Here is a 72,089-nt window from a genome sequence, read left to right on the forward strand (position 1 = left end):
TCTGATCATGTTGAAAGCAGAGATGGGCCTGACCTTACAAAGCTAACTAAGCTTGTTCACACATGAGATCCTTTTGACTTTTTCCACTACCGCTTTGCTTTCTACTACTGCATGCAGCCTAACATAATAGAATAATGAGAATTGACTCAACCAAAAACTCCCCACGCGAGACCAAGCAAAATAATAAAAAAAAACCACTTGTTTTGGTCAAGATCCACTAAATTCCTACTCCCCCATTCGATAATTAATTAAAGTGGATTGTAAAATCATTTGCTTTTTAATCTATAATGGTTGACGGACTTGTTCTTCGGTTTCGTAATTCACCTCAATTTATTTCATTTTATCATTATAATTTTTTTAAATTTCTATACAAAATATAATAAACAATTTAATTTTTTTAAATATCAAAATAATAATAATATTAAAAATAATATTATAATAATATTTTATTCAACTCATCTAAAATTTTCTCAACTAATCTCTAAATCCAAACGGAGCCATGCATGATCCATTGATCAAAATGTGTTATATATATGTATGTGTGCGCGTGTGAATGGGCATGCGTGTCAAATCTGAGATTGGATCAAAGAGGGATTGCTGAAGCTTTTAGATCCCATTTTTCTGAGATATATACTACTGCTGCCCCTTCAAGCACCATCATTGATTCTTGCTTAAATGCTGTTAAGGGCAGAGTTACTGAAGATATGAACAATTACCTGCAGCTATCTTTTACAAGGGAGGAAGTGTTAGAAGCTTTAAAGATGATGGGCCCTCTAAAGTCCCCAGGACCTGATGGTTATGGGGCATGTTTTTTTCAGAGTTATTGGGGTATTGTTGGGGATGATGTATGTGAGGTTGCATTGAATTTTTTAAATGGGGGAAGGATGGATAGTGGACTGAATCATACCTTTGTTGCCCTTATCCCAAAGGTTAAAGAGCCAAAAGCAATAAATGATTTCAGACCTATTAGTCTTTGCAATGTGGTGTATAAAGTCATTGCAAAGTCTCTTGCAAATAGGTTGAAGAGAGTGCTAGGGGATGTTATCTCGAGAAACCAAAGTGCCTTTGTCCCTAAAAGGCTTATTACTGACAATATCATAGCTGCATATGAAGTTTTGCATTCTATGAAAACTAGGCAAAAGGATAAGATGGGAAGTATGGCCCTAAAGCTAGATATTTCTAAGGCATATGACAAAGTAAAGTGGTCTTTTCTCAGGGAGGTTATGAGGAGGCTTGGTTTTTGTGAGAAATGGGTGATGTTGATAATGGATTGTGTGTCTACTGTTTCCTATGCAGTGTTGACAAATGGGAGCCCGGGTGAGTTGATTGAGCCTACAAGGGGTCTGAGGCAGGGAGATCCACTCTCTCCCTACCTTTTTTTGTTGTGTGCTGAGGGGTTGAGTGCTATGCTCAATCGGGCAGAAGAACAGAAGGTTTTAAAAGGTGTGGCAGTGGCTAGAGGTGGTACAAGAGTGACTCACCTTTTGTTTGCAGATGATTGTATTATTTTTGGCAAAGCAAGCTGGTCTGAATGGAGGACAATTATGAGTATCCTGGAGTTATATGAGAAGGCCTTGGGGCAAAGTCTGAATAAGAAGAAGACCACTGTTTTTTTCAGTCCTAATGCAAAGTCAGTTGTGAGGGAAGGTGTGCTAAAGGAACTTGGGGCAAAACTGATTACAAACTGTGAGAAGTATTTAGGTCTACCAATTATGGTTGGCAGGTCACGATACAATTCCTTTAGAGGTATAAAGGATAGGGTGTGGCAGAAGGTGAATAACTGGAAGAACAAGTTTTTATCTCCTGCTGGGAAAGAGGTTCTATTGAAAACAACTATCCAAGCTATTCCTAATTACTATATGAATGTTTTCAGGTTACCTAGAAAACTTTGTAAGGAAGTTGTTGCGGTTATGGCAAAATACTGGTGGGGTTTTAAGGAGAATGACAAAAAAATACAGTGGAAAAGTTGGTCAAAAATGGGTGTGTCAAAGGCTGAGGGGGGTTTGGGGTTTAGAGAGCTAGAAAGCTTTAATACTGCTTTGCTAGCCAAACAATGTTGGAGATTGTTCACAAATCCTCAGTCATTGGCTGCTTTGGTTCTGAAAGATAAATACTTCCGACATTCTGAGGTATTGCATGCAAGGTTAGGCCAAAGACCTTCTCTGATCTGGAAGAGTTTATGGAGCTCTTTGGAACTTCTCAAGGCAAGTCTGGTTTGGAGAGTTGGTACTGGTCAGAATATAAAGGTTTGGGGCGACAAATGGATCCCAACCTTGTTAACAAACTGCATTCAATCTCCTGTTGTTGTTCTTAGCAGAGAGGCGAGAGTTAGTGAATTCATTGACTCCAATCGTGGGGAATGGAAGGAAGTTCTCATAAGGGAGGTTCTTAATGAGGATGAAGCTTTGGTTGTGTGCAGCTTGCCTTTGAGTAAATCTGGTATGCCTGACAAACAGATTTGGGGAGCAACAAAAGATGGGCTGTTTAGTGTGAGAAGTGCCTATTATTTAGAGGTGGGAAGGAAGAGGAGGGAAAAAGGGGAACAGTCTGAAGGGGCAAAGTTTGATTGGAAGAAGATTTGGAGCTTAAATGTGCCGGGAGTAGTCAAAGTTTTCCTTTGGAAAGCTCTAAATGATTGTTTACCAACTAGAAGGAATTTGTTCAAGAGGAAAGTGGTGGACAATCCTTGCTGCCCTGTGTGTGAATCAGAGATGGAGTCTATAACTCATGTTGTATGGAGTTGTCGAGGAGCAATGGATGTCTGGGCTGAGCAGAAGAGTCCCCTGCAGAAATGGTCGAGTGAGGAGCTGCAGCTTACTGAGTTATGGGATATGTGCTTTAAAAAGTTACTCAAAGGGGAGCTGGAGTTGGTGGCAGTGATGATGAGGGGGGTATGGCTGAGAAGAAATAATCTTATTTTTGAAAAAAAGTTTGCTAGCCTTGGTGCAATTCTTGAACAAGCTGCAGCAACATTAGAAGATTTCCAGATGGCTCAGGTATCAGTGAAGGGAATGGATGAGGTTTCTGCAGTAGGAAGAAGAGGTAGTAAATGGAAGGCCCCACGATGTGATCAGGTGAAAGTTAACTGGGATGCTGGCTTAAATCAGAAGGAAGGTATTATGGGAACTGGTATTGTGGCAAGGAATGATAAGGGGGAGGTTATGGTATCCCTGTGCAGTTCGAAGAGAGGTCACCACAGTCCAATAGTTGCTGAAATAAAAGCTCTGTGGAGAGCAATGAAACTATGTGCAGATTTGCATATGGAAAGAGTTGTTTTCGAGGGAGATGCCTTAGTGGTTGTAAAGGCAGTTAATAGTAAAGAGGAAAGTTGGGAATGGTTTGGTCAAATGATTGAAGATGTGAAAGGAGTATTGAAGAATAGACCAAGTTGGACAGTACAGCATACGTTTAGAGAATGTAATCAAGTTGCACATAAGCTTGCAAAGATGTCCCTTTCTATAGTTGAGGAAAAAATCTGGATGGAGAGTGTTCCACCAGAAATTCATAGTATTGTTTTACAGGAAAGTTTGTATACAGATAATTCATAAGTAATACAAAGGAGGTTTTATTTCAAAAAAAAAAAAATTAAGCAATATTCGATCACAAGATCAGTACTTCTAATTTCTTTCTTTCTTGGTTCTCCCTTTTGTAGTTTTTTCTTGGGTTTTTCCCTTACTGGCCAAATATTACTCAGTCCAATGAATGGTATAAATGTAAACCTTACCAGATACATGTTTGTCTTTATCTTATATTAATTTCATTGATTGATACTTTTTCTTGCCTTTTGTGGTTCATGCATGGCTATTGATCAATATTGGCCGGCCCCATCATATGATGTGGACCATACCGAATATATATACAGAGGTTCTGTCTTACGCTCTATAACCAGGCCAGGAACAAGTACATACATACATATACATACATATATATATATATATATATATATGAGAAATGACTCAAATTCATCAAATTTGACATCCATTAATTAAGCTGACATCCATTAATTAAGCATGCAGCTATCACTAAAGTGACAAGTTTGGGTATATATACAAAGTCTAAAGAGATATTAAATGTACAGGGGGCCATATAACGTCACTATAAGAAAACCATTTATTTGTGACCAGTTATTTCCTGTAAAAATGATTATTTTCTGTTAAAATGAGTCTGTTTTCATCGTAAATAGTCATACTCATCACAAATAATCCATCACAAAAACTTGTTTTTCTTGTAATGCGTCATATATATATATATTGGCATAATTAATTAAAACTTATTTAATTCATTAAATAGTGCTGCATCATGTAGAGCTAGCTCACATGATCATGTATATGCATGTATATATGTCTCTTTCTAAAATTAGAACATTCAATTCAATTATACAATCAAATTAAGAAAATAAGTTTAAATAAGTTTTTTATGTATTATATATACAAATATATATGTATCTATTTTTAAAATTAGATTATTCAATTTTTAAACTTATGGTCGGTCATGTTACTTTAGATCATCGTGTAATTTCTTATTTTGTATGTTTTTGTTTGTGAACATTTTATTATTTTTAATAATTTCTACGTAGTTTTTTTGAGATTAGTTTTTGGGATTATTTATGTAATTCAAGTTCTCTCTTGTACAAGGTATTATTCTTGCATCATCAGAGAATATTATCAATACATGATTGAGATTCCATTAACCCTTCTTCTATATATATATACATGTGTGTGTGTATATATATATATACACGTATACATGATCCTTTAATCCAAAATTAAACAATTTGGTGGAGACCAATGCAATTTACCAACCTAGAGTTGAAAGGACTAAGCCAGCTAATTTGTTTGACTTTGATATTGCCACTCCGCCATATATCAAAGCCATAACAATCTTACCCTTTCAAACGCCAAAACAAACTTGCCTATAAAACGCCATAACCATCTCCACGTTCCCTCAAACATTGACACTGATCTCAACAAACATACAACATGGAGCATTTCTATCTCTCCCTTCTCCTCGTCTTTGTTTCCTTCGTCTCCCTCTCCCTCTTTTTCCTCTTCTACAAGCACAGATCCAACTTTACCGGCCCAAACCTCCCGCCGGGCAAGACCGGTTACCCCATGATTGGCGAGAGCCTCGAGTTCTTGTCCTCCGGATGGAAAGGTCATCCGGAAAAGTTCATCTTCGACCGCATGACCAAGTTCTCGTCCGAAGTTTTCAAGACCTCGCTTCTTGGGCAGCCGGCGGCAGTCTTCTGTGGCCCAACATGCAACAAGTTTTTGTTCTCCAACGAGAACAAGCTTGTCACTGCTTGGTGGCCTGAATCGGTTAACAAAGTCTTCCCTAGCTCCACCCAAAGCAGCTCTAACGAAGAGTCAAAGAAGATGAGAAAGATGCTCCCCAATTTCCTCAAGCCCGAAGCTTTGCAAAGGTACATCGGTATCATGGACAACATAGCTGAAAGACACTTCGCTTCTGGTTGGGATAACCAAAAGGAAGTCATTGTTTTCCCTCTCGCAAAAAGGTACGCACATACCCAATATTGCTGATATATTCAGATTTTGGTGCATAAACTCATGTTATAGAATCGTGTAAGAGTTATTTTCCGGAACGTACGTGCAGGTATACTTTCTGGTTGGCTTGCCGCTTGTTTATCAGTGTTGAGGACCCAAACCATATAGCAACATTTGCAGATCCATTCCAGGCTTTGGCCTCTGGGATCATCTCAATCCCAATTGACTTGCCTGGAACACCATTTAACCGTGCAATCAAGGCCTCAAACTTCATTAGGAAGGAGCTCGTGAAGATCATTAAGCAGAGAAAGATTGATTTGGCTGAAGGAAAAGCAAGCCCTACCCAAGATATATTGTCCCACATGCTCTTGACTTGTGACGAGAATGGACAGTACATGGCTGAGTTGGATATTGCAGACAAGATTCTTGGTTTGTTGATCGGTGGCCATGATACCGCTAGTGCTGCCTGCACTTTCATCGTCAAGTATCTTGCTGAGATTCCTGATGTTTACGAGGGTGTTTACAATGGTAAATATGATTGTCTTTTGCTAATTAACATATTGATCATCTTAAAACCTTTTCTAGGTCTCATGTGTGATCATTATCTCTTCCATTTTCTTTTCTATATATAGTGCTCAGACGTTGGTACTGGTTTCACTGGAGGAAAAAAAAAAAAAAATCAGACGGGTTATATTAGAGAGAATTTTCTAGGCCATCAAACGGAGTTAGAACCTTGCCCGACATGACGTGAAAATGTCGTGACATGATTTTTCTCTGTCCTAAAGGTTTAATTATAGGTATAATTTGGAGTTATTGACCAAGAACCGAATAAAAAACTGCTTTTTAAAAAATAAAAATTTATTTATAAATCTATTTATTGATTTAAACAAAGCAATTAAGTAGTAGAATTATGCATCAAATCGAGTATATATAGGAAAAGAATTGCTACATATACAAAGAGATTACACAAAATATAAACCCACAAATTGATGTGATTTCATAGGACCCATTAGATAAATGTACTTCACAATAAAAATAATTTTATAATCTAACCTACCACATCAATCCACATCAATTTTTAAGTTTATTTTTGTATAACCATTTTGTATCTAAAGTATCTTTCACATGTATAGGAAGCTAGACACGTCAATCTAGCTTCAGTAAAACTTTCACACATACGGGCCGGGGCCAGCTTGCTTATAAACTTCATGCCAACAACCATGTAGGTCCACATGACACACATGCTACGTACATTTAAGCTGTAAAAAAAGGAATATATATATATATACACATATATATATATATATATATTTAGATCGAGGACTTCTGATCTTTTATTTAGTCTCCTCTTTGTTTTGGTTTTTCTTTGGTTTAATTCCCTTGATTAAGTAAGCCGGTCGGGAAAGAACCTGTAATATTATTAATTCTATGGGCCAAGAAAATATTGCATGCAATTATTTATTAGAATTTATTTTGATTAGCCTTTGTTTTTGGCTTTGTTCAGAACAAATGGAGATAGCCAAGTCAAAAGCTGCTGGAGAGATGCTGAATTGGGATGACATTCAAAAGATGAGGTATTCATGGAACGTTGCGTGTGAAGTGATGAGGCTTGCTCCTCCTCTCCAAGGGGGCTTCCGGGAAGCTCTTACTGACTTCGCCTTCAATGGCTTCTCCATTCCAAAGGGCTGGAAGGTACGTATAATATTATTTTATTTATAATATTATATAATAAACAACAAATATTTTCAAATTAATTATAAATCTTATAATATATATATATATGTACGTACGTACATCACTACAAAAAAATTATTTATTTGTGATTAGCTATTTCTTAAAAAATTGACTATTTCCTATTAAAATGAGTCTATTTCTCGTTACAAATAAACATTCTCGTTCCAAATAATTCATCACAAATATTCGTTTTCTTGTAATATAATATATAATGTTGAAATTATTTAATATAATTAATTTTCGTCATGCAGTTGTACTGGAGTGCAAACTCTACACACAAGAATCCGGACTACTTCCCTGAACCTCAGAAGTTTGATCCCAGCAGGTTTGAAGGACGTGGACCTGCTCCTTACACATATGTTCCATTTGGAGGAGGACCAAGGATGTGCCCTGGAAAAGAGTATGCCCGTTTGGAAATACTTGTTTTCATGCACCATTTGGTGAAAAGGTTCAAGTGGGATAAACTCATTCCTGACGAGAAAATCGTAGTTGATCCCATGCCTATTCCTGCAAAGGGTCTGCCTGTTCGCCTTTTCCCTCACAAAGCTTGATCATGATGATCTGTTGGGTCAAAAACTCAATATTTTAGGTCATGTTCTTCCTACTTCTATGGCAGAATAGCTATATATATATATATAGACACACACACACAGTACCCATAAGCAGAGACAACCTTGTAATTTGCTCCTTTTTCTCTTATGTTCTTTTGTTTTCTTTTAGTATTGGTTTCATGTGTGTTGTGTTGTTTGGTGGATTTACATCAGCCTCTTGTATTTCACTAGATGTATGAAAGATATAAAGAAAATGTATAATGGAGAGAGAATAATTGCATTTCAAAGTCTTCAACTTTTTGTATTGGTAAAGGGTTTAAGGTTTTTGACATGACATGTGCCAATTAAGAACAATAGATATCATGGCAAACGTGCAAGAAATTGGCTTCCCACTTTCATCTCTTGTCAGAATTTTGGAGTTAAATCTACATTATAAGAACAAGATTGACTTCGTCTGTCGATTAGAGGACCCAGTACATGGCCCTCTTCATATTCAAACTACCAACCGACCCTACTTTGCACACTACCAAAATTTATCAAAATAATAACAATAAATAATATTTAACAACTAGGAATGAAATTTTTTGCAAAACTGAAACTATAAACTGGCATAGATTGACATGATTTGTTAGATTATAAAATTATTTTTATTATAAAATAAATATTATATCATATGAAGTCACGTTAATTTGTAAATTTTTTTTTATAAAATTCTTTTGTGATAGTAGCACTTCTCATAACTCATGATTTAGACTGCGTTTAGATATTGAGCTGAACTCAATTGAGCTTAATTCTTTATGAATAATAGTGAGAGTTGAGTACTAGTGGAGGGAGTTATGTGGGACCATCTAAACTGAGTTTAAAGTGTGTTTTGATGTTAAGATGAGTTTAGTACTTTTTATGAAAAGTTGAAAAATGTTGTAAATCTCACATATAAAGATGTCATATTAAGTTGAAAAAGGTTATGAGTCCCACGTGTAAGGAGGTTTTGAGTTGAGATGAATTTAATAATTTAAGAGTTGGGTGTTTGGATGTTAGACTTAACTTAAAATTAGATTAAATTCAGTAAGTTTGACTAAGTCTTGCAATCAAATGCAGCCTTAATATAGTGACGTATCTAGCTCACTCCCATACTTGAGATAAATTTATGTCAATTTGGAGAGGCCAGATTGAGAACCTTGAGAAATGATTTTTTATTTTTTTAACAAAATTCCAATTTTATTAAAAATCCTCACTATGGCAGAAAAAACTCGTGATAACAATCCAGACACCCGGGTTACATCAAACCCAAGCATTAAAAGAAATAAAGACCAAAAACTATTTTATACAAATCTAATAAAAATTCTATCTTGACCGAATATAAGATAAACTCCATCTATAAGATAAACTCCATTTATCAATATGTACAAGACCACGAAATCAATCATTATCATAACTATCCCCAATAAAATACAAGAAACCCCCTGGTATCTTACTTTGTCAAAAAATCTGCCACTATATTTATTTCTCTAAAGACATCTCGAGCATTAAGGGAGTAGATGAGCTCGTGATCAGCAATGAGAGTTGATTTGCTATCACCTATGTCAATCTTAACAAGGACTGCAAATGTGAAATGTCCAGTCTTTTGTTATTATTATTATTAGAGCTTTACTATACAACCTCCACCACACTCTACACTCCACACTTTTTTAAATTTTTTTAATTTTTAATTTTTTTTTTAAGTTTATTCTTTTTAAATGATTTTAAATTTTTTATTTATTATTTATATAATAAATATTTAATAAAAGAAAAAAAATAATAAAAATTAAAAATAATGTAGAGTGTGGAAGTTGTATGAATAGTAAGAGGTTGAGGAGATTTTTTGTTATTATTATTTGAGTAAACAGGGTTATGACTTTTTCCACATCGGCGTGCTGTACCAACTTCCAATTTGAATTTGATCGCATCTTTGAATTTGACAACTGAGGAATAACTGTACCTGTACGTTCTGCGGCTTCTGCCCCAAGCTTGGACTTGGAAAAGCAGTACTAAAAGGATTTTCTGACTACTTCCTGAAAGGAATTATACTGAACAATCAATATTATAATCATTGTTTGAGGATTGACCCCAACGATAGTGCTAACATTTTTTTTTTATTATTATTGCAAGTCTATATTCTATTTTATTTTCACAATTTTTCTCAACCTATTTTATTTAATTATTATAATTATTTTAAATTTTTACATAAAATAAAATAAACAATTCAATTTTTTTAAATTTTAAAATAAAAATAATATTAAAAAAATATATTCTAATAATATTTTATTCAATTTTAACTTTAATCTCAATTCATCTCATCTCATCTAATCTATAAAAACAAACGAGTCCTTTATCTTCTTCTTGATCAAACAAACAAAGTTTAAATTGATCGAAAATTTTAAAACTAATCATTTAAGAATTACTCTCAGGACTTGGGATTTTGATAAGCAATGATTGTATTTGACTGTAATGATGATATAGATACAACTCTTTTACAATTCAATTCATTTCATGTTAACGTAAGTATGCCACTTCATTAAAATGAATTTCAATTTTATAAAATTATCTTTCGTTTAATATAGTGTTGTAAAAGAGTTTTAAGTTAATCATTTTCCAACTAATTATGAACAAAAGAAATTCTCAAGTTTCATATCTCATTCTTACCATTACTCTAATATTGTAGGGATTCTTCCAATGATTGAATTATATATATATATATATATATATATATATATATATATATAGTCAAATGAGAAAATCAAGCAATTAAGCAAGAAAAGAAACCTAAAATTCATTCACTAGAAAATCATGGATACTCATTTGTAGTTACACCATCAAAACCTGTATATATATGCTGCAAATCTGGATGCCGTTGGAAAATGTATATGGTACAAATAACCACTATGAACAAAGGAACAACACACTAACTCATTCTCTCGGGAAATTCCACAGCTGAAAAAAGGGTCTGGATGTTTTGTTGTCTCGGATATTTTATATAGCAAAAAGCTGGTATGAAACTTTCAGGAAGCATGCACAAGATCACCACTCAAATAGAGCTCCACCAAGATGCACGATCAATGAAGGTTGGGGATTAAATTGCTGAAGATAGTCTCAATAAAGACTTCATGCCGTAGTATCGTCTCCTACAATGGCGCAGAAGGAGAAACAACTAATGAAACACCTACTTGGCAGATATATTGCTGGACACAAGATTGCTGCACTTAAGGTTGATTGACGTATAGGACCGGTACCAGCCCGGCCATCTTGCCATCCCTCCCAGGGCGTTTCTTTTTCACCTGCAACATGAGCAGCAGGTACATTAGGCAGAAAGACTAATACTAGTAAAACTAATTTCTTATCTCCAGAAAATAGTAACATCAACAACACATTCCAATCATTTTTTTTTTTTTTTTTTGTAGATTTCTTGCTATAAAAGTTAGTTTTCTTTTTCAATTTTGATCTTCAAACTCTGTACACTTACATAAAACCAGCCATCCACTTCGTCCTCAATCTCCACCTCTTCTCCAGCTGTTAAATTTAACTGCAATGAAAACCACAATTATTACTCATTCACCTAGAAATTTCATCTAAAAACTATTTGTAGATTAAATCAGCAGTGAAGTCAACTAACCTCATCATCTCCACCTGCAGTGAAGTCGTAGAGTGCCGTTCCAAACTTTGGATTTCCAGATGAACTGCGCTCCTCTTCTCGGGACCCAAAACTTTGTGATCCACGCCCAGCTAAGGGGTTCTCAAATGACTCATATGCATATGACGAAGGCTCTTCTCTTATCTGATGGGACGGAAATCAACATACAAAAACATGAAGATTTAGCGATTTAAATCACATTGTACAATCAACAACTAGATATGTTTTTTCTCTTGATAAGTATAGAACAAGAAAGAGAGAGGCAATAAGACTAACCGGAGAACCTATACCCTCATACATTGAGGCACCACCAGTGGAAGGATTGCTAAACCTGCTTGCCGCTGACCTCTCCTATTACATATAATTGTGGGAGTCACAACTCAAATTATCTTTTAAACTAGGAGAATTTATTAATCATGAAAAAAAAAAAAAAGTTTTAAACTGAAGGGGGCCTCTCAAAAATGTCCCATATTGATCTGGTGGCTGTCAACCAGAGATGTCACGTCTGTCTTAAACAGAATCTAATAAGATGGGTCTTTTTCCGTTCCAAGTACAATTTCAGTTTAGGCTCAATCTTCTGGAACTTACCTTTCCGTATTCATTTACTTTCATTTTCCACTTTCAATTGAACTAATGTAAAATTGAGGAACAATATGCTCAAAGTAGAACACAGCTTGGTATTAGAAAACGGTTAACATGCAAAAAGAAAGAAACAGAGACTGCATCAAAATCATTATTAGTCATACTGAAGTTTGTGAAGCGCCATATGTGTTTGGCCGTGAACTGAACAATGAAGGGTAGCTCATTCCACCAAAGTGGGATGATATAGAAGATTCAACTGATCCTGTTGACTCCGGCGAAGATGTCCCAGATGACCTTGCATCATCTTCCTGTGATCCAAGAAAAAGATTAGTTATATAAGTGATATAGAACTCTGATAACAATGGCTGCCATCGAGCAGTCCTTGTGGATACTACCAAGCTCTAAACAAATGCTGAGCCCAACTTCAGTAAGATTTGGGAGAACTCATACCTCCCTTTTGACAAGTTAAGAGAGAACCCTTACCTCTAGTTCTGAAGTCTCTAAAAGTGTCTTCGCCCACATATCATCATAACTAACTGAAGGTCTAGAGATGATGTTCTCCTCCTCAACATCAGGAGCATCAGCTCCCACACCAGCAAGAAATTCATTAACCTAGCACAAAGTAGAGATAGAATGAGCGGATTGAAATCAAATGAAAAAGACATGTACCTACAAACATTTATCAGAAGATGCTAAATTAAATATACAAAATTTAAAGACTACTAGAATCCATATTCCACTCACAAGTTTATGTTCAAATTTAGCCTGGTTTGGTTACCAAGATGAGAAGTCTCATCTCATATAATCATTACAACTTTCCCAAACTCCCACACAACATATAGTAAACAATTCAACTTTTTCAAATCCCAAAAACAAATTATATTAAAAAATTATATTCTAACAATATTTTAGTCAACTTTCAATTTTTATCTCATCTCATCTGTGTAACCAAACGAGTTAGGCCCAATAACTATGCGTCAAAACCTATTTAACACAGTTTTCCCATGTAAGGATGAAAGACAAATACATCAAACAAAGTCCACACTGGTAGAGGAAATTATTTATGCCACTAAACAATTAATTTCTAATTGTCCAGCAAGTAAAAGGTCCTTAATCTATTGACTAATGACACATGACTTCGTGCATATATTGGTGATGTCAATCTTAGAATGGCAGAGCCCCATGAAAGATTGTCCCATTATGTCATGTGTTTATGTGTCTGTGTGAAATGTATGCAAAGTTCCCATTACAATGCAGAGAAACACGTAAAAATTCTTTTTAGGAGAGGAAGCTAAGAACAGATTGCTCAACTCTGATATTTAGGCATTTGTATCTTTTATAAAAATTATAAGTACATAGGCATACTAGTATTTTAAGGATAATACAGTGACCACGTTTGGCTTTCTAACTGTTAATAATAATTAAGAGAAAATTCATGTCTATTTCCTAATAAGGGAAAATCAGTTAAGCACAGAGGGCCAGAAGCAAAACGCATGGGAGTGTGCTGAAGAATGCGTAAAATGAAAGAGATATACAATACCTCACAAGGCTCAAATTGCCCAATTTATGTTTAATAACCAGACACTAAATTCTTACCCTGTTCATTGCCGGTGCATTGTTTCCCAACAAGTCATCATCACCAAGATTTGCAGCCCAAGCATTTACTAGGTCATCATCGAGAGTATCAGGCTCAGTAGCAGCTGGTTTAGATTCATAGACAAGATCAGAAATTCCAGTGGCAACAGCGGGATCATTGAAACCAGCTGATGCGCTTATATTGTGCCGCGTGCGATAGATGTCAATAAGTTTTGCACTGTCATAAGATTTCATGAAAGAAGGGAGAGGGAGGAAGAAGCAAAGACAATAATGAAAATAAAATATTAGAAACCATATTAAGCATATAATTACAGAAAGACCAGAAAAAATGAAATACAACTAAATCAATTTGAAGAAGCTCTCAGCACAACTTCCATAACAAAATATATCCCCAGAGCTTGTAGAGAGAAACCATTTTTAATGGCATTTGGAAAAGTTCATCACTATAACTCATTCTTGTGAACATAGCATAAAACAGGATAAATGTAGTACCTTATTGGCCCCAAAGGTAGATACTTTGCTCTTGGGACGTAACAAAACATGGAAACAAGATCCAGCAACTTCTCATGGGTTTCATACAGTTTCTTAAGTTCTTCATCTGTCCATTCCTTTTTTGTGTTGTCATGATTCCGTATTTCCCTGTTTTTCCACCAAAGAATTTGTATGAGTAAAAAGGAAAGATATTTTTTAACTAAGCAGCAAAACAAAGGTCATAAAAGAACAAATGCAAAACTTCATTTCTTACTTTATCAAATCATCTTGTGCTCTGTACATTTCATCAAGAACCTTTATCATAGGACTTATTAGAACTCCAAGGCCAGTGCCACTGGCTCCTTGATCTTCCCCATTACTGAGATGCATCTCTGAAAATTGAGACTGCAACCCACCCTGTGCCAAAGTATGTAAGAATTCATAGATCTGTAGCCTAAAAGGCTCACCAGACCTGATTGCCATGGTTGTAAGAGCTTGAGCAGCAATGATTCGAATCTGGGAGGGTCCATTTAACCAGTCCACATAAGAAAAAGGAAAAGAAAAGCAGCAATAAACATTATCTTCTATTTCAATAAACATCTTGGTAACAAATATGATACTAATCTAGAACATAAAAAACTTATGAAGTTAGGGCAGTTAACATTCCAATTAAAGTTTATTGGACACCAGTTCAGAATAGTGCAAGTCATGTTTGCTAAAAGATACAAATTGAAACATATTGACATCTTTTTTTGAATTTATACCTTTGGATAAAATGAAAGGCAACACCTATGGGAAAACAAGTTAATGAAAGCCTTACTACATTCTTTGTGCACAATCATCTATATAGCACAGCAAATTAAGGCATGGCAGATTAATGCTCTAAAATCAATTAACCTTTTAGTGTAACAGCAGAAACACTCCATGAATTATTATAACCCTCAATCTTTGATCATGTGAGCCCATATTAGAAGAGGGTAGTGAGTTCTATCACCCCACCAACCATGTTTAGAATACTCAATTGTGGTCCCAAGATACGTGAAGTAAGAAAGCCACCATTGGATGATTACTCAAGTTTGAGTTTATACCTCCCAACTGCCACTGAAGGCACACCTTTGAAGCCGAGTCAATGCACCAGCTAGAGTAGGGTTACGGGAACTGGCAGCAGCGACCATTTTATCTGCATCTAACATCATTAATGCTGTACCAGGTGGGGTTGCAGATTCCCAAGCATATTCAGACGCAGCATAATTTGCATTTTCTCCAAGAAACCATACCTGCAAGTATATTTGTTTCCAAGCATATAAGTAATAACATTGCAAGAACTATAGCCCTATGATGATAGGATTAAAGAGAGCTGAAGAAGTTTATTGGTCAAATAGGAAGCTTACTGCTGCTTGTACTAGCCTCTGTAATGCCAGTGCCGACTTTGGATCAGATGCAGAAACACTGTCCACTGATGTAAGCCCCAACATTGACCCAGGTTGTGGCGGTGGTAGATCAAGTACAATAGTGACTGCCTCCAAAGCTGTGTGTTTTCCATCAGGACCAGCCCCAACAAGGCATGTCTGGAAATGGAATCATAAAGCATATGAATGTCATTTCTGGATAATTTCAAAGAAACTACTATTAAAGCAAAGGGCATCAGGCAAGTAAGAAGGCATGCAAATTGTAAAAAGGAAGCATGAGAACCGCAAAGAACAAGAAAAACCACTGGTGTAACTAGAATTTACCAAGGTATTCCTTTGCCATAAGTGAGATTATTTTTAATAAAATTAGAGGTTCTGTCCTCTTTCTAAAAAAAGACTAGAATATACCAAGGCATCTGGATGACTAGTTGCATTACATGTGCATCTGACCCAACAAAGTGATCTGCATACTCCGCTTCAATTTAATTGTATATCAGAGCGATGATGGTTATGATTATAACACCACCACCACCACCAACGACGAGTTTTGAGGGGAAGAGTTTTTTGCAGTGTTATTTTCTTTGGCAGACACAGATTCCCTAATTCTGCACTATGTCACATAAATCTTGATCCATTTATTAGCGGCAATTGCAAATGCAAGGACACGATGGGATTTTGAAGAACCAACTGTAAAATGCAAAATTTTGCAGTGCGAAATTTTCAATTGTATTTGGCTGTTCTAAAAACTGTGAGTTCTTCTACTGCTTCACGATGAGGACAACTATCCTCATTTAGAAATTTTCAAGCCTACTGTTTTTAGTGTTGCTTGGTCAATTAAACACCTTAACCCTACCCGCACTCAGTAGGCAAAAAAAGGAGAATGAAAGTAAATGCATGATCATTTGCCTCGACCAAACAAAATGCTTGATTAAAAAGTTCTCAGGAACAAGGTTTTGAAACATGCAGAATAAACAATAAGTTGCATCATTGATATCTTTCATTAGTCAACATTATCCAAAAATATTCTCAAACAAAGCAAACGCAGGAATATATATCATAAACACATAAAACACTAGAAAAGTGAAAAGAGAATGAAGTCATAAAGACGGGACTGTATTATTGTAGGTGAAGAATGCACCAAAACCTACTTTCCATAGTAGTTGTAACACATCAGCATCAATCTTCCCAGGAACTTTAGTAGCAAAAACCCTTGCAATCTCAAGAAGAGTGACAGCCATATCTGGAGTTGCCTGATGAAGCAACAATGGATCTTATTACAAAATAAATTTTATAACAAATGGGAACATAGCATCACCTCAGTGCACAACATAAAAAAGTAACAAAAAATTCTTTGAGAACCATTGATTGTACAACAGAAGAAATTACTCAAACACGGTATTCATAACCAGCCTCCTACTACAACTAGAACTTCTCTAGAATATATTTATAACTTTGTCCCAAGTTTCTACCCCTTGATAAATGTACAATAGCAGAAAACTTCATAAAAATCTAAATTTAATAATATCAAAGAAAATGCAAAGAATAATGGCTTTGAAATGAAATTCTCATACCTTAAGATAATAAGTATGACTTACATCCATTACATACCTTAAAACGAGCATGCAATGTAAGTAAAATATCATTCAATAGTGTTGCTGGCCAAGCTGGATCAGAGAGCTCCGATGCAATAATTGATTCCAGTTCATCAAAGGAATCATGCGGGCTTTGCATCCAGATTAATGCCTTGATTACCATAGCTCGAACATAAACACATTCACATGCTACAGTTGTACGCACTACTTCCATCAATGAAGCTAATAAGCCTGCAACTGTATCCTTGCCACCTGTTCCATTTGATAGAGAAGATGTTTTTCGGGCATCTAGGAGCAAGTGAGAATGAAATGCAATTAGACAATTATCCACCAAATAGCCTAAACAAGCCCATTTAAAAAAAAAAAAAAAAGATAATTCAAATATAATTATTTCAAAATGAATGCAGACTATGGGTCAAACTTGTAATTCCTTTTTTTTTCTATTGGCACCAGGTGTTCGAGAACAACATCCAGACTAATCCCGGGGGTGCACAGGCCATCAGTAAGGAGTTTTCCATAAGTGCACCTTTGGTAATTCAAAAGGAAAATCTCCACCAAGGCCTTTACCACTTAAACCAACCCCTAGGGGTTCAAACTTGTAATTCAAAATAAATTATAATAAAAAACTATTTAATCAACATAAACCAACACTTGTTGGAACTAAAAGATTGCACCATTTTAAATAGCTAAGAGAGTGAAACTATCACAATTTTTAATTGAAACTATACAGCAATTGTGAAACCTGAAAAGATGAACAATACCAAGTCACTGGTATAGATAACAGTACCCCAATGAACACTGAGTTACCACAAAGTCACTGGCATGGATAACAGTACCCCAATGGACACTGAGTTACCACAAAGATAACAGTACATTCCCTTTAAACCCCAATACTGAACTAAAGACGAATCTAAAATAAAGATAACATAACCCAAGTGCATATTACACATAGGCTTGATGAAATAATGCTATGGAGGTGGAGAAAATACTAATTTTCAGGAGGATCAGCCTCAGTATTTTCCCCACCTCCATGATATACCATCTGCATCACTTGTGTACAACAGTTAGGGACATCAAACTACCATGAGTAGAATAGAATTAAACAAATTTCAGTAGTAATGTCAACCACTATGGAGGACAAACCAAGTAATCCATATAAAACCAACCTAAAACACTTGCAATAATAAACTATGCCCAAGACGCCATATACAGCTTTCACAGGTTAATAATCAGGATCCATTGTGACTTTATATACATAATTGCTATAGAAGAGATGGACCAGAAAGCAAATAATAAAAAATTACTTTCCGGGCGTGAGTTCTCATTAGTATCTGAATCATGCGAGTCCACAGTATCCGCAAATGTATTAACATGAGCTCCTTCATCAATATCCTGCAAACCTAGAGCAAAAGCAGCAGCCCGACTTTTCCCCATCTCCTGCACAACTCTGGATGCTGCATGAAGTACTGGCCTAGAGAAACTACGGAAAGAACTCTCCAATCTGAATCATGGCAGGAACCAAAAAATAAATGAACTTCAATTAAAACAGCCAATGCACGTAAAAGTAGCCACTGACAAGCTATTTCACTAAATTTGAGAACACCTCCTGTAGAACCTTGCAAGATAAAATTTCTGATATCAGATAGAAAAGGGGAGATGTTTCTACCTTCTCATTACAAGTTTTATAAGGGGTTGTGGACGCCTTGTCTTTTGAGATTTATCTTTTTCCTTTGATGACACAGATGGAGCTTCTGGCAACTTGAGGATCTCCCTGGTTAAACGGTACCAACCAGCTGCTCGCTCTTCAGTCCTACATTAAGCAAATGCAAGGAAAAAAAATTACAAAATTTTGACTAGGAGTGACTGTAAGGAAAACATATCATGAAAGATGAAAATGTATAACATGGAAATGCAGGAAGAATAATGCTTTGAGATAACAAAACAAACCTTTCTGTGTTATCGTACTTTCCCAGTACACATAATATTGCCTCAAAGCAGACTCTCTCACTAGGATCCAGGAGGAGTTGATATAGTACCGAGTTGAACAGAGATTTTATATCCGGCCTCTCTATTGACAATATTTCAATAAACCTATCAATTCAAACATATTGCACAGAAATAATAATTGAGATAGAAAAATTTACCATTACTTACCATCTAGTGCTCGAGCTCTTGCTATTGTATGGCACAATTTGGCTAGTGAAACTCTAGCAAGAACGTCATGCAAATGCAAAACATCCTGCAAAGCACCTGCTTCGTACAACATCCAAAAATGGTAACTTTTCACAAACCAGAAACTTTACAAATCTAATGAGGTGTTACCATATGTAACTTCAGAAACCAACACTAATCCACAATAATGGAAAGAAGAGGATGCCAAAAGACAACAAAGAATGGGAAAATACCTCCAGGTTGTGCAAGCTTTCCTGCAGAGAGATTATAACAGTACAGAGTCAGAATATATTATAATCACCAAACCTTACTTCCAGCATCATGGAAACAAATATATTTTCATGACAACAGATGCCTTGAGAATGTGAGAGTTTAATAGTCAAGTCAAGTAACCTAAGGCCATCGCAACTGCATAAGTATCTCTTGTAGCTAACTCCGAGAGAATTTCCAATGCATGCCTCACAGCAACAGGATCAGCAAATGAAACCCTGCCAATTTGACACCACTAGTTATTGACAATAGACAAAACATAACAAAACAGGAATAGTATGATGTACCATAACTATGAAGAAATTGGTTAAAAATTAAAAGCAGCACAAGAAGCATATTAAAGATATTCACACATAGGCTTGCAAGTGGAACAAACAAAAGCAGATCAATGAAACTAGGGTTCCTTGAGCAAGAGATAATTATCCATAGGACTTGCAGCCACCAATCTACACATATATAGATTAAGCAAAAACACAAAGCATTACCAGACTAAAAAAACCAGGATTTCCAAACTTATATCAAAAGATCTGTAGAGGATTAAAAACAATTATTTATATTTGGTGCACAACACAACTCAAATTAAATCATATGAAAGAAAGGACAGAAAGGTTTCGTGAAAAGGAGAAGTGAATTGCAATTATAAACTTGTGCCATGAATGAATCGACAGAGGTTTTTTTTTTTTTTTTTTATAGGTAAACAAGTATTATTAATTCAATAAAGGCAACAAAGTGCTAGTTACAAAGGTCCTTATGCCCTTGTACGTAGGCGCATTAGAAACTAAGAAATCATGAAAGTTCATGCCATTGAAGTATACAGCAATAGCCCAAGTACAAAGAGTCCTAAAAAAGAAAACTTTAAGCTCCGCCATAGATCTCTCTGTCTTCAAATGTCCGCTCATTGTGTTCCTTCCACAAGCACCACATGATACAATTTGGAATCATTTTCCAAACCGCTTTGATCTGTTGCACACCTCTAATAGGGGTCCAGCTTGTCAACATTTCCACCACAGATTCTGGCATCACCCACGCTAGATCCATTCTATTGAGCACCTCATACCAGAGAGACCTAACAACCTCACAATGTAAAAGTAGATGATTCACCGACTCACCTCCACTTTTACACATGCAGCACCAGTCTATAATAATTATCCTCCTCTTTCTTAGATTATCTGTAGTTAAAATCTTACCTAAGGATGTTGTCCATACAAAAAAGGAAGCTTTGGGTGGAGCCTTGTTCTTCCAAAGCCTTCTCCAAGGAAACTGTGTCTCAGGTTCTAATGTGAGAACCTTATAAAAGGATCTAACTGTGAATACCCCTCTCCCCGCAGGAGTCCACCACAAACCATCTTCCTGCTGGACATTCGGACGACAAGAATACAACAGACTATACAAATCTACAAAACTCTCCACCTCCCAGTCTTGTGCCGCCCGGATGAAATTGATATTCCAGTGTGTACTCCCACCCACTCTTCCCATAACCTCTGCCACTGTAGCATCTTTATCACTTGCAATTAGGAAAAGTAAAGGAAACAAATCTTGAAGGGCACTGCTACCACACCAAGCATCCTTCCAAAATCTGATCCTAGATCCTGTACCCAGCTAAAACCGAGTATGATGATGGAATGTCTCCCACCCTCTTCTTATATGTTTCCATAGCTCCACTCCATAGGTGCCTCTAACTTCTCTAGCACACCAACCCTCCCCTAAACCACCATACTTCTTCTCAATCACTACTTTCCATAAGACTTCCGGTTCTTTAGTATAACGCCACAACCATTTTCCAAGTAACGCCCGATTAAACAACCTCAAGTTTCTGATACCCAAACCGCCACTGGAGATAGGACGGCAGACCTTTTTCCCACTTGACTAAATGAAATTTAAATTCCTCTCCTAAACCACTCCACAGAAAATCTCTTTGTACCTTCTCAATTCTACCAACTACACTTGCCGGTATAGGGAATAAGGATAAGAAATAGGTGGGTAGGTTAGAAAGTGTACTCTTGATCAACGAAATCCGGCCCCCTTTTGACAAGTACATTCTCTTCCAACTTGCCAATTTCCTTTCTATTTTTTCAATCATCGTATCCCATATCGAGCAAGTCCTCGAATTTATACCCAACGGTAGTCCCAGGTACATCATAGGAAGAGACGCTATCTTACAACCCAATATCCCTGCCAACTCTTGGACATTCTGGACTCCCCCAATCGGCACCAACTCGGATTTATCATAGTTCACTTTTAAGCCAGATACAGCTTCAAAACAAAGAAGCAACGCCTTCACAGCACGCAACTGATCAGGATTGGTCTCACACATAATAAGCGTATCATCTGCAAACAACAAATGAGAAATAGTAGTAATACCCCTACTCGAGGATCCAACCTGAAAACCACTTACAAAACCATTAGCCACCAAAGCCGAGATCATCCTGCTTAGTGCCTCCATCACAAAGACAAAAAGTAGGGGAGATAACGGATCCCCTTGTCTCAAGCCACGAGAACTCGCAAAACAACCTTTTGGGCTGCCATTGATCAATACAGAGAATCTTGTCGTGGAAATACACCAGCTGATCCATGACCTTCACCTCTCCTCAAAACCACACCTATCCAGTAAATATAGAAGAAAATCTCAATTAACATGATCATACGCCTTCTCCATATCTAACTTGCACAGAATCCCTGAACTCCCAGACTTCAATTTACTGTCTAAACATTCATTAGCAATAAGAACCGCATCAAGAATCTGTCTACCTTTTACAAAAGCATTTTGAGGCTTGGTAACAATCTTCCCCAACACCACACTCAACCGATTAGCTAGTACTTTAGAAATAATCTTGTAGACTCCATTCACTACACTAATAGGCCGATAATCAGTAATCTCACTCGCCCCCACCTTTTTAGGTATTAAAGCAAGGAGAGTGGTGTTAAGACTTTTCTCAAATTTTCCAACCGAGTACAACTCCTGAAACACCTTCATAAGATCATCTTTTATCACCTCCCAACAATCTTGGAAAAACCCCATAGAGGAACCATCGACAGAGGTTTTAATGGACTAGAAATAAATAACAGATGCTTCAATCTAAAAGTTCTATCAGTGGACAAAAATGAGGTCAATACAAAAAATATCCATATTTTGGCAGAGCCTAAACATGAAAACAAAAGCAAGAGTAACATGTGCATACATATATTGGCCCCCATACTCATATGGTCAAATTTTAAAGATTCTACGGACTGTAAATGAAGCCTCACAATGCGAGCATGAAGCAATAGCTATATACAAACTGAAATGATTTTCTATTTTCAAGGGGATATGGAAAGAAATGTTACTTATCAAAAAAAAAAGGGGGAAGAAAGAAGTAGAGCACATCTCGAACAAATTAAACAAGCATTGTGGGGTTTCAAAATCAATCCTGCCATTGGAAGATCAACAGAGGCCTCCTAGGGAAGTGACTATGGCTGTATGCCAATGAAAGAGATAGCCAATGGAAAGTGGTGATCAACATGAAATATTGTAGTGCTTTGGGTTGTTGCAACTCTAATGGGGTGAGTAGGTTCTATGTAATGACCTAGGGAAAGGCCATGTCACTTTGGGGCCAATATTCCAAAAGAACGAGTTAATGTTACAATCGAAACCCGTCATAAAAAGAACTTCTCCCTCCTAGAAAATCTAGGATCCCATCCACTACCCTCATATCCTCAATCCAAGGTATTATATTATAATCTTATTCTTCCCCCTTAAATTTCTACATCCTCGTCAAGTCATTTTGTTGTATGTGACACAACTTAAGTCCCACAATTCTAACTAAGATTTGTCTCTGACCCATTTGTAATAACCCAATAAAAACTCAAGCCTTATGGGCTTGTACTCCAAAAGGATTATTCAATGTTATAATTGGCCCCGTAGTAAGATAGCTAACACTATTATACAAGCAGTTTTTTTGTCTCTTTTGCTTAGATTAGGTGATGCTTAGACTGGTGATAATTTTTTTAGCATGTTGGAAATGAAGACTTGGGAGTGATCACAGCAGGCTCTTGTGGATAATGATTCTTATCTCTTCACTATGTTGCACATGGTGAGAAAGAAACAATCGGAGTTTCAAAAATAGTATAGGCACAATGTAGGAACTCAAAGCTTTCTTTTTAATACACATTTTTATTGGATGGAAAGCTTCCCACTTATATATCTGCAACTTTAACTTCCTATATTTTCTTGATTTCTTTGCTTTCTCCAGTTAGGTGTATCTGATGTATACTCCCTGTGCACTTTGATAGCCAATAGTGCCTTTTTAATCATTAATAAAACTTATCTTACTTACTGAACAAGCATTGAATTAGTTCCTTTTTATGAGTAATACTGCATTTTTTTCCTTTTTTTGGGGGGACGTTACAAGAATATATTATAAAAACAAAGAACAAAAATCCAATAATATTTATAAAAGAGAACCCAAAAAGCTAGTGCAACTCTGAAGGACCAAAAAGAAAGGGGGAAAATCACAACATAAATCAAATCCTAGAGTTTCATGAAAGAACAAAATCCACAAAGAAAAACTTCTGTTCACCATCAAAACCCACTATGTCACTGCTTCAAGTGTCCCACCATAACCTTGCAAGAGGAAATCCAACACCTTAAAAACAATCAGTGAAAGAATGAACAACTTACCCCTGTACAGCACGATGAAGAAATGCGGGATTTCCAGGATCCAGAGGAAGTCTTCTCAAAGCACTTAGTGCAGCATATTGCAAATTACTCCGAATGACAAACTAACAATTAAAAGAAGTGCATAAAATAGCATCCAGTGATCATCTACGAAAACCAAACAGATAAGAGCATATCGTCTAAAGATAAGTATAGAGAATAAACAGAAAGCATAGGATGCCAATGAACAAGTCTGCGAGACAATCAGACATGCATGCATGCAATAACATGGATGGTAAAATTAGTAGAAAAAATGTCACTGACTAAACCAAACCAAAATCCGCTATCCACACAATTATAGCAAAATTCAGCTAGTAGAAGTCCAACACCTTTGCTAACTCATTGTTGAATTAACACGCTATCAGTAGTAACCCCTTTCCAATGATCATAAGCATCATCAGAAACAAAAATGAAAAGAAACTGGTTCCCAGACTTGGTGCTAGAAATCTCAAGATACTATCATTATACTTTTTTGCTGGCAAGCTATCATATTAATCATTGAGGTACCTAGAAAATCACAAAAAAACATGCAATCCAATGACATGATAAAACACACAGCAAATAGAGAAACTTATGGTGAATTACTATTACCTCCTTATCACCACCTTTAGCCCCAAACACGCCTTTCTTACGTTTTTGTGGGCCATCAGCTACCTGCAAATCCATATATTAACACTAAAAACAAGAGAACTTGAAGCATAATTTCCATGAAACTACAATAATGTAATGAACATAATAATACGTCATGGAAAAAAACTAACTTAATGAACAGGAACACAATTGAAATGTCTAACTTATGTCAAAGGTGAGATTATATCAATGTCAAATAATTATCCATGCAACGTGCAACTCATTCACATGTATAGTAACACCAATTGTCAATAGTGTCACTTTCTTCACATCCATGCTAGAGATACATGGAAGTTTTCTGAATTAACCACCCATCATAACTACCTAACATAACTCCTGAAATCCAAAGCATGGCATCAAACAAATTATAACCAGAACCTCCTAGGGCTTCCTAAACAATCGATTTAAACTCAGTGCAGACAATAGATGAGGGCACTATTGATACAGAAGCACAAGATATCATCACATAGAGGGCAAGTAGAGGTTTTTTATTTGCTGCTGCTGCTACCTTTTTTTATATGTATTTACTTTTTTTTTGATAAGTAAGATAAATATTATTAACAAAAAGGCAACAACTGCCAGTTACAATAATGTATGCCCTATTTACAAAGGCATGTTAGAAACTAGGAAATCATGAAGTTCCATGCCATTAAAGACAGCAATGGCCCAAGTACAAAGAGTCCTAAAAAAGAAAATTTTTAGTTCTTCCATCGATCTCTTCTTGTCTTCAAACGTCCTCTCATTTCGCTCTTGCCATAAGCACCACATGATACAAATAGGAATCATCTTCCAAATCTCTTTGATTTGATGCCCACCTCGAATAAATGTCCAACACGCCAATATATCCACCACGGATTCCGGCATAACCCAAGCAAGATCCATCCTTTGGAATACCTCATTCCAGAGCGCCCTAGCTACCTCACAATGCAAGAGTAAATGATTTACCGCCTCACCTCCTCCTTTACACATACAACACCAGTCTACGATAATTATCCTCTTCTTTCTCAGATTATCTGTAGTAAGGATCTTGCCTAATGCCGCTGTCCACAGAAAGAAAGAAGCTTTTGGAGGGGCCTTGTGTCGCCAGAGCCTTTTCCAGGGAAACTGTGCCCCTGGCGCTTGTGTAAGGACCTTATAATAGGACCGAACAGTGAAAACCCCTTTTCCTACAGGAATCCACCAGAGGCTATCCTCATGCTGGGTATTAGGATTAAAAGAGTATAGATAACTATAAAATTCTGCAAAGATCTCCAACTCCCAATCCTGTGCCGCCCGGTTGAAATTAATATTCCAGTGGATACCCCTTTCTGAAATACCCATGACCTCCGCCACTGTAGCTTCTTTGGCACTTGCTATCTGGAAAAGAATAGGAAACAACTCTTTTAGGGCACTGTTACCACACCATGTATCCTTCCAAAATCTGATCCTGGCACCTGACCCTACCTGAAATCTCGTGTGTCGATAAAAAACCTCCCACCCTTTTCTAATATACTTCCATAGCCCCCTTCCATGTGTCCCTCTAACTTCTCTAGAACACCAACCTTCCCCTAAACCACCATATTTATTTTCTATCACATTTCTCCATAGGGCTTCTGGCTCCTTGGTATATCTCCACAACCATTTGCCAAGTAACGCCCGGTTAAACAGCTGCATATTTCTGATACCCAAACCACCATTGGAGATAGGATGGCATACCTTCTCCCATTTGACCAGATGAAATTTAAACTCATCTCCCATTCCACCCCACAGAAAATCTCTCTGTAACTTCTCAAGACGTCTCGCCACACTTGCCGGAATAGGGAATAAAGATAAGAAATAAGTAGGTAGATTAGAAAGTGTGCTTTTAATCAAAGTAATCCGACCCCCTTTTGTCAAGTACATTCTCTTCCACCCTGCCAGTTTCCTTTCTATTTTTTCAATTACTGTGTCCCAAATCGAGCTTGCCCTCGGAGCTATACCCAAAGGTAATCCCAGGTAAGTCGTAGGAAAAGACTTTATCTTACAACCCAGCGTGTCAGCCAACTCCCTAATATTCTGAACCTCTCCAATCGGTACCATCTCGGATTTATCATAGTTCACTTTTAGACCAGACACTGCTTCAAAACACAGTAGACACGCCTTGACAGCCCGCACCTGGTCCCGATCAGCTTCGCACATAATAAGCGTATCATCTGCAAACAACAAGTGAGAAATGGTAGTAATGTCCCTGGTTGGAGAACCAATTTGGAAGCCCCTAACAAAACCATTAGCCGACAAGGCCGAGATCATCCTGCTTAGAGCCTCCATCACAATAACAAAAAGTAAAGGAGATAACGGATCCCCTTGCCTCAGCCCACGAGAACTCTGAAAGAAACTCTCAGGGCTGCCATTGATCAAAACAGAATACCGTACTGTAGAGATACACCACCTAATCCATGACCTCCACCTTTCACCAAAACCACATCTACTCAAAAGATGTAAGAGGAAATCCCAATTAACATGGTCATACGCCTTTTCCATATCCAATTTGCACATAATACCTGAGTTTCCCTCCTTCATTCTGCTATCCAAACATTCATTGGCAATTAGGACCGCATCGAGGATCTGTCTTCCTTTAACAAAGGCATTTTGAGGCTTAGTCACAACTTTTCCTAGAACCTCACTTAAGCGATTTGCAAGCACTTTTGAGATAATCTTGTACACTCCATTCACTAAGCTGATAGGCCGAAAATCCGAGATCTCAATAGCCCCGGCCTTTTTAGGAATCAATGCAAGAAACGTGGAATTAAGACTTTTCTCAAATTTTCCAAACGAGAACAACTCCTGAAACACCTTCATAAGATCTTCTTTAATCACCTGCCAGCATTCTTGGAAGAAACTCATAGAGAAACCATCCGGTCCGAGAGCCTTGTCTTTTACCATTTTTCTTACTACATTAAGAACCTCTTCCTCATCAAAAGCCCTCTCCATCCTGACCACATCCCCTGGTTCAATAATGTTAAACACCAACCCATCAAGAGTAGGCCTCTACCCCTCCTGTTCAGTAAGTATCTTTTCAAAAAAATCAACCACATGTTCTTTGATAACCTCTTTTTCTCTACGCTCCACCCCCTCAATTTTCAACACCTCAATGTTATTGTTTCTTCTGTGCGAGTTTGCAATACTATGGAAATACCTCGTGCTCCGATCCCCTTCCTTTAACCATAATGCTCTTGACTTTTGGCGCCAAGACATTTCCTCCTGCAATATTATCCTCTCAAGATCTGTGCCCAACAAAGTTTTATGTGCTTGTTCTTCTTCAGTAAGAGGCCTCCCCTCCTGTAGTCTTTCTAACTCCTGTATTTCCATCCACTTGGTGTTTTTGTTCTCCTCCACATTACCGAAAGACTGTTTATTCCATATTCTTAGATCTCTTTTTAAAACTTTCAGCTTATTTGCTAAAATAAAGCTGGGTGTACCCTCAAACTGATAAGAAATCCACCACTGTTTGACCCTCTCCACAAAACCTTCTGATTTCAACCACATATTCTCAAACTTAAAATACCGTCTACTACTCTGAATACCTCCACAATCCAGTAAGATAGGCCAATGATCCGAGCTTAACCGGCCCAACCGCTTTTGCCATACGTTCGGATACTGGCTTTCCCACTCTGGTGAAATCAGGAACCGATCCAATCGAGTCCATGTATTATTATTAGACCATGTAGCAAGACCCCCTGCTAGTGGCAGATCTATCAGGTTTAGGTCAAAGATGCACTCTGAGAACTCCAAATTTGCTGGCCTCAATCTTCTATTTCCAAAACTTTCACTTTGGAATCGAGCAACATTAAAATCACCCCCAATACACCAAGGGAGTTCCCACCAGCAATGAACCCCAGCAAGCTCTTCCCACAATAATCTTCTATCCACGTCTAAATTGGGCCCATAAACCCCTGCAAAAGCCCACAAGAAACCATCCACCACACTTCTAAAAGAGCACGCTACCATATAATTCCCTATATAGTCCTCTACTTTCTCCACCACCCGCCTATCCCATAACAATATTACTCCTCCCGATGCCCCCGAAGAAGCCAAATACACCCAATCTACATAATTATTACTCCATATACTCCTCACAATCCTCCTATTGATTAACTTCAGCTTTGTTTCTTGTAAACAAACGATGTCCGCTTTCCACTCACGAAGTAAGTGTCGAATTCGAGTACGCTTTTCTACCTCATTAAGACCGCGGACATTCCAAGACACAATTTTTGGCTTCATTTATGAACAAACGTCCCCTTCCCTTTTACCCTACTCCTACTAGGACTACCCTCCGAATTCATCGACCACATCAACCTTTTGAGCTCCTGATTTTGCTTCAAGTCCCCCTTTTTTTTCTGCTGATTCCCAACTTCCATAGCAGTTAACAATGCTATGAACTGCTCTTCATACCCCTCGCAACTAATCCCCACAAAATGTTGAATCTCTTTCACCTTATGTAATACCCAGTCTGAAGCTTGATTTGGAAAACAATAGTTCAATGGGATAGGATTGTTACTCTGGAAATTCTGAAAATCCTCCCCCACAGAAAAATCCTCTAAACCCAACTGATCACACGCCTCAGAGAGGGCTAAATCATCCTCCACCGAGTGCATGAAATCCTCGGACTCCTCATCCCCAACCTCCGACTCGGAAACCTCTAAGGGTTTGACAGATAGCTTCGCCGGAACCATCCCCATGCCTTCCAAAGAAGTCGGTAAAGTCTGGGTCGCATACTCCCGGATTTCGAGCTCCTTTTGTGCACAGAACACCTTTGACGCCTCGTCGGTGGCCTCGTCGGCGATCTCTACAGCTGTCGTCGGCGGTTTCTGTGCTACCTCCGCCATCGGAAGGCTTTCCGGCACGAAAACTGGGCTGGGTTTCTGCTGCTAACTATTCCAAATTGTACTCCATTCTTACACCTTCTGGCATTAGAATGCATTTCAGCATTCTCCATTCAAAAACATAGTAACTTTTTCATCACAAAGTTATCATGGTGCTTTCAGCAGGCTTCCGTTTCAGATTTGTTGATTCGTTCTAATGGAGTTGTGCAATGGGATGTTAGTTTTATTATAGCTCTTCAGGATGGGGAATTTGATGAAGTTGCAAATTTTTTCAGGTTGTTGTATTCTCTGGATATTGGAAGAAATTAGAGGGATCGAATTTATGGAAGCATACGACGAGTAAAAAGTTTTATGTTTGATCATACTATAAGGTGTTGACTGTTCAGCATCACCTTTCTTTTCCGTGGAAGAGTATTTGGAGAGTTTATGTGCCATCCAAGGTTGCCTTTTTTATTTGGACAGCATCACTTGGGAATATTCTGACAATTGATAATTTGAGAAAGCGTGGCATGATTGTTATGGAGTGGTACTTCATGTGTAAGAAATATGGTGAATCGGTGAATCATTTACTTTTACATTGTGAGGTGGCTAAGGTGTTATGGGATGCTGTGTTTAGTAGAGCAGGGCAGGTTTGGGTAATGCCTAAAAAAGTGGTTGACTTACTTGCGTGTTGGAATAGGCCTCATAGTTATTCTCAAGTGGCAGCTGCGTGGAAAATGATTCATTTGTGCATTATGTGGTGTATTTGGATGGAAATGAATGAGCGGTATTTTAACAACAAGGAGCGTACTGTAGAGGAAATCTGGAAACTTATTGTGTTTTCCTTGCCTAAATGGTTTTCATCTATTGTACTTAATGGAGGGACTGTTCATGAGTTTTTGTTTTCATTTCATAATCCTAGAATATAATTAGATGTTTCTTTTGTATACTTCCTGTGTACATGGGCTTTGCCTATTTCATTCAACGAATGAATAAATAAATAAATCATGGTGCTCTCATTTTCTGCAATTACAAGATGCCATTCATTGTTGTAAGTAATAGACAGACCTAATTAAGCAACGAACTTCCTCTGATCACATCAGAGGAAGTGATCAAAGGAAGTTCGTTGCTTAATTAGGTCTGTCTATTACTTTTTTTTTAATAAAGTCTTATTTTTACTTATCAAAAAAAAGTAATAGACAGACCTAATTAAGCAACGAACTTCCTCTGATCACATCAGACACCTAAGTCATTCACCTTATATTTATCCAGCAGTGACTGAATCCACTATCCACTTGATCTTCTTAAACTTTATTCTGTTTTCAAAAGAAAACTAAGGGCAGGTTTGGGGGGTGGGATGAGACACAAAATTCTCATCTCATCTCATCTCATCATTACACATTTTTCAAATTTCCATACAAAATATAATAAACAATTCAACTTTTTCAAATCTCAATACAATAATAATACTAAAACATAATATTTTAAACACTAAAACAAAACACAAAATTCTCATCTCACCCCCCAAACCTGCCCTAAAAAGTGTGCTCCTTTTTCATATAAATTTTGGCAATGATTTTGAATACGCCACTTGATCATAATAAATCTTAGCAATGAGAATACGCCACTTGATCATATAAATCTTAAGTTCTCAACTCAAAAGCTTCTACAATTTCTCAATGAAAAAATCAAATTCATTTAATCATTGGGTTTCCATCACCTTTGACACTCATCAAAAGTCTCTAGGTCGCCTCAAGCTAGATAACAAACCACAAAACGTAAGCATCATCCCCAACAACCAAAAGCATAGTTTGTGTGGAACATGATAGACGTTCCCATCACCTTAAGCTTTTCAAACAATTAGTTATCCAACAAGGTATTAAAACCTGGCTGTTTATGTCTTGGTACCAACCCCCCCGCCCGTTTTCTTCCACTCATTCAAGGCTCATGATTGTAGGTTTTGCTCTGGGCTCCATGAGCAGCTGGGTGAGTTGACCCAGGGAGGGTGTGAATGTAAAGTGTGTATTAAGTTTTATATAACCGTGATCTTTTGGGATATTGTTATCCTACACGCAATAGAGGCCAACCTGGCGAAGTACCAAACTATGTTCTTCCAACACAAGAATAAAATATTTTTATAAAAACTTTTAAGATAATACACATATAAGCCTCTAGTAATTACAAGTCTACAAAGAATAGTAAAGAGAGTAGCATTCTCGGTACATATTTATAAAAGAAACAATCGGACAAACCTTATCAAGTATGCCAAATACAATTTCATACAATCTCGACAAAATGTCAAAGTTGCTTGAAGGAGCATATGTAAGAGCCTTTAAAGCCTGCAATCTCCGTGCATGAACTACAGAAATGATGAAGGAACAAAAGCAAATCATTATCTATAGCCACTTCAAATAGGACTCAAATTTCAACCATAAAAGTAGCAACCAATTACTCTGCATGGAAAGACTAGATGGTGGGGAATAAATCATTTTATTTCCTTTTAGAAAGCAATCTCTTATCTCAAACTGTAAAATAAAATTACACTTATATTACCATTTTTTTCAAATTTTTATTGATCCAAAGAGAGAAAAAAATGTCCAAGTATACGGAACATATACATGAGCAAGTTTATGTCTAGTTTAGAGATACAAGTAAATCATGCAAATGTCTGCCATGAAAATCAATTACAATCGACCAATGAAGTAAAGTGTTGAAAAACAAAATTCTAAGCTCTTCCATTGATCTCTCTTGATCTTCAAAACATCTTGCGTTCCACTCCCTCCAGATGCACCACCATAGGCAACTAGGTAACATCTTCCATATGGACGCAATTTGAGATTTGCTCCTAATACCTCTCCAGGAGGCTAAAAAATCACATACCCTTTCCGGCATCACCCACGCTAACCCCAATTGTGCTAAGACTTCGGTCCACAAAGTCATGGTAATCTCACAATGTAGTAATAGATGGTCAGCAGACTCACCGCACTTCTTATACATGTAACACCAATTCATAGAATATCATAGCTATAATGCCACGTTTCCTTAGGTTATCTATAGTAAGAATCTTCCCCAAAGAGGCTGTTCATACAAAAAAGCTGCCTTTTGAGGTGCCTTTGTCTTCCAAATGCTCTTCCATGAGAACGGGGCTGAGTTGTGCATGTTCAAAGAATGATAGAAAGAACGGGCCGTAAAAACTCCCTTCTTAAAGGGATGCCAATATATCTTGTCTTCACCTTCTCCCGACACATGAGTGGAGTACACAAGGTCAAAAAATGCCAAAAAGTCCTCCATCTCCCAATCTTGTGCATCTCTATGAAAAGTGAGGTTCCATTGGGAATGGTCATTGGAGAAGATAACTAAATCTGCTATTGATGCTTCTTTCCTTCTTGCTAAGCTATAAACTTGTGGAAAGACATCTTTGAGTGCCCGATCACCCCACCATAAGTCATGCCAAAATTTTACCATGAAGCAAGTATGTGCTACATAAATGTCCCACCCTCTTCTAATATGTTTCCAAAGCCCAACTCCATAAGGTCCACTCACCTCATTAGAACACCACCCTCCCCATGATTCCTTGTGCTTCAAAGCAATGACGGTCCGCCACAAGGCCTCCTGTTCTTGGTGATATCTCCATAATCATTTGCCAAGCAAGGCTTGATTGAAAGATTTCAAATTCCGTATTACCCAATCCTCCTTCTTTGATGGGGGAGCAAATTGTGGCCCATTTCACCAAGTGAAATTTAAACTCATCCTTGAACCCTCCCCAAAGGAAATCACGTTGAAGTTTCTCCATGCGATGAGCCACCTTGGCGGGGAGCGGAAATAATGAGAGTAAATATGTTGTTAAGTTAGAGAGAGTGCTTTTTATGAGAGTTACCCGACCTCCTTTGGATAAGTACATCCGCTTCCAACCAGCTAATTTCCTCTCCATTTTTTCTAGTACATCATCCCATATAGATTTCGATTTGAACGTCACACCCAGCGGAAAGCCGAGATATTTCATGGGCAACTGAGATATCTTGCACTCCAAGATGGATGCCAGACTCTCCACATTGGGTACATACCCCACTGGAACTACCTATGATTTAGCCAAATTCACCTTCAAGCCTGACATGGATTCAAAACATAATAATAAAGCCCTCAATGCTTGAATTTGCTCATGTCTAGCCTCACAAAAGATTAGTGTATCATCAGCAAACAATAGGTGAGAAATGTTAAGCGAACTTGAACTTGCCTCTCCCACTGAGAATCCTGATATGAACCCTCCCTCTACCGCCCCTAAAATCATCTTGCTGAAAGCTTCCATCACAAAAATAAAGAGAAGAGGAGAAACAGGCCGTAGAGATACAATGATGGATCCAGGAACACCATTTAATGCCAAAGCCGCATCTCTCAAGCATATAAATTAGGAAATTCCAATTGACGTGATTGTACTTTCTCCTCTAACTTACATAGGAGTCTCGGATCTCCCGATTTAATACGACTCTCCAGACATTCATTGGCTATAAGTACCGAGTCAAGGATTTGCCTCCCTTGAACAAATGCATTTTGAGGCGCTTCGAAATCAAGCTTTCCATCACCTTGCTTAATCTGTTCACCAATACTTTGGATAAAATTTTATATAGCCCACCCACCAAACTAATGGAACGAAAATCGTTCACTTCTACGGCACCGGGCTTTTTGGGAATGAGTGCTAAGAAAGTTGCATTAAGACTTTTCTCGAACCACCCGCTTCCATGAAATTCATGGAAAACCTCCATGATATCATCTTTAAGCACTTCCCAACAAGTCTGAAAAAAGGCCATGGAGAAGCCATCGGGACCTAGAGCTTTATCGCCCGCCATACCCTTGACCACCGACCTGACCTCTACCTCCTCAAAAGGCCTTTCGAGACATTCCACAACCTACGAGTCAAGAACATCAAAAACTAGCCTGTCAAGTCTAGGCCTCCACACAAATTGTTCCGAAAACAACTTATCATCATAATTGACAATGTGGTCTGAGATCTCAATATGGTTAGATGAGACCACCCCATCTATCAACCGAGTATCTATAGCATTGTTCCGTCTATGTGAGTTGGCCACTTGGTGAAAAAACTTGGTGCATCTATCCTCTTCCTTCAACCATAATGCTCGTAATTTCTGTCGTCACGATATTTCTTCCAAAAGAGACATCCGTTCGATGTCCACAATCACTTGGGATTTGCGGGCCCACTCGGTTTCAAAAAGAACCCTATCTCCTCTTCCACACCCTCCAAACTCTTAAGCTCCTCCATTAGAACAGGTTTTTGACTTTCCACATTACCAAACTCTTGTGTATTCCACTCAAAGACTTTAATTTGCAAGCTAGCGTATAGCTATCATTATCAAGGTACTTCAAATTTGAGAACATGTGGTTGAAGTCAGAGGGTTTTTGGGACAGAATAAGACAATGGTGGTCAAGGTGATCTGAACACAACTTGGGTAGTCTTCTGAATGAGATCCGGATAGTGTCACCTATTCCGGTGAGATTAGAAATCTGTCTATCCTTGATCAAGATGGAAGATCTCGGTTGCTAGACCAAGTGAAGGAACCACCTGCTAGAGGAATATCCTATAAATTCTGTTCAGAAATGAAGTTAGAAAAATCTACCATGGGTGAGTTGAAACCCGAAACACGCGATCTCTCACTCGGGAAACGAGTGACGTTGAAATCACCTCCAATACACCAAGGTAAGTCCCATATGCTGCTAATACCGGCCAACTAATCCCATAAAAAGCTTCGTGACGGGTCAAGATTAGGCCCATAAACACTTGCAAAAACCCACTGATAGCCATCCATGACATTCTTAAATGAGCATGCCACCACATAATCCCCCAAGAAATCTTCCATATTTTCCACTACTCTTTTATCCCACATTACTAGTATGCCCCTGGATGCTCCATTGGATGGTAAAAAATGCCATCCCACTTGAAAACAACCCCACAAATTCCTAATGATACGAAGAGAAATGATTGCCAGTTTAGTTTCTTGTAGGCAAACAATGTCAACTTTTCAACTTCGGAGAAAGGATCTAATACGTAGGCATTTATTCAAGTCACTGATCCCTCTCACATTCAAAGACAGAATTTTAAGCTTCATTAACAAAAGAAGTGTCCCTCCCTTTTGCTCTATCTCTCCCTGAAGTTCCCTCCTTATTATCGTAGTTAATGTAGTATTGCAATCATTTCAACTCTCTCTCCTTTCTAACAACTGACTTCATTACTGTAGATCAACCGGCTTCCACGGCTACTAGGAGAGCCATGAATTGGTCTTCATAGCCATCACAGGAAAGTCCCACCCAACCACGAAGCTCATCTACTTTTTTTAATACCCAATCTGATGCTCGAGGTGCAATATGAGGTGGGAGCATCTGTAAGGGTGACGGGCTATCCATCTCCTCCTCCTCACTGCCCTCAGAGTCTACAAAAAAACTCAACAAACTAGTACCCTCCCCTATTGGCCTTATCTCCTTTCCCACAATAGAATCCATTCCCGCCATGACAGAATCCACTTTCTCCATTCCCGGCATGAAGAACACCTCATTTGACCCACCCATAACTTCCTCAACAGAAATCGGAACTTTCTGTGTCTGGTTGGAAGGTAATGACTCAACAACAATAACCAGGGCAGCCTCGTATATTTGTCCCAAAACTTCCCTTCCTCAAAGGGACTGCTCACACCAACAATCATTTAAAAACAAGACTTGGCAGTTTCAATCACCCTATCCTCCAGGCCTTTAAGTAAAAAATATAAATACGAACAGTTTCAGTTGGTGTCTATTATATTTGTAAGTTGTAAGCATAATTCCTAAATAGAAAAAGTGCTTAGGTGTCACTCTTGTATATGTCCCATGTGCTTGGGCTATGCCTATATATCTCATCAATAAAATCCTTGTTTTACTGATAATAAAATCCTAATTAGACAAAGTTCAAATCAAACCCCAACATCTAAAGATTAATTCATTACATTATTTTGCATTTAGCACAGATAAATCTCTAACCAAGCACAGAAAGGAAGATTATAACAAATTAATTTATTCTTGCGAAGTTACTTACAAAGAAAAATTTGTTCTTAGGAAATGACAAAACTAAATCCTCTCTAAACAGAACTATACAGGTGTTGAGTTTTCAAAGAATCCTATAAACAATAATAAAATGGAGATGTAATGGTTAGGGAAACCAGAAGCTGGAAATGAATTCATATGAAATGTTAACTAAGAAATGACTTTACACTCAGCATCAGCATTGGATGCCTCTGCTGTAAGCTGTTCGACTATTCGCGGTACAACATCAGCTCTTGTCACCCCTCCAACAGCATCAATGTCAGCTAGAGCATCCCAATTTGGAGTAGGGATCCCACCACCTGTGCCTAAACCTTGCGCTCCAGTATCCGATAAAATTCTGGCCAAGTAATAATATACATACCGTAGAACACTCCTATCTTCACACTGCTGATTGAGCTGCAGAAAAGGGAAAATACAAAAAGAGAGATAAATACATAAATCATAAATGCAAAATGTTAAGTTGTTACTATATAAACTCAATAAAAAGATCTACAACTAGTGTGGCATACACTCAAATCAATACCTACACAGCCTCCACCAAGCTTAATATTCTCAAAGAAGCTATCAAGAAAAAGATGTTAAAACAGTCACTTTAAGATGCATGCTAACTATAATTAAAAGCTCTACAATGGAAACAGAAGCTCCCTACACATACAGTAACAAGATACAACAACAAAATCTTCACTCCCAAATAATCTCAAACTAAGATACATGGTGCAAAGTTGGTTATTTTCAACATAAAAAATAACAATTTGGGATCTATAGAAGTTGATGTCCAAAGTACCCTCCATGCAAGCTGAGGTAGAATAGAATGAAGGAGGAGCATGATCTCATTTCTATGTCCATTTAATCACTAGCACCCAATTCCCAAACCTATTGAATTAAAACAACTAGAAAACCAAATGCCATGAGATTAATGCAAAGGCACACTCAAGGTGTTACAATTATCCATTCCACAAATTTCATATAGAGATCTCCAAACCAATAAATGGTCAAACGTACCAAGACACCTAAAACTGCGGTTCATTGTGAATCATATGTTTCAACAATATCGCATCACACAACAGAAGATGAAACTGGCAATTGAAGAAACTGTACTCGACCTAAGTTATGCCAAAAGATAAAAATGCTATGCTTGAAAAAAATAATTGCAACAGAAACAAACAAGGAATGAAATCTAACAAGGAATTACTCATACCATGAGAAGAGATGGTGCCAATGAAGGGTCGACTGAATTGTACACAGCAAGTTTGGGAAATACATGATGCACCAACTGCTTCTGAGAGCTTTTCTACACACAAATTTGTCAAGGTAAACGAAGAAAACAATAACAAACTCAGGAATCTCCAAGCTAAAGAAAAGTCAGCTTAAGAAATATTAGGAGGGTGATATTTACTTGATCAGATGATGCAGCCAATTCGTGAATACTCCTCGCCAGTTGTGAATACGAAACAGGCTATAAAGATGAAGCAAACTGCATTAAGCACCAATTCAATCCAACCAAAAAGAAAATTTTACTAACAAGAGAAATCTGCAATCATTTAACCTGTGATATTTCAAAGATCTTAGTTCTTTTTTCCGATAAGTAACAAGTGCAAGAAATCCAGTTATCCAGCATTTTTTTTAGTGATTAAACAGACAGTAAAAGTACAGAATAGGCAAAGAAAGAATTTAAACAAGAGCAATTCAACGTTCCACGGAATTCGGCATAAACTATGACACATTTCGATTTTCCACACTTTCTCAGCTACCAGCGAGGGCGAGAGTAAGAGAGATGAAAAAGGGATCACCTTTTTCTTCTGCTTCTGGGGCATGATGTTGGTGCGGACGGGATTAAGAGCGGCCTTGGCAACGGAAACGGTGTCGCTGTGGATCTGCATGAGCGTGGCTCTCTTGGACTTCTTCTCCGTGGCCGGCTTCCCCAGCGCCGTCGGTTGAGCCGAAGAAGGACCCGGAGTCGGAGCAGCTGGCGCACCGGAAGACGCCGGAGCAGGAGTAGGGTCCGCCGTTATCAGATCCATCAGCGTCGTCCCCGTCGAATCCTGCCACAACGGCAGATCAAAGTAAAATATAAAATTCACAAAAAAAGAGAAATGGGAATAGGATTTTGGGATCTGAGGAAGCTAATTACCGCCATAGTAGTCCTCTGTGAGAGCTTGTGATTGGAGAAAAGGTAGAATCTATTATATGTCTGTGGGTAAGCAGTCAAGCGGAGAGGAACGAACACGAACAACCATTTTCTGCAAACCGCATTTTCTTGAGCATTAAAAAATCGTCGTTTTTATTTCGTAAACGAACGTTGTTTTGAGTTTTTAATTATTATTGTTTATAACTAAATTAATTTCGGATCAATTAACTTCATCTTTAATTTAGAAATAAAATGTAAAACAATGTTGTAAGGTAAAAAAAAAAAAAAAACACAACATTAATACTTAAACTGTCTAGAAATATAATTTCGATAAAAATTATATTCTCAAGTCAGTATGTAGAGTATATCTAGTAAAATATTTATATGATATTATTTAATTTAGAAAATAAATTTTAAAATTTAAATATTACATATCAAATTTTTCCATTTAAGTGCATGTTTGGGATCATGGTAAAAATATAGTTTATAGCTTTAAAGCTTATAGCTTATAACTTAAGTAATAAATTTTATTATTTAAAAGTTAAATATTGTTTTGTAACCATATGTTTAAAATACTTTCAAATATATTATGTTTATTTGAAAACAAATTTTAAAAAAAAATTAAAGAGAAATGACAATCATTTTATTTTTTTAAAGATCATGAGCATATCCATAAAATTGTACAGGTATTTTTACTCATTGACAGTATTTTTAAAATTAGAATTACATTTCACATTATCTAAAAAAGTACGTTTGAGGAAAAATTTGAGGAAAAGTATCAAAATAATTCAAACATATTTTTTAACTTATTTGAAATTAAAAAGTACTTAAATATGTAACACGCAAACAACTTAATTTTTTTAATAAAGAGCTTTTAAGGCTATTTAAGTGTTTTCTAAAATTCATAAAACAACTTCAAAAATGTCTTAAGTAATGTGAATTGTATGTTCTACATACCGACTTTATAATAAAATAAATCATATAGATATATGAGAAATGCTTTAACCACAAAATAATTTAACAAAAGTAAACTCATAAACTCGCGTAAGTTGATGTGGTACTCAAAATGTAAAGTTATTTTTATTGTAAAGTAAATCTAACATATCACCGTGAAACAATATTAATTTATAAATTTATTTTTATGAAATCACTTTATGGTTGTAGCACTTCTACATATATATATATATATATATACATATATACATATACATACATATTACGATTCAAATTACACTTATCAAAGTTTTATGGACCTAAATGATAAAAGTATGATTGTTCAAGAAGAAAAAAGAGTTTGAATCATCTAAAAGGAAAGAGAATTTATCGAGAATTTTATAAATAACAATAAATATTATACGGTTTACTCCTATAGAAAATATTCCCATCAATAGAGATAAATACAAAGTCTAATACTAATAGCAATAACTCTAAATACTTTAGCAGAAACGAAAAGATAAAACTAGTACGGTATTTCTATGGCTCTCAATTACTTTTAGGGCCTCGAGTTTAAACAAAAGCTCCAAAAAAATTATTAAAAAAATGACTCCAATTAGCTTATAGAATGACCTGATAATTGAAGACATTGCTTTGTTTTTTCATGGTAAATTTGCATTAATTAAAACAGTAATGTTATTATACATCCTAATTTATACTTCTCATTTTGTCCCCTTGACTTGACACCAAAAAATTTAAAAAAATAAATAAAACTCAACCATAAAAAGGGTATTGGAAATCTAGGATCTTCATCTTCATCTTTTTTATGTTTTCAGGCGTCATTTTGGTTTTAATATATATTTTTTAAAAAAAATTAATAAGTCACATGTGGTGCCATATCAAAAAACAAAATGAGTGGTATAAATTAAGGGTACGGTAGAATCACTCAAAAATAAAATAAATGGAAAATGAAGCCAAATTAATGGTCTAGTCCTACGTTTTCTTATTTGATTAGGTATCAAGAAAATGATCATCGTTAAAAAGATTGATTTAATTGTCTAAAATATTATGGAAGTCGTAGTTTTTTTTGTTACATGGAACTCTCTTCATCTTTAGTAAAAGTATAACGAGCTCTAAATTTTTTGAAAAGAAGCAACATATTGTGATAATGCACAATGCAATTAAAGATCAGACTTTCAAAGAACTTAATTCAAAGGGAATTACATTGTGTTACAGACGAGTGGACCTCGCACCCCAAGGATTATGGAAGATGATGGTTGAAATGGGTATATCGACAATCGAGGAATACAAGAGTAAGGTGGGAATGGGTGATGGAGCGACAAAGGTGTAGAGGCACGTAGATCCCAAGCAAGACGTGGGCAGCAGCCACTACACATAAGGCCCATGCATGACTTGAAATGGAACATAAGCGGCTTTTGATATATCAGCAACTAGTGAAGACGATGGTGGAGCATGGGCAACTCTTTAGGATCTCGAAAACCGTAGATGGCTTTGCAATATTTGATTGATCACAATTCTGTATATTCCATTTACTATAGAAGTTTCCAAGGAATTCATTAGAGGAATGTTTCCAATAAAAAAATTTTGTTCTTGCATATCTCTACTGTTTTTTCAAATTAATCCTGCAGATACATATAATTCACAAGAATATGTGAGCGATTCATATACAGCATCTCTTTTTTTTATCAATGGTTCTACCAATTGATATGTTTCCACAAATAATTGAAATTCAATTTCTTGATTTGTATCTTCAATTTTTGGAAACTTATAAAGTTCCACCATTGAGAAAAGAGAGAAATTAAATTTTTTTAGCAATGCTAAATAAGTCCTATAGTATGTAAATCTCACGCATTACTTTGACAAAAAAGGGAGTCCCAATAAACCAATGAAGAGACCTAAGGAAGGAGACCCACGCATGTCACAAGGAGGACCCATTATATAAGGGTTTCAGCCAACCCACTCCCTATTGACAAGATGATGTGAGTTTTGATTGAGTGGGAAAAGAAAATGCACATGCCACCCCCATGGTCTACGCCACTTAGCAACCATGTGCTAGTGGGTCAATGACTCTTTGAGTTCCCAAGAGGAAACAAGGATAAGAGAGAGGGAGGAGTGATTCGACTAGCATAGGGATGGCGCCACATGACACTCATACACAAGGTGTCTCTTGAGTTTCAAGGGAACAATGATGAAGGGAGTAAGAGTGGGCAAAGACTTTGGCAACTCCGACACCTGCCCCAACTTCGACTTTAACTCCAACTCCGTCAAAGTTGAAAAATTCAAAGTTCGGAGTCGGAGATCAGAATTAAAAAATACTCCAATGAGAGCGCCTACAGACCGGTCAGGTGTTTTCCTTCAATTTACACCCACAAATTACAAGCTGCCACGTAGGCAGTTCAGTAAAATTCATCATACACTTGCACACAGGTGAAAATTTATTTTTTTACAGCTCTTCACTCTCTCCCTTCCCCCACCCCCCCTACCTGCTCTCCCTCCACCTTCCTTCACTCTTTTTTTTTTTACAGCAAAATACGATCTGTGTAAAGGCTTTTCTTTTCTTGCTCCGAAACAAGGGAGAACCAAGCACCGAGAGATCTATGTAGAGGGGAGAACCGCTTGTATTTATACATATCTGTGTAGAGGCTTGCTCCGAAAAATCTCTTATATCTATGCGGCTTGTTCCCCTATGGCCATTGCCTTGGAAATGTTTAAAGAAGGGGGAAAATCAGCTCCTTAATACATTTTCTATAAAACTGTGCTCAAAGGTCAAATATAGTTTATCCAGATCAAGTCTATTGGTAGAACAAACAAAATACAATATATCATAAGATAAATATTTTTAGATGCAGAATAAACAAATAAACAACTTATAGTTCGAGTGAGTTTGAGTGAGTTCGAGTGGGTTCCAGATCGATGGGTTTGACGGAGATGGGTTCGACGGAGATGAAAATGGCCTCAGTTGAAGGAGAGGAAAATGGATGTGAGAAGAGAGACAAAGGAAGAGATGAGGGAGAAGGGAGAAGAGATATGGTAGAATGGATGTGCACTGTAATTTCAATAAGTCCCCTACGTGTTAGAACTTTACTGGAGGTGTAAAAGTTAAATAGACACCCGACCGATTTGAAGTTAATCTCTACTCCAATTAATACACTTAATATATTTTATATTGTAATATAAATGATAGAAGGTTGAGTAGCCTAACAGTTGGGGTATTATTTTTTAAACCCCGCATGACACATTCGAGCCCCCACAACCACAAGACCGAATTCATTCAATCTTTTTAAGAAAGTTTTTAAACAATATCGTTTTTATTTTCCTATATGTTGATCTTTTACCTTGTCGTTAACCCAAACCCTACTCATTTCGTTCTCCTCAATATCTTTCTCTTCTTTTTCTACTCACTTCTTCTTCAAATTAGCATCAGATTTTACATGGTGTCTGTAGTCTTTGCCATCCCTAGTCTTAGTTTTGTCTTCCTTGTTGTTCTTGGACTTCACCAAAATTGGAACGCAATTGTTTGAGTAAGAGTACACAAAGTGCACCATAAAGATATCTAGGGTGTCTACTTGTGAGTAAATATTGTTCCTCTTCTCTTCAAGATCATTCAAAAGTGCAGAAAACTTGTCAAGCCCATGATTGAAATATGGGTTCTTTTTGTTCTCGTTATCACTCCTTTTCTTTCTTAATTTTGGAACAAGGACTACTGCTCCATAGTTCGCCTTGATCTTCTTCATGATGAAAAGTACAACCACCCCTATCTCAAATAAAAAGATTTAGCATCTGGAAAAGGGAGTGGGGGTCAGGTGATTTTGAGAAACAACTTGGATTTTTATTTGTTGATGGAAGGGGAGAAAGAGAGAGCCATAGGTATTTATTGTAGGGTATGCTTAAATGGAGGAGACCCAGATTCAAGAAAGCTATAGACAAAAATGTTTGAAAATAAAGAAACCGCAGTCATAGAAGCTTCCCTACAATATACATATGATCTAGGCATTGTGTAGATTTCGGATGAATATTTGGTGAAACTTTAATTCCCATTAAGCTTTCTATCTCTCTATGTCCCTCTTCTTCTATGGCTCTGACGCCGACTCTAACTCCGACAACTCCGATCGAAGTCCAAATCCGATCCAATTGGGAGTTCAATTTGGCTGGCCTCTAACTTTGGTCAAAGTCAGAGCTCAAAGTTGGGCATTCGGAGTCAAAAGCCCAGTCTTAGAATGGAGGATTAGGGTTTCAATAATAGCAAATACTTGTTACTTGGCACCATTTGTGTAAGAGACTCTTAGGTTCCCAAAGGAATAATTTAATAGATGACGTAAGGAAGTTTCAGTTAGTGTCACTTGGCATACATGCAAGATGACTCTTAAGTTCTCAAAGAAGAATAATTATGTGGAAGAGGAAGTGAGATTCAGTTTCTTAAAAGTCCACGTCACTTGGCATTCATGCAAGAAAACTTTTAGGATTTCTAAAAGGCAATAATGAGAAGAGAAAGAAGAATGTTTCGGTTTTTAAAGGGCCAATGCCATTGGCATTCATGCAAAAAGACTTTTAGGGTTTCTAGAAGGCAATCATTGAGAAAAAGAAGAAGTGCACGGTTTGGACAAGGGTCATGCCACATGGCATCCATGCCATGGTTCCTAGGATTTAAAATAGAAATGAGGAGGGAAAAGCAAACAAATGAGGTTTTCGGTCGAAGGGCTTGTGGTTTAAAAAATATCCAACAAAAAATGAAAGAGAATGCATGACACATGGCCCACAAAGAGAGAAAGAACTAGTGGGTGAGAGGGTATTTAAGGGGAAAAAATTTATGGCACATGGTTACACCCCTAAGGAGAAACCAAACGGTCATTATGTCATTCATAAGATTTTTCTCCTCTCCTCCTCCACTCTCACTTCAACCTCCAAAGGAAGAACCCTAGTTGATTCTTCCATGCATCCAACTGACACACACGCTTCGCTTGCTAGAAGAATCGGTGTAGGAAGATAATAGCATTTCATGGAGCCTAGCACGATAAGGAAACTCAAAACCTTACTCCTTCTAATGCACATCATAAAAAAATTCAAAGGGGAATAAGTCTAGAGGTCTTGCATTGTGAGACGAAGAAGTCGTTGATGTGATTTCATATGTTGTAAGAAGCACGAAAGGAGAAATGAATGATATTGTGATTTCAGCCATGAGAGAATGGATCATGCTTGATAAGGCAACCAATTTAAGTGTAGTCTTGCCTCTAGGGTTTCTTAAAACCAATTGAAGAAAAATGCTTTGGAGAAAACCCTTTGCATGCATGAGTGATAGTCGACCATCATTAGGGTTTCATGGAATATTTCCATTGAGTTAACAAGTGAGATTACAAGACTTAGAATGTTGTGTAAACTCCTAGTACATCCAGCCATTAGGGTTTCACACAAACGTATGATTTGTTACACATTCGGCTATTAGGATTTTGTCCATTTCAAAGATGAAGCTTGGTGACAAGTTTATTGTCATTCGGCGCCTCACTAGGGCCTTTTTCCGTGGGTAAGTATATATGTGAACCAAAAACAAAAGCAAAAACAAAATAGGAGATTGGAAGGTCGAATGGCCCTTAAAAGCGAACTAGGGTTAGGACTTTTGATCCCTTTAGTGCATGGGTTAAATGCTTGGATTTTAGATTTTATTTTTTTTCCCTTCAAGAATCTAAACCTTAGAACATATGTTACAGTTTGCTTGTTCATTTGAATCATTCTTAAATTTCGGGACTTTGTAAATTAACCTCTAACTTACCCTTGGATAATGTTATCATGTTTTGTGTCAATGTTGCATGTGAGTTGTTTGTATCGATTCATGATTGTAAGCCATTAAATGTTACATTGTATGTTCGGTTTCATGCCATATTAACGTATGCATATGTTTGGTTATAATGATATGTCTAATTATATGCTTGTTGGGATTTCGCCTATATGACATGTTTGGCCATTGTAAATTTTGTTAAATGTCATGTTGAATCATCATATGTTATGCCCATGTGTTATATGTCCTAATGTTCTAACTATTTCAAGTCACTCACATGTTGAATTCACTTAATATTGACTATGATTACATGTTAAGTTCACATGCCACGTCATGATAACATGCCATGTTTCGAGTTGTTCATTTAATACGTTTTGACACAACCTTAATGTTAGGATGAGGAAATATTCTAATGGAACTTTCATACCCACTCTATAGTGATTAAAGTAGAATAGTAACTCTTGGGTTGACAAAATATAGTCAACGAATTTCAAATGAATTCTTTTTAACGAATTTTGAAGTGAAATAGTAGTGTCTAACGCTAGTTGGTGCAGCACATTATAAGTATGGTGAAGATGAATTGTGAACTGTCATATCATATTATAAGTTCATGGTGAAGGCATATTGATTTGCCTAAGCATCTATGTAATAACATATTCACAGCTAGTCAAGGGCCATTGACATAGTGCAATAATTAGCACAGAATTCATTGTTCATAGGGGTAGCTGCGAGGTATCCACACATTGTAATATTGAACAAGAGCTTAAATGATTAAAAAAGAATTAGCAAATTTTTACGTGTTACAAGTTCAATATTTTTGAAAACATAATCTAGATTGGAGCATGTTTTGATAAAATTGCATGATCATGCTCATACATCTATATTCATGTTTACCTTATACATACTTATGTTATATCTGTTTACGTCTTTTAACTTGTTGAAATTTCTTGAAATCGCATTGTAGTAGTTTATACTACCATTACCCTCGGAATGGTAGATGTCATAGTAGGTATAGAAGACCGTGATTCGAATAGTTAAGGAAAGCCCAAAGAGTCCCAAGAGATCTGCGAAACTGTCCTAATAGATCGACTCGAGGCAGTCGAAAATTTATACATGATGTTCTGAAACTTTTTCAGGACATTCAAAAGATACTAAAGAAGTAAGACAAGTGAAACTTATAGATTATGAAAAACAATATTTTTGAAGTTTTTATGAAGGGGCAAGGCTTTAAGACCCTCATTTTGTATGGATGTTTTTTTTAACTACTTTTAGGATTAATAGTACTTATTTTAGTACTTTCAAACCATTACTCGTTTAATTATTCCGCTGCGCTTATTGCATACTGCTAGAAACATGTTAATGCATTGCATGTTAAATGTCATGTATGAGAGATGTGTAATCTTGTGTTGCATGTCTCAACACTTCAGACACCGTCTAATCTCAAGCAGAGTCTGGAGGCATCACATTTTAGAAGTGCAAGTACCATTTCTCATTTTGTTATTGCATCCAAAAGAAAAAGAAATACAAAATGAGAGATGTTTGTTAGAAGGTTTGAATAATAAACCACTCCAATTCCTTACACAATATTAAAAATTAAGATCAGTCATTCATGTCACTTAATTAAATATTTTCTATTCACGTAGCTTATAACAAAGTAAAAGGGGTCGTTGTAGAACTATTAAAATATTAAGATTCCCTCAAATTCATGTTTATACTTTGTATATCAATATCTTGTACTTTAAATCTTTAAATTAATACAAAGATTTCAAGAAAACTTTTTCCCTCTCCTATAAAGGTGAAGAGAGAGATAGATAAAGGGGGAGGAAAAGAGATTTTCCTTAATGATTACAACTACAATTGGCAAATACTTTCAAACAATTACTATTTTATTTATTCCACTGCGATTATTGCATATTGTTAGAAACATGTTTGGTGCATTACATGTTAACTGTCATGTACGAATGGTGAGTAATCTAGTGTTGTATGTCCCAACATTTCAGACACCGTCTAATCTCAAATAGAGTCTAGGAGCGTCACACTCTAGAACTACAAGTATCATTTCTCATTTTATTGGATTGATCTCATGGTCAAATCATGCCATATCTACACAACTCGTTAAGAAACCAAGCATTGCCTTAAAAATAGACTAATATTTTTTTATTGTTATTACATCCAAAAAGAAAAAGAAATACAAAATGAGAGATGTTTGTTAGAAGGTTTGAATAATAAATCACTCCAATTCTTTACACAATATTAAAAATTTAAATTAGTCATCCATGTCATCTAATTAAATATTTTCTATTCACACAGCTTATAACAAAGTTAGAGGGGTCGTTGTAGAACTATTAATCGATTAAGATTCCCTCAAATTCATGTTTATACTTTGGATATCTATATCTTGTACTTTAAATCTTTAAATTAATGCAAAGATTTCAAGAAATCTTTTTCCCTCTCCAATATAGGTGAAGAGAGAGATAGATAAAGGGGGAGGAAAAGAGATTTCCCTTAATGACTACAACAAAAATTGGCAAAACACCTTATGAGAGTCATACAATTTGAAAGAATTTCTGAATCATAAGAATTTTTTAACAAATCATGAAATTATAAATTATAAATCATAAACTTCTTTTGGAATCCAAGAGATGAGTCATGTAAATCTCGTATTTTTTTTTTTTTAAAAAAAAAGGTGAGATTTTAAATTAATTCACATCCTTCCCAAAAGAGTGGACTCGAGTGCATATCACCTTGCAAAGGATGGTGACCTTCCCATGTTGCTGCAAAACGAAATAGTCCCAACTATTGGCCCATTGGGACTAGAACAAGCATGCATGAAGACGGTTGCCCTCCAAATAAGAGCTCATACATTCGATGTCAAAAGAGCCAAATCCAATGAGCAATTGTTGTTCATTTCGCACTATTTGTGGTTGAGAAATGGTATTTATAGTTTAAATGTGTGCAAGTCTCGTACACTTATTTAAAAAAAATAAATAAATTTGATATCTACATGAAAAAAGTCATTTTTTTTAATGATGGATTCCATTTTTTGTCAAAAAAAAGTGTGCAAGACTTGTATATTCTAAAATTGTATATAGTATTATGTTACTTCATTTTCGTCATTTAAATATTGTTGACTAAATGACCATGTTTGTTTCATGGGAAAAGCTTCTTTGCCCACTAGTTTGACCACTCTAATTGATCGTTGGTAAAAAAAAAAATTTATTTTTTATTTTGTTTACTTAGTGATTAAAGAAATGATTTTAAATGTATTGATATATTTTTTTTATTTTTTAAAAATATTTAAATATATTAAAAAAATATATAAAATAAAATAAAAACACTCATTTTACCTATCGGTCAAGTTGAGCGCCCAAATAGCCCGATTCTTGTTTCATTATTGGTTCTTTCATTTTTTGGAATCTTTTATTTTCAAGAGATCATTCAAAAGTTAAGAGGGCGTGGTCCATACATGCTGTGGCAAAGCTGTGGAATGTACATTAATAATTTAGAGGCTAAAATTGTGAACTTTTCGAAAAGATGAGAAATGCTACAAGAAAGTCTTGCGCTCATGCATCCACCCTATACATATATATATATATATATAAGCTCTCGAAGGAGCAAATTTCTTTTGGGTTTTGCGTTTGCCACCAGTCCAAGAATTTCATAAAACCGTGTACTGTTCCTGCTGCTGGTTCAAGGTCCTGTTCTCCAAGGTATTTTATTATCCTGCAACCTAAAAGCTTACTCTTGGTTCCTATGTAATGGCAGAATGTCTTTTTTTTTGCCTTTTGGTTCCCAAGTTCAGTACATTTGGCCTTCCACCTAATCTTGAGAAGTGTTGCGTCTGTAAAGAGAATTACCAAAAGAAAGTTTGCATGTTTTGATGTGGTACTTGATAAAGTTTTACAATCATGAACCTATAAAATCAAATCGCATAGAACTTTTCTCCACTTTTTGTTCCTAAATTCTGTACTTTTGCGTCTCCCCTGTCGTTTTGTTTTCCCTTTTTCGTAGATAGATTCAGAGCTGTGAAATTCTGATAAACTCTACAAAAAAAAAAAAAAAAAAAAATTGTTTTTACTTCAATTGTTTATTAGAAATGATATTTACAGTCATAGGATGTGCAGCGCATCACCTCCCTTTAAAAAAAGTGATTAAGGCTGTGTTTGGGTACTAGAGTATCCTCAACACTTTTCAAGTCTTCTCGTACTTTTGAAAATACTTCACATGCCAAACAATTTAAAATACTTTCAATGGGACCCACAAACCTACTTCAATCTCTACTCATAATTATTCACAAATATTCTATAATACTTATTACTATTACATATAAATAAAAAATAAAATCATTATAATATTTATCACTATTAAATATAAATAAAATAAAATTACTATAATATATAAATAAAAAATAAAATCACTATAATATATAAATAAAAAATATTTATCACTATTATATATAAATAAAAAATAAAATCACTATAATATAGAAATAAAAAATAAAATCACTATAATATATAAATAAAAAATAAAATAACTATAATATATAAATAAAAAATAAAATAACTATAATATATAAATAAAAAATATTTATCACTATTATATATAAATAAAAAATAAAATCGCTATAATATATAAATAAAAAATAAAATCACTATAATATATAATAAATAAAAAATAAAATTACTATAATATTTATCACTATTAAATATAAATAAAAAATAAAATCATTATAATATATAAATAAAAAATAAAATCACTATAATATATAAATAAAAAATAAAATCATTATAATATTTATCTCTATTATATATAAATAAAAAATAAAAACACTAAAATATATAAATAAAAATAAAATCACTATTATATATAAATAAAAAATAAAATACTATAATATTTATCACTATTATATATAAATTAAAAATAAAATCACTATAATATATAAATAAAAAATAACATTACTATAATATTTATCACTATTATATATATATAAATAAAATCATTATAATATTTATCACTATTATATATAAATTAAAAATAAAATCATTATAATATTTATCATTATTATATATAAATTAAAAATAAAATTATTATAATATTTATCATTATTATATATAAAAGTAAAATAAAATCACTACAATATTTATTAATATTAAAAAATCACTATAATAAAATCATTATAATATTTATTATTAAAAATCAAATCACTATAATATTTTTAGGACCCACACATTTTTCAACTACCTACTCAAAAGTCAACAACTCAACATACTTCACACATCCAAACAATTCAAAATATTCTCAATGGGACCCACAAACTCACTCCAATCTCTACTCATAACTATTCACAAACATTTTCAACACTTCTCAACACTTTTCAACACCCAAACGTACCCTAAATATTGGGTCATACAAAAGTAAAAAAAATTTTTTTCAACAGTGAACGTCACTCTTTTTCAAAAAGCATGCGCATCTTAAAACTCTTTTGTTTATTCCTGAGTACATTGTTGTTGGTGTCATTATCAGATTATGTCTTTGATGGAATCTAACAAACTTTTGTCTCTGGTAGAAAGAGGTTATAAAAAAATGCTGAAGCCTATTTTTCTGTGTATGATATATTGAAAATTATAAATTTAGAGAGGCATATGTAAATAGAGAAACTGATGAGCAACAGTCCTTGTGCAGGGAAGCAAATTTTGTTCTAAATTATCATAATGGAGCAGGAACTCGACAGAATATCCGCATTGCCGGAACCTATTCTGCAGCACATTCTCTCATTCATTCCTTTTAAGCAAATAGCTCAATCTAGTATAGTGTCCAAGACATGGAACATGGCCTGGACTTCATTCCCATTTCTGAAATTTGACAGAGAATTGTTTCATGACACAGAACCCAAGCAACAGAGAATCAAGGAATTATATAATTCTGTTGAGAGAATTGTACTCAACCGCCATAGACAGGAGCTATATATACAAAAGTTTGAACTTTACATATCCTTACAAACCTTACATCGACAAGGATTCTTGGCTCTTGTGAACAGTTGCATTGGCTATGTACTTGAGCTTAATGTCAAAGAGTTGAACCTCTATACTGAATCAGGGTATTCTCCTCACTATAACTTGCACCAGAGTGTTTTAGTTTCAAAATCCATAACCAAATTGTGTTTATATGGGTGCAACTTGAAGTTAATTAATTCTGGAGATATCAACTTTCCCAATTTGAAAAAGTTGGTATTTGACACAATTCCTGTAAAGGATCAAATAATCCAGAATCTAGTTGATGGTTGTCCTGTGGTGGAAGACATGAGATTTTCAGCTTGTCATGGTTTAGAAAGCATCAAACTCTCTGGGATTCCTAAACTCATGGCCCTTGAGCTAGGATTCAATCGTAATCTTAAGACTGTTGTTCTTCAAGCATCAAGACTTCAATCTTTGATAATCAAGAGCAGTCTTAGCTTTCCTGAGCCATGGCAGATCTTCAACATAGTGACTTGCAAAAATCTAAAGAAGTTACTGTTATTTTCAACAAATGCTGTAACAGATAGGTGGTTGCATAAACTTCTTTCTGAACTTCTACTGGTTGAAGAACTATGCCTACTTCGTTGCTTCATGTTGGAAAGGATTAAGATTTCAGGTCATTGTATGAAGAGCTTGTCTTTTCACCGCTGCCAGAATCTTGTTGAAGTTGACATTGACACTCCTAATTTAGAAAATCTTTCCTATAATGGCCAGATTATATCATTTTCTTTGAAGGCTTTGAAAGTATTGAAAGTTTGCCTTACTTTTGTTGGTTCATTCCCCGAGACAGCCTCGCATGATAAAATGATCGAGTTCCTCAGAAAATTAAGTGATCCAATATCATTGACATTGGATATTAGCACTGCCAAGGTATCTTCTGGTTCCTATTATTTGATTCTCTCATTGATTTCTTTAATTTGTTTGGTTTTTTTTTTTTTTTTTTCTTTTCCTTCTCACATACTAAATGTTTTTTGTTTAATGTGCCAATTAGGATGCAATTATTCCAAAAGAACTGAGGCAAACCCTACCTTCTCCATCATATAATGTCAAGCAATTGAAGCTACAACTAAACGAGCCACCTATTATGTCAAGAATGAACAAACTTGTGGATGTATTGCTTTGGATTTCTCCTCTTCTTGATAGTTTAATAATAGAGTGGGGGGAGGCAACAAGCTACATAGACAACATATCTTTCAAGGTATTATATAATAGATACAGTTGTAGAGTATGCAAGTCCCGCTCACACTCCCTCCGAAAAAAAATGAGGTCCACCGTTAAAAAAATAATTTCTCATGTGGATCTCAAATTTATTCACTTTTTTCAAAGGGATTGCATGAGACTTACAAATCAAATGACTGCAAATATCATTTTTCATTTTGATAACTATTAACTGTCCATGTGCTCTTCTTACAGTTCTCCTATAAAAAAGCCTATTTATAAGGTGGAGAATACCAACTGTTGCAAACTTCTACCATTTCCATGTTGGCGGCATTGCCTGAAGACTGTCCAGATCATTGAAAGCTTAAGAGGATCTGCAGATAAAAAGAGTCTAAAGAAATATTTCTATAAGAATGCAGAAATCTTGAAGAGATTTCAATATGTTAGTGGACCTCCATTACCTAAAGGCTAGCTGCTACGTAATTACATGAAATATTCAAGCAAATTTTGCATCTTGGTGGACCTCATTATTTCAACTCATCTTTTAGAATGTTATTGATACCAATTTTTTTTAGAAAATATTTTTGATAATAAAATTACTGATAAAAACTGAAAACAGAAGCATTGAATGAGATGTATAGACATATATGTAGACATAACCAAATTTTATTCATGCTCTTGTATAGAGAAACCCTTACAAGAGCAATAACCATATGACAATTATTTGCAGACATTTCATATTCTAGTAAAAAAAACATGCTACTTAATTTAAGTTAATTAACCATAACATTATTATTTAATTGACGTCGTAGAAGATTGGTCCCCTCCCCCATTGTGATCATCATCACCATCATCATCGTCGTCGTCATCCTTGTTCGGTTCTTGTTTTTCTACACACTTCAAATAATATCGGAGTGGTGGATGACTGGATTGGATTAACTCGATGTCCTCAACAAGATGTTTGTAGTGTAAGCTTATTTGAGCAGTGGTTTTGGTTGGGATTAATAGAGCAATTTTCTCCCATAGTTGTTCCCGTAGTTGTTCTTCATGATCAAGATCATCCAAGTAAGTTCCAATAGCGTTCTCGAAAACTTTATTTTCTTCCACGGTCCATTTGTCATCACTTGGCTCTGACATGGAGTTCAAGATAGCCAGACGAACAAGAAAAATTAAGGGTGAGAATTATAAGGCTTGGCGACAGAATTCACTGATTTTAGAGGCATGAGTCATGCGATTTATAAAGGATTTCTATATGATCATGAATTTCTTGATCAACATATTAGTTAGGAGTCATGCATATAATTTTTAACTGAATTAAGAAGTCATGTCATTGTTGTTATTGAATCCAAGAGTCAAGTAGTCTCCTGTTTCTTTAATTAAGAAGAATGTTACGTGACGTTCGAAAATTGTGAGGTTTAGATTTACTTACTCGAGTAATGCTATACATGCAGATCTAGGATATGTAAATCATGCGCTCTATTTTTTTTTTTAAAAAAATAATAAAATCTACAATTAAAGAATAATAATTTTTTTGTGTGCGTCTCATATTTATCCACTTTTTCAAAAGGAGTGCACGAGGTTTGTACACCCTAATAAATGATAAATGATATTTAATAAATGATATTTACATGAGTTTAAGGTATGCAAGTTCTGTCACTCATTTTGAGAGAAGAAAATGTCATATGTCTCTTGAAAATCATTTCCGTTTTCAATTCACACCGTTTCATTAAATAGATGTCTTACATGTCAGCATTGGTGTGCGGTTTGGTGTGCGAACTCTCTTGCAAGAAGAATTTTTCATGAGCAAATATTCTCTAGATATTTGATTATTAGATGGTTCAATATAAAGAAATAGATACAATATTAAAAACTAAATAAGGTAATTGAATAGGTCCTTTATTTGAAAAACAAATGGCTACATACAAGCTGTAAAACCGTATTTGAGCTTTCTAACAACCAACTCTCCATATCTTATACTAACGATATTTATTATATATTCATCCCACACATCACACATTATATTTATTTTTTATTTTTTATTTTATTTCTACTAAACTAATTGAGCTATTCTATTCATCATCTTTACACCACGTACTTGATAAGAGAAAAAAATAAGAATAAAAGAAACTGAAATTTTGTGCAACTTCTTATAAGTTTTCCAAGAAAAAATAAACTCTAATTAGTATATATGACTATTATTAAATGAGTCAATCAGGAATCATGAAGTTTTTAATGCATTATTGATGATTACTCACAAGTCACATTCTTTCTACGTAACAGCGACCATTGGACGAATTATGAGGAAATAGGGTGATGATGGTAAAATATTATAAGAAAAATAATATCTATACTTATAATTTTACTCACACAACCATATGTAGGTGTGAACTCTTGAAATGGTGAAAATTTTGAAAATCTAAAATTCAAAATTCAAATCAAAAAAAAAAATTGATAAAATGTAATAGATACTCAATATGTATAATATTATACATACATATATGTAGCACTATTCAAGTATAAATTCAAAAAGAAAAAAAAATGTTATTTTATTTATATAACCTTAATTAAAAAAAAATACTGACAAAATGTGACTATTAATCAACACATATGGTGCGTAAACTTAATTTTCTTGTTATCAAGGGCTCTCCACCTCCACGATGAGTTCTCTCCACCTCCCTAGTGAGTCTAATCCTTCCTGAGTTGAGTGGACTTCATTATTTCAACTCATCTTTTAGAATGTTATTGATACCATTTTTTTTTTTTTATAAAATATTTTTGATAATAAAATTACTGATAAAAACTGAAAACAGAAGCATTGAATGAGATGTATAGACATATATGTAGACATAACCAAATTTTATTCATGCTCTTGTATAGAGAAACCCTTACAAGAGCAGTAACCACATGACAATTATTTGCAGACATTGCATATTCTACTACTTAATTTAAGTTAATTAACCATAACATTATTATTTAATTGTTGTAGAAGATTGGTCCCCAACCCCATCGTCGTCGTCATCGTCGTCGTCGTCGTCGTCGTCGTCATCGTCATCATCATCCGTGTTCGGTTCTTGTTTTTCTACGCACTTCAAATAATATCGGAGTGGTGGATGACCGGATTGGATTAACTCGATGTCCTCAACAAGATGTTTGTAGTGTAAGCTTATTTGAGCAGTGGTTTTGGATGGGATTAATAGAGCAATTTTCTCCCATAGTTGTTCCCGTAGTTGTTCTTCATCAAGGTCATCCAAGTTCGTTCCAATAGCGTTCTCGAAAACCTCATTTTCTTCCATGGTCCATTTGTCATCACTTGGCTCTGACATGGAGTTCAAGATAGCTAGACGAACAAGAAAAATTAAGGGTGAGAATTATAAGGCTTGGCGACAGAATTCACTGATTTTAGAGGCATGAGTCATGCGATTTGTAAAGGATACTTATATGATCATGAATTTCTTGATCAACAAATTAGTTAGGAGTCATGCATATAATTTTTAACTGAATTAAGAAGTCATGTAATTGTTGTTATTGAATCCAAGAGTCAAGTAGTCTCATGTTTTTTTAATTAAGAAGAATGTTATGTGACATTCAAAAATTGTGAGGTTTAGATTTACTTAATTACTCGAGTAATGCTATACATGCAGATCTAGGATATGTAAATCCCGCGCATTCCTTTTTTTTAAAAAAAAAAAAGTGTAAAATCTACAATTAAAAAATAATAATTTTTTCATGTGTGTCTTATATTTATCCACTTTTTTAAAAGGAGTGCACGAGACTTGCATATTCTAAAACTGCAAATATAATTTCATGTGTATTTTTTTTTCTTTTTTTAAAGCATTTTTTATGTATTTTTTTTAAATACAAAAGAATAAACAAACACAAATCCTTTTAAAAAAAAAGAGTCTAATCAATACAAATGATGGGTATATTTGTTGGTGTATCTATCATTTTCCTTTCGCTGTTTACTCTCATTCGAGCCACCTCAGCATTTCCAAAATAACACTATGCCAAGAATAAAATGAAAATAATGTAAACGAGTGGATTTTGAATGAGTTTAGTTAGTCATGTAGTATATATTATTTAAATATGTATAAGATTATCGTGTATATGTATTTATAACATTTCTAACCTATCTATTTATAACTAATATATCATGTATATGTATACAAAAATTCTATATGCATTCAATTTTACGTACTCATTTGTGTACTCTACTGATGCGATTAGTCATCATTTTTTTTATATAAAATAATTATATTGGCCAATCACATCAGTGCAGTGCACAAGAAGTACACAAAAGTGATTTTATATTGCATAACTCATATGTATAATATGCATCCTTAATGATTATACGTAGATAGTATATACATAAACAAACAAACAAACAAGCATAGTTTTGTACGAGAATATACTTCATAAATAGTATAAGTATTCGAGTCATGAGTTTTATATGAATTTATGAGTATTGAGAAGAAGGGTAGAGAAATTTGTGTTAATTGATTATATATATATATATATATTACCATGAACTCTTTAAATAACATAAAATATGTAGTTTATTTGAATCGAGGTTTTTTTAATAAATGATATTTACAGTTTTAAGATATGCAAGTCTTGTCATCCATTTTAAAAAAATAAGTAAATCTTATATTCACGTAAAAAAAAAGTTATTTTTTTAATAGTAGACTCTATTTTTTTCAAAAGAAATGCGCGAAACTTGCACATGATCTTAAGATTGTATTTAATATTAGTCTTATTTACTAACCTTTGATCTAATTGAGTTGGTTTTAAAAAACTTTAGACTAATCCTCAAACTAGCTAAGCTCAATCAAATTTGGACAGATCTAAACCAAGAAGTTCAGACTTGTCCTGAAAATAAACATCCTTAATCCAATTTTCTTTTCTTTTTGTCAATCTTGGAATCACTGGCTTGATAAACATAGCTAATCCAAGCAACTAATTAATAAAATCAAACCTAATATTTGATACCCAAAATGAGTATGGAATTGTATGAATTCTCCTTAAAGAGAATGGATTGTGAAATCTCATCCATGTCTCCGACAAATTGGCTTTTGTGTTGAACTTTACCACTGTAGACAAGAAAAATTAAGCCTAATTTTTTCCATTCCAATAGAATTCTGAGTTGGGAATTTAAATTTTTGAAATAATTAAAGGATAAATTTTCTCACCCATTTATGTGTAATAAAAATGTAAAAATTATGTGAATTCAAGGGAAAAAAATAAAAAATCTGATCGATGGTAGAGGATGAGGAAAAAAAAAAAAAAAAGGAGAGAAAAAAAAAAAAGAGGTAAGAAGATAGGAGTTGGAGCAGTAAAAACAGAAGCGGAGGAAAGCAATGGCCAATGGCTAAACAAAAAGTAATTAATTAATTAAAATTAGAAGAGATAAAACCCCTCACCCCCAATTTGTTTTCCTGTTGGTCGTCTCGGTCTTCGTCTTCTACATTCTCACACGCAGATATAGATATAGACAGAGATAGAGAGGGTCTTAGGTGCAATCTTGACCGTCCATCGTTGGGTTCTCTCTCTCCGATTCGATAGGAATCGGAGTCGCAAGGCCCAGCGCTCTTGATCGAGGTAAGTTTCGCGAGTATTCATCGATTGAAGCTCTAAGTTAAATAGGGACAACAAACAGAAGAAAAAAAAATGAATCTTTGGTTTTCGGGGTTATTTTTCTGTTTTTGGGTTTTTTTAAAATCTCAATTTTTGTTCTTTCCTGTTTCTCTGGTGCTTTGGTTGAAGAAAATTGTCGCATTTTTTTTGGGGATATACTTTTTTGAGCTGTGTAATTTCCGTCATACTCGGTGAGTCGAATTTTAATTACAATAAATGTTAATATTCCGATGTGTGATTTCGTTGGGGTTTGTTGAGAATTCGGCTCCGTTTTGGGGATTTCAGATGCTCTTTAGGGTTTATATATTTATTTCCATCCGAGTAGTTTCGTTTTTCGTTTCGTGTTTTGAGAATTTAGTGGGAAAATTCAGTTGAGCCCAACATGTGGCTAAAATCTGGCCGTTCCGTAGGAGATTGTTTGTTTTGAGCTAATTGTTCCCCTTTTTTTACAAGTAATTGTTCCGTTCTGTTATTTATTTATTTATTTTCTAGCTATATACTTATAAACTGCTAAGGAAACCAATTATAGGAAGGGAATATGGAAGTTTGACTCTTATGCTTCATGTTGTTTCGTTTATCAAGAATTAAACTCACAGCTGATCTTCTCAAACCATATTTAGTAAGCGCAGTTCGAATGTTAGGTGGAGGTGCTTTATTCGAACTTTTGTTTTTTTGTTTTTCCTCCTTTTTTTTTTTCCCTGTCCAGCAATCAAATGAAGTGTTCTTTGTTTTGTGGAAATTTAAATTTTCTGAAGACAGCAATAATTTAGAAGACCTTTAAACCGTATGTCACACATGAAGTAAGTGTTTTGTTTATTAAATTCATGGCTTGATGTTGAAATCTTGTGGAATGTTGTAGTTTTAAGGTGTTGCTGAGGGTGTTTTGAGTTTGGGATTTCTAATGTTGAAGAAATAAGAGACTTGAAGGTTTTGCTGCCCAGAAAGGAAAATGTTGGAAGGTGGTCCAAAATTCACTGGAATAATAGGCCTGAACAAGCATGACAATAACTACGATGATTTTTCGCAAGGATTTTACCATAAACTTGGTGAGGGTTCCAACATGTCCATTGACAGTTCTGGAAGCCTGCAAACAAGCAACGGTGGAGGCTCTGTTGCTATGTCTATAGATAACAGCAGTGTAGGTTCAAATGGCTCCCACACTCGCATTTTAAACCACCAAGGGTTACGGCGGCGTGCTACTGACAATCATTCTGTTGCATTAAGTGTTAATCGAAGAGGAAGAGTAACACATGCATTGAGTGATGATGCACTGGCCCAAGCATTAATGGATAGCAATTCCCCTACTTTGGGGCTTGAGAACTTTGATGAGTGGACTATTGATTTAAGGAAGCTCAACATGGGAGCACCTTTTGCTCAAGGGGCTTTTGGTAAACTCTACAGAGGTACTTATAATGGTGAGGATGTTGCTATCAAGATCTTGGAGAGGCCAGAAAATAATCCAGAAAAGGCTCAGTTGATGGAGCAACAATTTCAGCAAGAGGTTATGATGCTGGCCACATTGAAGCATCTAAATATAGTTCGATTTATTGGTGGCTGTAGGAAACCCATGGTATGGTGTATTGTGACAGAGTATGCAAAAGGGGGTTCTGTCCGGCAGTTTTTGACGAAGCGACATAATCGAGCTGTTCCATTGAAACTGGCAGTCAAACAGGCCTTGGATGTTGCAAGGGGGATGGCATATGTGCATGGGCTTGGATTGATTCACAGGGATTTGAAATCTGACAATCTGTTGATTAATGCAGATAAATCCATTAAGATTGCAGATTTTGGAGTTGCCCGGATTGAGGTGCAGACTGAAGGAATGACACCAGAGACAGGGACATACCGCTGGATGGCTCCGTAAGACTTCTGACCCTTTAGCTCTCTCTCTCTCTCTCTCTCTCTCTCTCTCATTGGTACTTATCAATCTGTTTTTGACTTCCTCAGTGTTCTGGTTGGTGTTGTATCATTACGTAGGTAATTTTTAATTTTTGTATCCTTGTATTAGATGATGCTTCTAAAGTGTTCTGGCACTTAAAAGTCCACATTGGTTCAATTTTCTATAAATGTTGTAATAACCTTTTTCAGTAATAAATTAATTGGCATCCGTCACATGAATGTTTATTTTCCCTTTTACTTTTTACTCACTCAATTCTGATAGGTTTGTATAATTAATATCGTCATCCTATATTTCAACTGCCAATACCCATCAAAGTTTTACATCTTTTCTGGAGATATAAATGCCGTGCTTCGTTTTTTTTTTTTATAAGTAAATAAGTAGCTTTATTGAATAGAATGAAACTAGGCAATGCCCAAGTACACAGGAAGTATACAAAGGTTACAACATAGGTACCAATATAATCTCTCTGTCTGACATTTTCTACAGCTAAAAGGTTATACATATTCTTGTGATTTTTAAATATGTTTTTTGTTCAGTAGTACCATATGTAGGTTTGTGGTCAGCTGATATGGATCTGATGCCTGAAATTTTTTTTGGTTTAGTCGTGATTGTTTTAACTTTGAAATTATGTAAGATTATTCACTCAATAACCCTGGAGCTAGATCTGATTTTCTTGTGAGAACCATACGAAGAACTTAATGCATTCTTCATTGGTTACAACATTAAGATTACAACATTGTTCATTGCTGGTTAGATATGATTTTTCAAAATTAGTGCAAAGCACGAACGTTCATACGTTTTGGAAGGTTGGTGTGAAGGTGGTGATGCAGCCTCTTAACCATGCATAAACTTTAAGGTTCTTGGGTTTGGTTAGGCAATTAAGGTCTGGAATTGAACCCTTCCAATAGAATTTCTATCTTGTCTGGAAAAGTATAGCTGGTTTGTTAATGTTATCAGCATGATTTTCAACTTGGCTATGTTTGAAATCATGTACCGTTATGAAATTCTTGACAATCTGGCTTTCATAATTGACATGATTTTAGTCTACAACAAACTTGTGTTGGGATTTTATCATATGTTTAGAGCCGCATAGAATGTACTCTGCTTAGAACCTAATTGTTGTTTGGTGAGCCTAGAATGCCAAAGATTTCAATCGATCAGGTTGACCGATTGGGGGCTCCATTTGATGCTAGCTTAGTTGTATCCGGAGCTGATTATGATATATTATTTCTTATTTGTGCTTCTTTAAATATTCATATTTATAATGTGGTCTACTTGCCTTTTTTATGTTTCTCTGCAGGGAGATGATCCAGCATAGGCCTTACACACAGAAAGTAGATGTCTATAGCTTTGGGATTGTTCTCTGGGAACTCATAACTGGACTGCTTCCGTTCCAGAACATGACGGCAGTTCAGGCAGCATTTGCAGTTGTCAACAAAGGTGTCCGACCGGTCATCCCAAATGACTGCTTACCCATTCTAAGTGAGATCATGACTAGATGCTGGGATGCCAACCCCGATGTCAGGCCACCCTTCACCGAAGTTGTCAGGATGCTTGAAAATGCGGAGAATGAGATCATGACAACAGTCCGCAAGGCCCGTTTTAGGTGTTGTATGGTCCAACCAATGACTGCAGATTGATCCCAAGAAAATGATTGAACAAAACAACAGCTACAAGAGAAGAAACAAGAGAAGAAATGGACAATTTGGAAGAAGGGAAGGAGCAAAATGATTTGTATGTTAGCCTTGTGTATTTATCACGTTCAAGAACTGTTATTACGATAAGAACTGTTGGTTTTGGTTTTCTTCTTTTAACGGATTCTGTTGCTGAACTAGTAATAGACAAGAATGACTGTGTAATGCGTATGTATACCTCACATTTGGAGTGTTGAACTGCCTTGTTTTATGTTTTACCAATTACATTTCCTCCAAATATTTGCAATTTACTCCAATGTATGGGATCTTAAAACACCCTTAAAATTTAAAATTATTTAAATTTATTATCATTCAATGCATGAATAGATGAAATCACTCGACACAAATAAAGCAATTGTATGACTCGACACAAATAAGAGAAATGAGAGTTGCAGTAATGAATACGCAAGCGTCGTGTAATCACTTTGAAAAAATTGAATAAATACGATATTTATATGAAAAAAATTAATTTGTTAACAGTGGATTACATTTTATTTCAAAGCGATTACCACGATACTTACACATTGTATGTAGCATTACTCACAAATAATTGCTTCTGTTATGTCTAGAACCCTGTTTATCTTTCGCCAAAAAAGAGTAGTTCCTGTACATCCTTCGATTTTCCATATTCTGAACTTTTCTTGCATGGTACGTATATCATCCACAAAGGCATACTTTTTTCTTTTATTACTTTCGGGGCAATCACCAAGTCCAATAGTACTTCATACTCTTCTATTGAAGAGTATGTGCGCACCATTATATTGATATATACACACATATACATACTTCCGGTCTCTCATCTATAAGTTGAAGAATGTGATTCCCTATGCTAAATATTGATAATTACTCATATAAGCAGCGCGCAATGGCAAAACTTCAAAAAAATTTTATGCGCACTTTAATGCTTAGGCTTTCAACCGTTGTACTTGATGGAAACAATGTCCATGACTTTCTTTCATTAACCTTGAATGTACTTAAGTGTTATTTTATATATTTCTTATGTACAAGAGTCATGCCTATTTCATTCGTACGAATAAAATCTACTTATTACTTACCAATAAAAAAAAAATTATGTTATAACAATTACTGTTTGAAAACCTGTGAAAATTCATGTTTAATGTACTTGTGTGTCATTGTATTAATTTGTGGGTTGAAATAGGTTTCTATCCCATAATATTGCAGGAGTCTTGCATGTTCATAATTTCTGAATTTTCAGATTCCAAATATCTGCAACTATTGCCCATTTAAAATGTGAATAAGCTGACATATTCTATTTCTTCTCAATCCGAACAGAGTCAATAACAAGAAAATAACACACTGCTTCAATTTCACAAAAGCCAAAGAATAAGAAGTAAATGATAACGAGGGTACATAAAATTATCATAGAATGAGTGTGAAAGTAATATTTACATGGACAATCTTTAGATTGAATTCCTACTTCTGCACATAGTTAGGGCTAACAGACCAATTCTTAACCAAAGGAGAAGTACAATGTAACCATATCAACATATGTGGCATAATCGTTTCTTGAAGTCTTTGTCGTCCATCACGGTTTCTCGCCATACTGCAGGAGAATTTTAGCAACAGTTCTTTTTATTCAGTCACAATCATTGGTATTTGCTATGTAAGCAGGAGTAGATATTAAACAAAAACAAGAAAGATGAAACATTCATTCTATATAAGGGGGATAGCATATGGTAACATGTGTGCACTTAACCAAGCTTTGAGCATAGGTGTGTCTGTGTGACATTTGATCACGAGCTGGCATTATCTGAGACTGGTGATAAAAGATTAAATTCATGCTCCAAAGTCCACAAAGGCTCATTCTGATAGTTCAGCCTAAAGCTGTATTCCTGGAAGTACCCATTGTAGGTTATTATAGATATCGTGGCCCTGGAGAATCCAAAGCAGAAAGAACGTAAGACGATAGGATGATTCCTACAATAAATTCAGCAGACCATAGACAGAATTCTGCAGTATATCCAGGACGCTAGAGAAATTGTTCATCTTTATTACATCAAAAATCCATTTGGAAGCTCATAGCAAACAAATAATCATGGACTTCACTAAAGATAATTCTTTGGACATCATTTCATAGGCTCAGGAAAAAAAATAATCAATATCATTGCATAATTTAAAACAGACTTCACAATTTACATAACCATTGCATGCTTACGATAAATTAGACCAATAGATGTGAAGGTGATGAAATATGGTAAGACTAACAAAGACGACCTCTGCATGTTCAGGTCCAATTTCAAAATTCCTTTCGAAATTAATGGCAGTGGTAACATTGGTGCCCAATCAGCGTATGGAGTGAGTACGATGGGGTATAAGAGCTGGGTATGGTTGCATGGGGAAGGGGTCAGTGAAAAATATACCAATCCCTGCTCTAGAAATATATCTAGAGCAGGGATGGACCTTCATAAAACAAACAAACATACACTGATAAAAACAAAATAAAACAAACAAGTATACGCTCACATGACATTAACACCACACTTGTATGACCAAGTGCAAGCAATTTAGAATGATGATATATCAAACAATTCATCTTCACCAACAATCACCGTATGGTAATAATGTAAAGGGATGCCAAGGGGACACATTGATGTATATCGGTCTCAGCACAACCACCAGTAGCTTCAATTGTTGACATTGAAAACAAAATACAGCATCAACTTGCTAACAAAACTTTGATAATATAAAAGTTGTCAACAGCAGCATCAGAAAAATCACAATAACATGGATCTGGGAAATCACCAGAAGCACCAAGTGATAGGGTTGAAGTTATCAGCTTAAGGCACCACAGGACACATTTAACATTCATCACGAATGATCCTCTGAAACCACTTGCATCAGTTTGAGGTGGGCTTTGAGCAATGGTGAGGGCAACAACCATACAGGAGGTTTTTTAGCACAAGGTACACATTTTTTGCTAGGGGAAGTGATGAATTTCATAGTCCTTTTTTTATTCAGAAAAAATGGTATTAAAATACATAGGCAACAGCGCAAATCCTATCTTGCTCAAAAACAAAAAACAAGCACAAAATCCAACATTTGGGAAGAAAAAAACAAAAACACCCTAAAGAGACATTTTTGAACTGGCATGTCAGAAAACTCACTTGCAAGATGCAATTCCAGGTGTAGATGCATCGGCAACCTTGTCAACTTTGCGAATCACTGCATTGCTGTACCATAAAACTGATTGCATAAGTAAATAGGCTAAAACAATATTAAAAGAAAAAGAATTATATAACTTGCAAAAACAAATTTCTATATAAAAATAACATTAACAAATGAATACATCCTAAAAATCTACTAGTAAAGTTTTCTTTTGTTTTTTATTCTTTTTCATGGAAATAAATCAGGAGTCGTGCTAGCGTGCTGTCCAGCTTTGACCGCTAGCACAAAGTTGCTTTTTTATTTTTATCTTCTTTTCTTTTTTACATTTTTTTAATATATTTAAATATTTTTAAAAAATAAAAAATATATCAATACAATAAAAATCACTTTCTTAATCATCAAGTAAAAAAAAAAAATTAAATACATGAGCGGTCAAAAGGAGGGGGCAAACTTAGGCGGCATAATAGCATTTTCCTATATATCAGATATAAATCAGAATGTCATAGGCCTACTAATCCACTTGTTTTTTTATTTATTTAGTTTATCTGAAGATATTGATTAGAAGGAAAGGCAGAACATGAAAAAGAACATATTTTGTTGAATCTCAGCAAAGCAGAAGCCTGAACATGGGTCTCAAATCAGAATTGAATAATTATAGTGCTATAATTTTACTATATCAGTCATCTAATCCACTAAAGTGTACAATACATAGGTTACAAGCTGCTTCACCTTTTGACTCCTGCTGTAACAGCACTATGAAGTACATGACGGTGAGCTGGATCCAGTGCATCAGTAATGGAGTCGGGAATTATTGATCCAAGAAATTTCCTGCTTCTGTTAAGAGTGAGAGTCACAGAGAAAAAAAGATCAGAAGTTTTTGCAAATAGAAAAAGAATGCATTCCTAGCGTAATATGAAAATAATATAATATGCGAGACTTTGTGAAAGAGAAGGATTGTGTTCGTTAGAAGATAAGGGAAATATACTACCTTCCAAAGTTTCTAACCATTGCAAGACATTCCCTATACGTTTTCGGAATTTCTCTCAATGCTTATTCTTCATTTGGATATCCCTCCATTGGTTGACTATCCATAAATAATGGAAAATGACTCCGACCTCAAGAATCTTGCTCACATTTTTTCTTCCCTCTCTTCCATTTATGGGCACTGAATATTCATAATTAACCACCTCTAGTGGTGGTTGGTTGGGCTAAGAGAGAGAAGAGAAGAAGAAAGAAGCAAAGGACCTTTGGGTTGAGTTAAGGACAGGCAAAAGGTCAGGACCAACGGGTCTGGGTAAACCATGTTTGAGCTGTATCTGCGTCCAACCTTGATAATCCAGGGCTTTGAAGTATTATTGCTTAATAGTGGTAAGCAGACAAAAAACTTATTAATGAAATTGGATTTTATTTTCAGCTAAAGCGAAATTTCGATAAAAGGCATAATCCTTCCACCAACAAGACAATAAGATTCTTTTTGGGTGAAGATCAAGAAATACTAAATAGACCTTTATATAAACTAATCAAGAAAAAAAAACCTACAAGATTTGTAATATGAAATGAAATAAATTTTTCTATCCAGATGGCAAAGTCCTAAAACTCCATCTAATCTATTGTAAAATTTAAGTTGTTAGTCAACCCTTTCTCAAATCACTTTTAGCAACGGTGACAGTCAACTCTCTACTTTTTAGTTGGCAGCTTTGACCCAATAGTTTGGGTTCTCCCTCTAGCAACATAATACACTATAAAGCTTTTAAAAAAGAAATAGAAAAACTATTTTTAAAGCAACCATAAAGCACACTGACGAAAAAAATGGAAGTCTTCCTGCCTGTTTGATCTCATAAAACACGTGCATAACAAAATATTAAAAGTTACGTCCTACAATATTTGGCTATTTACATATTCCATTTCTAATTGTAAAAGTAGAAAGGAGAAAACAACACTAGGTTGTAGTCCTCACCTTTGATTTAAAGCAAACCCCAAAGAGAAAACATGAAGAGAACCTGACGAACTTGTGGCCACAAGAATATCTGGAATTTGCATAGATGGTGCAAATGACAAGGAAAATATTGTTGATGGGTATGTCCCCCTTCGAAAACTATATGACTGCCAAAGAAAGACGAGTTAGATTCCAACCCAACATAAGATATTAATCGGTTATAGTGGTATTGTATAGCTTCCAGGAATCTAGTTTATTTTGAGTAAAGGACTAAAGGGAAATCTCAGGCACAATTGATCACAAGTCATAAATAATATTGAGAGACTGCATCAAGCCACAAAAAAGTTGGTTTTCCCATTTGATGGATTCACTTTTAAGATTTATTTGCCGATTTAGAAAATTATATTTCACAGCAGGAACAAAATAATTATTTTAACCTCGAAAGCCTCTCTAGGTTAAAGAATTTTCAGTAGTTAATTTTCTTATGAGCTCTAAAGTGAGGGCCACATTGGATTCAAAGTGCTTTCTGCCTTTCTTGTGGACCATCTGTAATGGCAGCCTCTGAAAACCTGCTTTAAATAGATAAATCAAGTACCATAGATACGTGTATGAAGTCCTAATGAATGGATGCTGTGCCACTCCCACCTTAGTTGCATCAGAAACCAAATGGACTCTGATTATGGTTCCCTGTTCAGAAGCAGTTGCTATGTACATCCCATTGGAACATAGGACAATTGCAGCCAGAGGTGCACGATGAGCATCTATCTGAAACTCAATTTGATTAAGAATATAAATGAAATGAACTAGATAGTGCATAAGGAAAAAATATGTTTCAAATTTAATAACAAGCAAATAAATGCACAAAAGCCAGAAAATCTGCTCCTTCATGAATATAATAAGATTAACTCAAATCATTATCCACAATTATAATGAGATTTTTCCTAAAGCTCACCACATTTCATGCCTCAAGCCAATTAATACTGCTGGCCCACTAGTCCTAAAATGCATCAAGACTGCAAAAATAAGATCTTGCATGTCCTAAGGCTTATAATAGCTCATGTGACTGCTGTCCTAAACTTTCAAAATTTTGAAAACAACAGCACAAGTATGGATTAAGAGACAGAAGAAAGGAGGGGAACAAGGGGAGGGAGAGAGAGAGAGAGAGAGAGAGAGAGAGAGATGGACTTTCTATGTTAACAACTAGAAGGTAGATCCTAGATTATTATGTTGCCCATTTCACGGCTACAAACACAAAAGCTGCACTTTTAGAAAGTTCCCTCTCATCATGTCATAAAAAGGAGAGAATAGTGACAACTAAAAAAAGCATTTGATCATGATAGTTAAATATATTGAGGTGGAGTCCAGGTTTTTTAATTTATTTCATCACTCATAAGGGAGAAATATTAGCTCTGTAACCTCACAATGTGATTGGAGCTCCATGACATTGTACAACAACACAGACCCTTTGGTGATGCTGGCAGGAAGAGCTAAGAAGCAACCATCTAAACTGGGAGAGAACCCACAGAGCCCTGCAAAATAAAGACAAAAGGGGGAAAACAACATTTAGAAATTTAAGCATCTAACATGTCTGCAGAACTCAAAATTTTAGTGTGACATATAAAGTTCTAGAGATTCTATTTTATGTGACCATTAGATGCTTTTAGGTGCATCTCTTATACATTCCTGTGTATTTGGGTAGCACTCTTATAGCTTTTCTTTAATAATTACATCAACTTACTTATCAAAAAACTGTGACTATTATATGCTATGAAATATAAGTATTTGATGAAGAGGTATGATTTTGTTTCCAAAATTACAAAATCAATTCTGTTAAAAAGAAAGAAAGTCAGAAATTGAAGATGTATGCCTTTGTTCCAGATAGTCATGACCACAGAAAATGACATGGCACGAGGACTTATTTTAAAAATAAGAAGGCTTACAGGAAGAGTAACACTAAATTACAAGTGTTATATATGCTTCATGATAGATGCAGTATACCAGAATACGCCCATATATTTTCAATCTATACAAAATTCAATCAACTCCAAAATAAATATTGAAGGAAAGGAAACATGTGAAAGATACCACAGATAAAGATTATCTCCAATTCTCCACAGAAATTACTCTCGTCCCTATAGAACTAACGAATGGTAATTTGATAAAAAAAATCATTTCCGGATTTTATTTACTGTTTGAGTTTATGACCTATATAGTTTTTGAAGCATTTTTTTTACTCTAGTTGAGCCACTTCATCATTTTCCTAATTACCTTAATTTTTTCACCCTTATATCGGTTACTTAATTTTATTATTCTCTTAATGACAATGCCAAGATTTTCACTTCACCCATTGTGATCATTCACTTACCATCTCTTACACTCCCCTACAATTTAAATGACCATTTGTTGCATAAAAGATCCTTCGATTTTTAACTCCCAGAGGACCTTTTGATTCCCACCTCCCAAAAGACTCTTCAGGTTGGGTTCCACTTCAATTGTAGTTACCAAACAAAAATCAGAACGTTTTTTTTTTTTTTTTTTTTAAAGTGAAGACAAAGATAAACAATGAAAAAAATTATAAATGATGAACAATTTATGAATGACGTTATAGGAACAAAAGAAAGTATTTTCAACCAACCTTTTAGATTTGGCACCGTATCAATAGCGTCCAATATTTTTACTTTATTTATGTCATACACATACGTTTTATCTTGTAAAATGACAATGAGCCTGCATTTACCAAGATTGCATATCAATATAAACAATGAAAAACAAAACAAACTTAGAGCTCTCTTCATGAAAGTGTAAAAATGTCTAATAGCAAGGCTAGATTTATATTAACTAAAAAATGTTTAATGGCAAAGATCAGAAACAAAAGTCCTAACTCTCAATAACCTAATAAATTCTAACTTTGAATACAATAATGTTACACAACATAAACAGATCAGCTCTGACATTGTTTTGTACCTATACACCACTTAAGTCTAACTAAATTAGATAAATGGGAAATTCTAAGAAAATACAACTGAGGTTAAGCGTCCTCGAGTAAGAAGCACACAGAGCTAGAGTCCAAAAGTGTGAGGATAACAAATTCGAAACAGGGTGAACCAAAGGGAATAACCACATAATATTATTATTGGAACCACTTTGGTTTCCAGTTTGAAAAGAAGGATTGAATATATCCAAATAGACCATGAAAATATATTGATTAATTGTCACTAACTCTGAAAGTTAAGTAGATAAGAATAGTTAATTCTAACACTCCCCTTCACATATGGGCAAAAAATCTCCCCTCAATGCTAACATTTTGAAGTTCTTAACCATAACAAAAGCTATTGAACAGAGATAAGGCTCATCAATGATCACATGCTTCATATCATGCAAATTACCATATTTATAAATGCTTAGGTTTATATGAAATAGTCAATTTCTTATTCTAATAAAGCTTCTAATTTAAAAATCCCAGCAATGACCAACTCACCTCTAATTTAGGTCACATATTCAAGTTCCTCATCTACTTCAAAGTTTCAAATGCCAACACAATTGAGATCAAGTACCCCCATACAAATTGCGTATTTAGGCAATATCGACATGTCTTTATGTTTTTTATCAATGTGTCTTTCTTAATCTACTATGTTTTTCATGCATCAAGAAGAATCAAAAGAGCAAAAGAACAAAGAAAAACCTATCTGGAATTATACTCCTTAAAAAAAAGGCACACTATAACATTGCTCCTGTACAAGCATGTATTGAAGAGATGTTGACAAGGCATATAAATCCAAACAGGTGTTATAAATGTGAAGAAGTGTCTAAGATGCCAATTTATTAGGCAAAACCATTTCGAAAATCTGAGCACATCATTATTAGTGCTCCATCTAAGGAGAAGATCAATTCTCTGTGACAGCCATGATTTATGTTGTTTTAAAAATAACCCTAAGTTATCCAGGCCACTATCGAGCACATTAGCTTCATACATCAAACCCCGCACCCCCCAGAAAAACCTCTTTTAATAATTAACATCAATAAAAATTATCATAATAATTATTGCCTTGAAACATGGAAACAGAACATCAAAACAATAATCTCCAACACAATTCAGATTCTATCTAAGATCTTTTACCTTTCCTTATTCATGCGAACAGCAAGTATTGAAGTTAAAAAATTCAATTCTCGGAGAGCAGTTCCAGTTGTTATATTGAACAAACAAAGACGACGGGGTGATAAAGATGGCTGTTGAAGTCAGAAACAACCAAAGTAAGTAACAAGAAAGTAAGACAACAGATACGGTACGACCTCTATAAGTAACATGGCCCAAGCACCTGTTCACCAGCTCCAACAATCGCAAGAAGACTGGAGGTAAACAGCATTTCGACAACAATGAAGGCTCCAATAGCTAGCAAAAGAAAATAGAATGTTTGTAATGACTATAGAATTTCAATTAAGCTTCATGATATCCAAATTTCAAGTGTAGACATAATATTACTTAAAAGTGCTTATTAAGGAAAGGCAACAACAAATCATGTGGCAAAAATATTGACTGCACCCTCTCTCTCTCTACATACGCATACATGGCTGATGGTTGATTGAACAAAGACTCAAACATGGAACCCACATTGTGCATGTGTTTTATACAACACAAAGGGGTGGGGCTAACATCTATATGCAGACCAATCACAGTGCCATGGTAGCAACTATATGAATATATTGTATTGAATGAGAAGCTGGTGGGCCAAGAGGTTCTTGTTGATCATTCACAAAGCAATAGCAGCAGCGGCTTGAATTTTTCTATCTACATCTATATGTACAGTGTGTGTGTTTGTGCACACATGCTAACTACTTAGCAACAAAAGTCTACCTCAAGCACCAGAATACACGTGTGAGAGAGAGAGAGAGAGAGAGAGAACCCGCTAGCGATGGTCACTTGCCTAAGAAGTTGCTCGCCAATTTGTGATTTATATACATGTACTTGTGGGCCACCCAAGTGCTTCTCAATATAAAGTAGCCAGA

At 35.4% G+C, this 72,089-nt stretch overlaps 5 protein-coding genes across 6 annotated transcripts in view; 3 read left to right on the top strand and 2 right to left on the bottom strand.

Annotated features, from left to right (window-relative positions):
• The first annotated feature begins 4,915 nt into the window (after positions 1-4,915).
• On the top strand, positions 4,916-8,076 carry LOC108989520 (beta-amyrin 28-monooxygenase-like). The gene is made up of 4 exons (XM_018963149.2): positions 4,916-5,515; positions 5,614-6,032; positions 7,009-7,196; positions 7,490-8,076. Exons 1-4 carry the CDS (start codon positions 4,980-4,982, stop codon positions 7,787-7,789), a joined length of 1,443 nt encoding a protein of 480 aa, XP_018818694.1. The 5' UTR covers positions 4,916-4,979; the 3' UTR covers positions 7,790-8,076.
• Positions 8,077-10,576: 2,500 nt separating this feature from the next.
• Positions 10,577-39,036, bottom strand: LOC108989521. The gene is made up of 27 exons (XM_018963150.2): positions 38,906-39,036; positions 38,565-38,816; positions 38,171-38,230; positions 37,973-38,065; positions 36,942-37,170; positions 31,944-32,050; positions 24,833-24,895; positions 24,206-24,306; positions 19,672-19,766; positions 19,512-19,532; positions 19,261-19,356; positions 19,054-19,174; positions 18,773-18,916; positions 18,411-18,607; positions 17,123-17,394; positions 16,663-16,764; positions 15,497-15,673; positions 15,194-15,382; positions 14,380-14,621; positions 14,127-14,273; positions 13,635-13,851; positions 12,522-12,650; positions 12,203-12,346; positions 11,733-11,807; positions 11,439-11,600; positions 11,289-11,348; positions 10,577-11,103 (listed from the first exon to the last, which is right to left on the bottom strand). Exons 1-27 carry the CDS (start codon positions 38,909-38,911, stop codon positions 11,029-11,031), a joined length of 3,576 nt encoding a protein of 1,191 aa, XP_018818695.1. The 5' UTR covers positions 38,912-39,036; the 3' UTR covers positions 10,577-11,028.
• Positions 39,037-51,337: 12,301 nt separating this feature from the next.
• Positions 51,338-53,270, top strand: LOC108989507 (F-box/LRR-repeat protein At3g03360-like). Its single transcript, XM_035690788.1, has 3 exons — positions 51,338-52,510; positions 52,632-52,690; positions 53,054-53,270. Exons 1-3 carry the CDS (start codon positions 51,338-51,340, stop codon positions 53,268-53,270), a joined length of 1,449 nt encoding a protein of 482 aa, XP_035546681.1.
• A 4,932-nt stretch (positions 53,271-58,202) lies between these two features.
• Positions 58,203-62,274, top strand: LOC108989516 (serine/threonine-protein kinase STY13-like). Its single transcript, XM_018963142.2, has 3 exons — positions 58,203-58,393; positions 59,289-60,289; positions 61,630-62,274. The coding sequence occupies exons 2-3, from the start codon at positions 59,379-59,381 to the stop codon at positions 61,967-61,969; spliced, it is 1,251 nt and encodes a 416-aa protein (XP_018818687.1). The 5' UTR covers positions 58,203-58,393; positions 59,289-59,378; the 3' UTR covers positions 61,970-62,274.
• Positions 62,275-63,375: 1,101 nt separating this feature from the next.
• The window catches only part of LOC108989517 (autophagy-related protein 18b), a 10,202-nt gene continuing 1,488 nt past the window's right edge, over positions 63,376-72,089 (bottom strand). The window contains exons 3-12 of one of the 2 annotated variants that reach the window (XM_018963143.2): positions 71,402-71,475; positions 71,203-71,312; positions 69,721-69,812; positions 68,502-68,614; positions 67,731-67,850; positions 67,107-67,252; positions 65,879-65,983; positions 65,149-65,214; positions 63,741-63,916; positions 63,376-63,587 (exon numbers count right to left, since the gene is read on the bottom strand). In XM_018963143.2, coding sequence (XP_018818688.1) covers positions 63,778-63,916; positions 65,149-65,214; positions 65,879-65,983; positions 67,107-67,252; positions 67,731-67,850; positions 68,502-68,614; positions 69,721-69,812; positions 71,203-71,312; positions 71,402-71,475 — 965 coding nt within the window. In that variant the 3' untranslated portion in view covers positions 63,376-63,587; positions 63,741-63,777. The remainder of the gene's footprint in view (positions 63,588-63,740; positions 63,917-65,148; positions 65,215-65,878; positions 65,984-67,106; positions 67,253-67,730; positions 67,851-68,501; positions 68,615-69,720; positions 69,813-71,202; positions 71,313-71,401; positions 71,476-72,089) is intronic. The other variant, XM_018963145.2, reaches the window with a different exon arrangement.

Source organism: Juglans regia, chromosome 6 (genome assembly GCF_001411555.2).
Source record: "Juglans regia cultivar Chandler chromosome 6, Walnut 2.0, whole genome shotgun sequence".
Taxonomy (NCBI): Eukaryota; Viridiplantae; Streptophyta; class Magnoliopsida; order Fagales; family Juglandaceae; genus Juglans; species Juglans regia.

Excerpts from the sequence above, each read along its gene's own strand:
- LOC108989507 (XM_035690788.1), top strand. The coding sequence starts at position 51,338 with ATGGAGCAGGAACTCGACAGAATATCCGCATTGCCGGAACCTATTCTG. Across the intron at positions 52,511-52,631 it reads TGGATATTAGCACTGCCAAG|GATGCAATTATTCCAAAAGA; the intron begins GTATCTTCTGGT and ends TGTGCCAATTAG. Across the intron at positions 52,691-53,053 it reads TCTCCATCATATAATGTCAA|TTCTCCTATAAAAAAGCCTA; the intron begins GCAATTGAAGCT and ends CTCTTCTTACAG.
- LOC108989521 (XM_018963150.2), bottom strand. Across the intron at positions 32,051-36,941 it reads ATCCAATGCTGATGCTGAGT|TTCATGCACGGAGATTGCAG; the intron begins GTAAAGTCATTT and ends TCATTTCTGTAG. Across the intron at positions 11,349-11,438 it reads CTGCAGGTGGAGATGATGAG|TTAAATTTAACAGCTGGAGA; the intron begins GTTAGTTGACTT and ends TTTTCATTGCAG.
- LOC108989520 (XM_018963149.2), top strand. The coding sequence starts at position 4,980 with ATGGAGCATTTCTATCTCTCCCTTCTCCTCGTCTTTGTTTCCTTCGTC. Across the intron at positions 6,033-7,008 it reads TTACGAGGGTGTTTACAATG|AACAAATGGAGATAGCCAAG; the intron begins GTAAATATGATT and ends GGCTTTGTTCAG. Across the intron at positions 7,197-7,489 it reads CCATTCCAAAGGGCTGGAAG|TTGTACTGGAGTGCAAACTC; the intron begins GTACGTATAATA and ends TTCGTCATGCAG.
- LOC108989516 (XM_018963142.2), top strand. The coding sequence starts at position 59,379 with ATGTTGGAAGGTGGTCCAAAATTCACTGGAATAATAGGCCTGAACAAG. Across the intron at positions 60,290-61,629 it reads ACATACCGCTGGATGGCTCC|GGAGATGATCCAGCATAGGC; the intron begins GTAAGACTTCTG and ends GTTTCTCTGCAG.